This window comes from Oryctolagus cuniculus, chromosome 11 (assembly GCF_051225735.1).
Source record: "Oryctolagus cuniculus isolate XC-2025 breed Fujian yellow rabbit chromosome 11, ASM5122573v1, whole genome shotgun sequence".
NCBI lineage: Eukaryota > Metazoa > Chordata > Mammalia > Lagomorpha > Leporidae > Oryctolagus > Oryctolagus cuniculus.
The window spans coordinates 106,144,146-106,205,093 of NC_142877.1; the positions used below are offsets into that span (position 1 = coordinate 106,144,146).

A 60,948-nucleotide genomic window follows, 5' to 3' on the forward strand; every position below is an offset into this window, starting at 1 on the left:
GCCAAGGAAGAGTTAGTGACCTTGTTCCTTATTCAAAGCAGGGCCAATAGCAAGGATGGCCCTGCACATCCTACCACTTGCTTTACCTAAAAGAGTAATGTATTTATAAAAGCAGGGCCTGATCTTCTCTGCCCTATGGGTATCCCAGGGATGGAGTCTAATGAATAGTGCTGATCTACTCAAATGTTAGAAAACACAGATTATTAGAAATAGTTCCAGAATATAAAAGTTGATGGCAAGGCTCTGAGATCTTTAGAAAGAAACAGGTAGTAGTGCCACTATCTCTTTTAGTGAAGACTCACCTATCAATGGAATGCATAGGGTGGGGACTCAGAGAAACTTCAGACTACAGGAAAAACTGGAAGTTTCTATGTTCCAAGGGAACAGCTCCTGGCTTCATTCATTGTTGAGAAACCACAGGAACCACCACTAGAGACTTTCTGGATGGATCCTCCTTGGAACTCAGCAAGTAAAGCATCAAACAGGGCATCTGTCATGCTGCCACCCCCACATATATGAACCTGGAAAATGAAATTCCCATAACTATGTCCAAATCAATAGCCAGTACCTGTTTAAACGCTTACTATATGTCAGGGTCTTTCTTGTATCACCTTGTTTAATTGTCAAGACACAAAGCAAGGTAAGTCACATCATCATATCAACTTCACAAATGAGTAAATGGAGGATAAAGGAGCAAAATAACTCATCTAGACCACACAACCAACAAGGTGAATCAGATCTGTCTTACATCAAAATCCATGTTCTGAAAGATTTTGAAAGGACAATGGTCTTTCAGGAAATCATCACTAGAAAATGATCTCTTGAAAGAGACAGATTAGTCTTGTTAATTTTTATGAGCTTCAAAGTTCCCATAAACACCATGTTTAACACATTCCTTTCCAATCAGTGTTCATTCATTCATCTGCAATCTTGTTTAAAACTGATTCAGTACCAGCTCAGTAATAGCCTCTGGTGAGACACAAAATGGCCAGGTGCATCCTCATCTGAGAAGCTGGAATAATGTCTCCCAGATGATTTAACAGAACAGGCAGACACTGAAAAAGAAATGCGGAGCAGATCATGGAAAATTGAAATTTTTAAAGGTAAGCTTTATTTTGATGTAAAGAAATTGAAATCCATGCTTACAAGGGGTCTTCCAAAACTGTTCATGGAAAACATATATTATGAAAAACCTATGCATGGATTTCAGCTTTCATGGCATCAAATGTATCTTTTTATTTCATTTTTCCATGAAGTCTTTGAAGTGCACACAATTCTCCCCCGGGAAGTGAAGGGGATAGACACCAAGAAACACTAGAATGAGTTCCACTTGAGTCTTCACACTGAGCTGTAAGTCGGACTTCATATTTCTAGTTAGGAGTTGCAGAGTAGCCAGGTTCCAGCTTTCAGGTGGCTGGTTTGCATGTGTGACCTGCATTTTCAGCTCGTGGGCCATTGAACAATTCTACTTTCGCTCAGTGCAGTTGACAGCACAGATAGCCTGTCTGCCAACCTTGTCATTACTGCTACCAGCCTTGTGACTCTAAATGAGTTAATAAATTCACTGTGCTCGTTATTATTTAATCTGTAAAATGGGGCATTAGTAATCCCCACCCCTGTAATATTGTGAGCATTAAATCGATCAAGATGTATAAACCACTTAGAGCTGTGTATGTATGAGCAAATGTCTGGCCTGACACTGCTGTCCCATGGCATGCTGCAGGCTGACCCTGCTTCCACGTGAGCCTTTCACGTCTCCACAGCACAGACATAGCCCTCTTCAGGGTGATTTATAGCCATGAAAAAGGGTAAAAAGGTACCACTTTGGAGATTGTCCTCAGGAAACAAAATTACTCCCCCATTTCCCCGCATAGCTCTGGAAGAGAGCAAGATACATCCAGGACCAAAGCTAAAGTTAAAACAGTGAGGGGCATGGAGCTTAATACTGAAAGAGGCACTCACCTTCAGCACCGTGCAAGTGCCAATGACCGGAAGAAAAGCTGTGAGCATGAGATTCCAGTATTTTCTTTACTCCTGGGTGTACAGGTAACACAAGAATTTATTTTATGGCCAAATTACCTTCCCCAAAAGTTGTAAAAACTGAATTCTAACTCAAGTACATTAGAGAACTTGAAAGTTAGAACAATTAAGTTGTGATAGGAAAAAATAATTAAATTCTGAAAGCCCTGTAGAACAGAGAATTCTTCAGCAAATAGTTGATTACTTATGAGATCCTGGAGTTTCCTGTAATGTGTTTGGTTGCAATTTAGCATTAAAAATCTTCCTGTATTACACATGTTTTCATGCCACATATGTACCATTGCTTTCCTGATAGCAGAAGACGTAAAGAAATCTTTGTACACAGAAAGAAAGGGAGAGGAAAAGAGGGTGGGTGAGACAGAGGGGAGGGAGGGAGGAAGGAAATATTATGTTATTGGAATTGTATCTAAAAATCACATAGAATCTGTTAAAAACTAACAAAAACTTAGAATTAAATAGTAAAAAAAAAAAGAGAGATCATTGTGCAAAAGAAATGCTGCCTTGAGAGAGGTAAAACATCAAAGGACCTGTAAGAAGTGCCGTGAATTTTTCTACATGGTTGTAAACTAGATTCAGAAGGAGGGGGGAATAGCTAAAAAGTACACCAGGGTGGGGAAGCCAACAAGAATGACAGTCTTGGCAGTGCTTTCTCCACTTGATAAATCTTCTTAAAGAACTATCTTTTATCCCTTTTTAGAAATTACTTCCTTTTTTATTTACTAATCTGCATTACCTTCAAAATGCCACTGTCTTCTTTCTCCTTGAGTTCTTTCTGTGGTTCTTTTATTAGCTTCTTCAGTTGAACATGTAACTCGTTTGTTTTCCAACTTCATTTTAGATATATGCATTCAAGACTACAGGTTTAGCTGTGTCCCCCCCAAGTTTTGTTTCTAGAGTTTTCCTTGGCAAGCTCTGATATTTTAAAGTTTCATTGCATTACATCTTTGCTCTATAATTTTCCAGCATGTGGATGTGTGAAAAGGAATAATCTTTTTGTCTAGTTGTTTTAGTTTGTGATCAGGGATAGGGTCTGTGAGTTATCAGCTTTGGTGTTTATTGAGTTCTCATTTTTGGCCTTCCATAGATTCAAATTTTATAAATATATATTTATCCTTCAAAAATATATATGCTATTATGTGGATTATATAAGAGTTTATCTGTATATTCATTACATCAACTTTGATCACTGGGTTGTAGAGCTTTCTGTTCTCTCAAGTAATTTTTGTCAATTAGAGAAGAGAGAGAGAGAGAGAGAGAATCTGCATTCACAGATTCAACCAATCATGGATTTTAAAAAATTGGAAAATACAATTGCACTTGGAGCTTGTGTTAATGGCACAGGAGGTTAAGCCTCTGACTGCAATGCTGGCAAAAAACTAGCAAAGCAGCAGAAGATGGCTCAAGTGCTTGGGTGCCTGTTACACATGTGGAAGACTGGATTAAGCTCCTGGCTCTGACTTCAGCCTGGCCCACTCCTGACTGACCACTGCAGCTATTTGGAGACTGAACCAGAAGATGGAAGATCTGTGTGTGTGTATGTGTGCGTGTGTGTGTGCATGTCTAACTCTGCCTTTCAAATAAATATTTAAGCCAGGAAATTGCGTCTGTACTGAAGATGTGCAGACTTGTTTTTCTTGTCATTTTTCTCCAAACAATAAAGTATAACAACTATTTACACAGAATTTACACTGTGTTAGGTATTATGAGTAATCTAGAGATGATTCAAAGAATTCAAAAGGATGTGAGTAGGTCTGATACAAACACCATGCTATTGTGTATGAGAGATTTGAGCATCCACAGAATTTTCAATTTGTAGGGAGTCCTGAAACCAATTTCTCATGAACAGGCAAATTGTGTGTTTTCATGTGCAAAAGGAGAGGGATATGTTAAAAATCTCCCATTTAATTAATGGATTTGTTAAATTTTCCTTGAAATTGTCCATTTTTTGTTCTTTACATATTTGCTAGCTATTTCCTTAGGAAAATACAGGTCCATGAATATATACTCTATCAGTTGTTTTCTTTGTGTGATGCCCTTTTTCTTTTTCCTAATGTTTTTTTCCTAGAGACTATTTAATCTGAAATTAAGTCATATTTTGACATATAGTCACACAGTATATCCTTTTAAATCCCTTTGTTTCAAAATATTTTGCTTAACTATGTTTCCTGGATATCTATTATAAAAATTATGTAGCTAAATTTATTGTAGTACTTGTGGTTTCTGGCTTTGATGCCCAATTTAAAGATTCTGGGAAGATAGCAGTGGTAGTGACAGTACAGTTTTCAAAATTTTTTGAAGTCCCACATAAGAATAGGTGGAACAAATAAGTGGTAAATAGTAAATCAACTATATTTACAGAAAAGTTAGGCAACAAGATATCCTCTATTGCAAGGAAATGGGGACCACGTACCTACAACCACAGGATTCACATGGTACTGGCATTTGTGCAGGAGAAAACAGAGGAAAGCAAATGGTGCCACAACAAAAGGTGACCAGAACCTGCTCACAGCCACTAGTTATTTTCTGAGAAGCACCGTGTGCAAATGTGAGAACACTATATGAAACTAAGTGGGATTTTCCCTCCTTAGACCAGGTGAGTTCAAGGAGCGTGAAATAACGATTAAACAATTTGAAGCAGCTTCTCCCTTGGGAGTTCTCAAAACTGAAATGAGCTCCCTTCTGATATAGGAAAACATTGTGGAGAAACTACCAGAACTGGAACCTGAATGAAGCAAGTTAGGGAAAACAGATACAAGAAAAGAGAACACCCAGATCAAAGTGGTGTGAAAAAGATGTCCAAGAAATTCTAGGCAGCAAATAGCCATAGTTTTGAGTATTACACAAAAAGAACCAAAGAGTGGGTTCTAGAAACACTGGAAAAGCTTTCCTGAATCCTACCTCATTCTAAAAGTTCAGAGAGACTATCTTCACAAAATGTGCTGTAGAGAACCATCAAGGTAAAATCACATACAAGGTTATAACAACAAATGAGACAATGAGAACGGCAGCATTTCAAGAGATGGAGACAGCATGCCAAAAATGTATGCAAACCAAAATGCAGCTTACTATTTCAAAATTACTGAGAAGATTTTTAAAAATTATATGATATTAACAAAAAGAAACATAACTCAGAATTTTTGAAGTTGAGAACTGAGATGATGGAACTCAGGAAAGAATTAGTAAAGAAAGGAAACATCCTTGTAGAAATGAAGAATAAGCTAGAGGAATGCATTGTGGAAAAACACATAACCAATGAATCATGAAAAATAGATAGCAAAGGTATAAAAAGAGGAAGTGACAAATACAAAGACAGACAAATAAGATCCAACATACTGCAGAAGAAAACCAAAACAAGGGAACAAATCAAATACAAATTAAAATCAAAGGAAACATTTCTGAAATTAAAAAAGAAAGATTTACAACTACATATTTAAAGAGTGCATTTCAGAGACTACTGACCAAGTATTACCAATATCAAGAAAATTTCTAGTTTTCTTCTAGTTCAAGAAAAAAGAACCTTTGGGCAGCTAGAACAAAGGTTATGTGACTTATAAAGAAAACAGATTTCTACCAGACTTCCAATAGCAACATTTTATTCTTAAGAAAACAAAGTAGCGTCATCAAGATATTTAAGAGAATAAAATATGAATCAAGGTATTCACATTCATTAAAACTGACTTTAGAGAATATAAGACACAGATACATTTTAACAACATACGGGAACTCAAGGCATGTTACCGCAACAATTCCTTCCTAAGTGCTTTACTAGGTAACGTTTTGAACAATCAACATAAAGAGAGAACTATGACTAAATAAGACCTCGAGAGACAGAGTATAGTATTTAATAGATGAATGCCCTGACAATGTAGATATTGTAAACTGCTTTTTCAAACTGTGGGGAGCAACTGGGAGCAACTCGGACTAGACTAAGTTACTGGAATTAAGACTTATTCTATGCATCTGCTCTCCCACAATATGGCGCTGAGAAGGGAGAAACAGCTTCTACACAGCTGCCTCCAGTTCAACCAATAAACAGCAGGACCTGCTCCTGATTGGAGGAGGGCAGCGTACTCGGCGTGTGGGTAGCAGAGTTGGGATTGGTGGAAGAGGACTATAAAGGAGGAGAGAGACAACATGCACCAGGAACATCTAAGGGGAACATCTATCTGAAGGAACACCTGTACAGCCCCCGAGAGAGCCGGCCGGCGGTGTGCTGCTCCCCCGCGGAAGTGGGGAAGGTGGCAGGGGGAACCGCCCTTCCACGGAGGTGGAAGGGACAGTAGCCAACCCGGGAAGAACCAGCAGCAAACCCGGGGAGGGCCGAGCAGACGAAAGAACAGCGCAGGGTCCTGTGTCGTTCCTCCACGAAGAGGGGGAGCGACATAATGGTGCCGTGACTCGGATATGAAGCCTAGGCAGGATTCAGTGTCATTCCTCCACGAAGAGGGGGAGCGACACAAACATATTCTGGGTGAGAAGTATGCCATGTATCAAGGTCTGGTGCAAATATGTATTTTATCATGAAGCAATCAACTTAGATCCATGAACAAGTCAAAGACACCTCATCACCACTTCAGCCCAATATTGCCCCAGTGATCCAAGCCAGCAAAATAGTGCAAGAAAAGATGTCATAATGATTGTTCAAGAGACTATACAACTTATATTATCAATGGCTCATTGTGAGTGACTCTACCCTGTTCTCTCATTTCAGGATAAAAAGCAGTAATATTCATAAAAGTATTTCAAATATTCATGTCCCTCCACCTCTAGACCAAAAGTAAATAATAATCATAGCTCTTGACTTCTTTATCATGATCCTTACAAACACTTTACATAAATTCCAGGAGTTAATCCCAAAAATAATATCATAAGCAGATGCAGTTATCCTTATTTTAAGAGTGGCACTTTGAGATTTAGAGAAGTTAAATTACTTTCCAAAATAAAGGCCAAGTAGGTAATAAGTAATGCCACTAGAAGTTACATCTGTGTCTTTCTTTTTTTCTTTTAAAAATTTATTTATTTATTTGAAGGTCATAGTTACACAGAGAGAGGAGAGGCGGGGCGGGGGGGGGGGGTCTTCCATCTGCTGGTTCACTCCCCAGTTGGCAGCAAAGGCCAGAGCTGAATCAATCCAAAGCCAGGAGCCAAGAGCTTCTTCTGGGTCTCCCATGTGAGTACAGGAGCCCAAGGACTTGGGCCATCTTCTACTGCTTTCCCAAGCCATAGCAGAGAACTGGATTGGAAGTGGAGTAGCCGGGGCTAGAACCGGTGCCCATATGGGATGCCAGCACTGCAGGCGGCAGCTTTACCCACTATGCCACAGCGCCAGGCCCTTCTTTATCTTTCAAACAGGGCTCAGGGCAAATTTTTGGTGCTGCTTCCAACATCCACCATCCAACCCCATATTATAGTGCCTGTTTTGAAGCCTGGTTCCTCTGCTTCCGATCCAGTTTCTACTTAATGTGTAGCCTGGGAGGCAACAGTCTAAGACTCAAGTCCTGGGTTGATGTCACCCTGTGGAAGACTTTAATTGTGTTCCTGATTCCTGGTTTCAATCTGGCCCAGCCCTGGCTGTTGCAGGCATTTGGGGAGTAAACCGAAAGATTAAAGATCTCTCTCTCTCTCTCTCTCTCTCTCTCTCTCTCTCTCTTTCTGCCTCTTAAATAAAATGACAATAACATTTAGAAAACACAAGGCTCTTAGCAACCACTCCAGATTGTCTTTCTATAAAATATTGTCATTACTCATTCTGAAATTGAACTGAAACATTTTCAGCCTTAAAATAAAAAGAAAAAATTGTACAATCAGAATTAATTAAACAACTGGTTAATCTCTCCCCAAAATATCTTTATGGAACTAAACACTTTGATTTTTCATAAAAATTTTAGACTCCTGACAAGAAACACACAAGTGAGTAATAAAGGCTTTTAAAGGCAAATTTTAAAAGTGTGTGAAACTTGGAGAGAATGCTATTTCCTGAAACAAGAGTAAATTCCTCATGCCCTGTTTATGGACTAGGTCTTACGTTGTTGACACATGGAGAAGCTCTTTTAATTAACTGGGAAGGAATTTAATATCTTCACATATGCAAGGCAAGTCGACTTGCCCAGGCAACCAGATACACCAAGCTTTGTGTATTAGTTCTGCTCTTTTGGCTTCCAAGTGAAGCTTCGAAGTCATGGGCATTAAGGCTAAAGGTCTTAAGTAATGGTTTTGTACTCAGTGTTTCTTGGGAAGATTAGAAGATACTAACCAGTGGCAGAGAGTCCAAGGTGACCTAGCGAATTAAAAATTAATAGTAATAAAAAAAAACCAGAAGAGCTCTCCTCTGCACCAAAATACCCAGATTAATCTGCTGAATACCACATGGCCCTCACTGAACGTGGAAAAACAGATCTTTAGAGCTTTGGCAAAATATGAAATTGGCAATTAGGCATACTACGAAAATACATATCAGGTTAAAACAATGAGGACTGCTTTCTTAAAATCACAATATCATTTCTTCATTGTGACATTTTGTATTTAGGAGAAACTTAACAATTTCTTATAAAATTTCTTAATTGAATTACACACTTTTAACCTTTTCATGTCATTTTATTAGTGCTCTTTCATCTGGGTCCATAAACTCAGTATTTATTTTCAAGATCATAAACACCTCAAAAGCAACTGTTAAAATTCCTGTTTATTCATAAGTTGCCGCTACCAAAATTGACACGTGGCTCCTCATGCAGAAGTTGTAAAGGGAAAGGACTGTTTCTGTTTATATTTGTTTTCTGGGGTCAGTGTTGTGGTGCAGTGGGATAGGCTGCTACCCGCAATGCCATCATCCCATGTGGGCACAGGTTCCTATCCTGGTTGCTCCATGTCTCATCCAGCTCCCTGCCAGTGCACCTGAGAAAGCAACAGAGGATGGCCCAAGTACCAGGGCCCCTGCCACCACATGGGAATCAGGAGCAGGAGCCAGTAATCAAACCCAGGTACTCTGATATGGGACACAGGCATTCGCACTGGCACCTTAACTACTAGACTAAATTCCTTTGTATACCACATTTAGTAACTTTTGTTTTTTAAACCAGTTAATAAACATTTTTACCATCACTTAATAAATATTTATTGAGTGTCTACTGTGTCCAGGAACATAGCAATATTATATTTCTTTTTTAAAACATTATTTATTTAAAGATATTTCATATATTTCATATATACTATTTTAGGCCATGATACTTCCTATCCTCCCTCCCTTCTCCTTCCTTCCTTTCTTTTTTTTTCTTCTAATTTTTACAGTAACATACTTTCAACTTACATCATAGTCACAGGCTTAATCTTCCACGAAATAAATGATTCAACAAGTAGAAAGTATAATTTTTTTTCACAAAATTACAAAGAATAAGATCACAGCTAGAATGAGACTTGGGGGTTTCTACCTCAACATACATATTTCAGAAATGAAAAAAATTTGGAAGCATTCACAAAAATGAGTTTGCAAAAGTAAGTTTCAGACTGAATATAAAATAACTGGTTGGCAGCAAAATAAGAGTTCACTCTCTGAACACTTTTTTTTTTTTTACAGGCAGAGTGGACAGTGAGAGAGAGAGAGAGAGAGACAGAGAGAAAGGTCTTCCTTTGCCGTTGGTTCACTCTCCAATGGCTGCTGCGGGCTGCGCACTGCAGCTGGCGCACCACACTGATCTGAAGGCAGGAACCAGGTACTTATCCTGGTCTCCCATGGGGTGCAGGGCCCAAGGACTTGGGCCATCCTCCACTGCACTCCCGGGCCATAGCAGAGAGCTGGCCTGGAAGAGGGGCAACGGGGACAGAATCCGGCGCCCTGACCGGAACTAGAACCCAGTGTGCCAGCGCCGCAAGGCGGAGGATTAGTCTATTGAGCCGTGGCACCGGCCTCTCTGAACTCTTGACTTTGCTGCCAGGGCTTTTCCAGGGATGAGTCACTTTTTAAGATCTAAGTATGATTATAGATAGAAATGTATGGTAAGAGTATGCCATTTATCATACTGTGAAATAGTCACTGGTCTCTGAGTATAATAAGTGCACTTTATTAAAGGAGAAATAACTGTATGAAGAATATAGTAACAGTCAAGAAATTTAAGATTATGTGTACCCTGTGACTCAGTAACTTTACTTTTGGGGATTTATCATGTCAGAGACACACACTAAAATTTTTAGATAAGATGATCACAGACTTTTTGTTTTAAAGATTTATTTATTTGAAAGTCAGAGAGAGAGAGAGAGATTTTCCATCCGCTGGTTCACTCCCCAGATGGCTGCAAGGGCTGCGACTGAGCCAAGCACAAGCCAGGAACCATGAGCTTCATCTGGGTCTCCCACTTAGATGGTCACGGCCCAAACACTGGGGCCATCTTCCACTGTTTGTTCCAAGCCATTAGCAGAGAGCTGGATTAGAAGTGAAGCAACTGGAACTCGGACCTGCACCCATATGGAATGCTGGCATCCCAGGTGGTAGCTTTATCCACTGTGCCACAATGCCAGCCCCTCTGGCAGCCTTTTAAATCCAAGCACTCAATCCCTGATTATGGTCTTCCTATATGGTGGGACAGTACACCGCTCCAAAGGATGTGCACTCAAATGGCCAAATGGGCTTAGAGTCATGTTCAATTTTAAAGGTACCTGCATATAGTCTAATTTCAGTTCTGCAAAATGAAACCAGGAAGTGTGCACTAGGGCCTTCTAGCTGGAGGAAAACAAATTGAAATCATCATGGCTTATTTCTGAGAAATACAATTACCAATGATTTTAATTTTCTCGTTTTGTTTTTTCTGCATACCTGATTTTTTAAAACAAACATGCGTGCATTTATAAGAAGGGGAGCAAAAAGGAACATGATCTGAAAAAGAAGACTTTTTCGGTGCAGGCCTTTGAAGTGATCAAGCTAAACAACCTCCCACAAGAAAAAAAAAAGATTGATTGAACTGAAGCCATTAAACCTCCCTGTTTTACATGTTCTAATTTTCTCTTTAGTACTGGCCTGCCATTGTGTTATCTTTCCTATTTGGCCTGGCTGGCAGCAAGAGGCCATGCACAGATCCCTTAATGCTATCAGGAGATAGTGCCCCAGTGGCCTGCTTGCAGGTGAGGCAGAGCTCTACCTGTTCCTGACAAGGGGCTCCTTGCCTCCTCTCCATACGCTTGGCCTTCCCATCCTAGCTTGCATTTGAGACAGTAAGGCTAAGCCCATCAGACCCTGCATTCCTAACTATGACCCCAAGTCATCACATATAAACTCTGAGTCCTATATGTGTACATAGGTACTAACTCAACCTCACACTCCTTTGTGGTCCCAGCGTCTTCCACTGCAGCACGGAGAAAGCCGATCGGTAGAAGCAAATATCACACATGGTCAATCTCTTGTTGACCATTCTGTTCATTATCTTTCCTTAACTGAAACTTAATTGTTGTCAAGCGTGTTGCTTATTAGAGAGAGTTGTTTTGCTTACATTTCCTGTTTTCACTGTGACTTGGAAAGCATCCTCCTCCCTAGTAAACCCAGTTCCTGTTGAACTTCACGCCATCCAAACACACCCTACGCTGAGATTATCTTAGTTCAATGCCTTGCATTACTAGCAAACCTAAGGTAGTGATGACACATCTAAAATGGATTTCAAGGCAAATTACCACTTAACAAGAGTCACCTGGCTTCAGGTCATAGGTAAGCAACAGCACTGCTCCTTGAATTCTTTTTTTTTTTTTTTTTTTTGACAGGCAGAGTGGACAGTGAGAGAGAGAGACAGAGAGAAAGGTCTTCCTTTGCCGTTGGTTCACCCTCCAATGGCCGCCACGGCCGGCACGCTGCAGCCGGCACACCGCACGGATCCGATGGCAGGAGCCAGGTGCTTCTCCTGGTCTCCCATGGGGTGCAGGGCCCAAGGACTTGGGCCATCCTCCACTGCACTCCCTGGCCACAGCAGAGAGCTGGCCTGGAAGAGGGGCAACCGGGACAGAATCCGGCACCCCAACCGGGACTAGAACCCAGTGTGCTGGCGCCGCTAGGTGGAGGATTAGCCTAGTGAGCCGCGGCGCCGGCTACTCCTTGAATTCTGTCATTGGTGTCCATGGTAGAATGAAATCAATGTTCTCCATGGACACTTTTGAACTGGTTACCCGAAGAAGCAGTCAAATTCAGAGCAGGATGCCTATTTGATTGCTGTGTTCCAGAAAGTAAAGAAAGTAAATGAGCCACCATCCAAGCAGGACAACTTCTGATCAATCAAAGAAAGAGCCCTATGGACCCGGGTATAACTGCTTTGTATATGTTTGTTCTATTTTGATGGAATCAGAATTGGATATACTTCATTAGCAATTTAAAATTAATGAAGTGCTGTCATATCTAGTATCTTATTTGATGCTCAAAAAAGTCTTATGGACTAGGAAAGGGGATTAGTTCTGAGGATGTCATTTCACAGATGACAAAGTCAAAATGCTGAATCTAATTAATGACATTAGCAGGGCTCATTCCAAGGGTGTGTAGAAACTGAGACCTGTATGAGATGAAGGATCTGGGAAATATCAAAGGGAAAAGAAGGCAGGAATAAGAATCCACGTACATTGCTCTTCATTGCTTCGGAAATTTCGTAGGCTTTTTGCTTTGGTTTGGGGCTTACATATGGCACATCCTCCTCCAGCAATTCTGCCTGAATATTTCCCCTTGGGGCTGTGGTCAAGGCCACCTTGGACGTGCATCTTAAACAGATACCCTTTTCACTGGCATTTGGTGGGACGATTCTTCCCATAGTATAACCTACCACTTCTATGATCTTTGCCCAGAAAAGTTTGCCAGTGTCCTCAGAGGCAGCGCTTAAACTTTTTGAGGACAGGCACTGTCTTCCTTTTATTAATTTCTGCAAAAGCTCCTAAAATATTACACAAGTGTATAATTGAAGAGGTCTCTTTAATAATTACATGATAATTAAATAGAAAAATATATTTTTATTTGGAAATGATACCAGAATTCTGAAAACTAGTTATCCAACATAAAAATAAAAATATAATATAAAACAAAGTATTTTGGATTGGTTGTATTCATGTTTGTATCTTTAAATTACAAAGCAGACAGTCCCGTCCTAGGACATCCAGCTGATGGCTATCATTTAGACAATGTAGATGCCCTCTCTTAGCTGAGACATCAGGATTGGAGACTTTTTATTTCATTATCTAATCTGATTGCACACCTCTGTGATTATTTTCCTCCATAGGTAAAGTAGTTATTTTCGATTCTCTTGTGATTTTTAAATGCCTAATAAATTGAAACAACTAACAAAAAGGCAAGCAAAAAAGCATATCAACTTAGGCAGGCATGCCTTGAGAGAGGGAGCCATTTCTTCTATTTTCATTCTAGCTCTAAGAGTGTACAAAACTAAACGTAGGCAGATGGAGCCCCAGCTAACCTTGCATCTTTCTTGCTTAATTTGACTATTTAAACTTTTTAATTTGGTTCCTTTCTGTTCTACATCTTTTGAATAAGTAGAGTATTTTTAGATTAAAGAAATAACATATTTTATGAGCAGGTGGAGAGCTAGAAAATTCCTGTCACCAGGCGTCACACTATCAAACAACACATCAGGTGTAAGAAGTGGGAAAATAACCTGCTAGGATAGCTGGGGAAAGTTCCGAGAAAGGTCAGACAACAATTACGCTAGCCCTGGCAGCCACTTTTCCTTACAACTTGACAAAAAAGAACCTTAACTATTAGAAAGAGATATGCTAATTAACAATGCCTTCCATATACAGAAAGACGCAGAGTAGAAGCTGTGGGAGCCTGTTCTGGGAGTGGTGTGCTTTTGCTCATGCTATTTCTCTACCCACAGGGCTGGTTCACCCTTCACCCATCTGGAAATCCCACATAGCCTTCCAGGCTCAGATAAAGGTCATCCATCCCAGGAAGCTTTCTTTGGCTCTCACCCATTCAACAAATGATTGTTGCTAACCAACGGTGCCAGGTACTGAGGAATCTGCATCAATGAAAGCAGACACCAGCTTCAAGCTGCAGAATCTAACATGAAAACTTGTGCATCAACACACATGGTGTGCCTAGTGCAGGCCAGGTACCATTCTAGAAATACATATTAACAGTGGTGAATAGTAAAACCCAATATTCAGGAAAAAAGGCTGACACACACAGATGTGCACACACAAACTCACATAAGGGGTCTTCAAAGGGTTCATGGAAATGCATATGCAGAAAATAAACACTATCCATGGATTTCAAAAAATATTTTGCACCAATAAAATTGAAATATCAGTGCGTTTTTATTACATGTGAAAACACACTCATACACACATTAGGAATCTTCAAAAGGTTCGTGGAAAATTCATATCATGATATACATACTACCTATGGGGTCTCTGCCTATATGACCTCAGCAGCAGGTGTCAATGACTGTCCAGACAGCACATTCCATCTTTTATCATCAAATGAATAAGATTCTATATTTATACACCAAAATAGACTTATCTTTCAATTCCGTGTCCCTTGAAGTTTCTCTGCATGTGGGTGTATGTCAGCACACATAGTTCTCTCTAGGTATCCAGGAAGAACCAGTTCCAAGACCCCTCAAAGATAGCAAAATGCATGGATAGCCAAGTTCTTTACATAAAATGGCATAGTATTTGCACATCCATGTTAAATCATCTCTAGATTATTTACAATGCCTAATATAATAGAAAAGCTGTATAAATGTAGTTGAATTATTTAGGGAATACCAGCTAGGAAAAAAGTCTGTACATGTTTAATACAGACAATTTTTTTTCTAAAATATTCTTGATCTGCAGTTGATAGAATTCACAGATATGGAAACTGGATACATAGGACTGAAAGTATACATACATCATACATTTATGAAATATGCATATGATAATTTCTGTAAATTATGTTGTGTTTATGTGAGTTGATGCAACTCATAAGCACACAAGCAGTAGCACAACTGTTTATAATTAAAATTATTAATGAAATAATAAACACAATTTCAACACTAGTTCATAACTTAGAAAGCACATTTCATACCAGTATTTTCTTTGGTGCTCAAAACAGCCCGAGGAATTAGGAAGGATGGTTAGTGTTCATGCTATTATTTTACAGGTGACAAAGACAAGGAGTAAGCTATAGGATCAACCTACAGGTGCGGGAACGGGAAGGATAAGCACCTAGCTTGAGGGATGAGTTAGTGCTAGAGGGGGAGGAGGTGGGGTGGACAGATGGAAAAAGGAGCAAAGGTGATGTTAAGTTTTTCTACATATTTCATCTTTCTCATTTAAATAAAATCTTAACAGAAAGTAAAAGGTGGACTTTAGTTAATTCTTTGTGATGAACAAATTTTATCTATTAGATTCAATGTATTAGATTCTGCTTTTCTATACTTCAAAACACTTTCTTTTTAAAAAATTTACTTATTTGAAAGAGTGACAGAGTGAGGGGGAAAGAAGGGGAGAGAGGGAGAGGGAGAGAGAGAGAGAGAGAGAGAGAGATAGAGAGTTTCCATTCACCTGTTGGTTCCCTACCCAAAAGCCTGCAACAGTCAGGGCCAGGCTGAAGTCAGGAGCTAGAAGCTCCATCCAGGTCTCCCACATGTGTGGTAGGGATCCAGACACTTGAGCCATTACTTGCTGCTTCCCAGGCACAGTAGCAAGGAGCAGGATTGGACGAGGAACAGCAAGAACTCAAACAAACACTCCAATATGGCATGTGTGCATCCCAAGCAATGGCTTAACCTGCTGTGCTTTTCAGATGTCCAAGGAAGAAAAACTATACAATAGGAAAAAAGGAATTGGGGGCAGCTCTGTGGTGTAGCAGGTGGGGCACTGCCGGCAGTGCCGGCATCCCATTTGGGTGGTTCAAGTCCAAGCTACTCCACTTCCTATCCAGCTCTCTGCTATGGCCTGGGAAAGCAGTGGAGGATGGCCCAAGTCCTTGGGCCCCTGCATCCATGTGGGAGACCTGGGGGAAACTCCTGGCTCCTGGCCTCTGATTGGCGCAGCTCCAGCCATTGCAGCCAGTTGGAGAGTGATTCAGCAGATGAAAGACCTCTCTCTCTCTCTCTGACTCTCCTTCTCTCTGTGTGTATAACTCTGGCTTTCAAATAAACTATTAAATCTTTTTTTTAAAAAAAAAGAAAAAGGAATTAAATCACTTTGAACTTACTTACACACCCCCCTCCATATATTCACCTTATATTACACTTACTAAATGTAAACACTGAAGCAGAGGCTCTAGGCACAGGCTTTTGGCTCACTGGTTAAGCCACTACTTGGGACATCTGCATCTCATACCAGTGTCTGCTCTTGATTACAACTTCCTGTTAATGCAAACCATGGGTGACAGCAGTGATGGCTCAAGTGCTTGGGTCCCTGCTGCCTAGATGGAAGACTTAGGTTGAACTCCACCTCCCAGTTTCAACCTGACTCAGGCCTGGACCCAGCCACTTGGGACTTTTGGAGAGTAGACCAGCAGATAGTTAACTTTCTCTTTCTCTTACTCCCTCCCTCTCAAATAAATACATAAGAACAGATGAGGTACAGCCTAGCCTGATTATAAACCATCTACTAAACTTTTGTGTTTTTTTTTCTTTCCCTATCTTTTCCCTTATTTTCCTTTCTTTCCTCAGCACCAGCAACTAAATAATTCTGCTTTATGTAACAACTAAATTGATGTGTATATATGTCCTCTGTTACTAACTGAATGTGAAGTCTCTGTCTCAATCACCCTTATACATTCACTGGCTAGCACCATACCTCATTAACAGATAAAAAAATAAATGTTTGTTATAAAATACATATGCACCACACACACTCTCACCACACCGCAAACCCAAGACTTAACGCCAAACAATATTAGCAGAACCTGTTTCTCTTGGACAGCTTTTTCATTAGGATTTAGCAATAAAAAAGGAAGACTCCTCCTTTCAAAAACACACCAGCACGTAAGATCAGCTTGTGATATCTTTACATGTGACGGTCTGAATTACAAGTCTTCCTGAACTTGTAAGAGCTGGTTGCATAATACTTGGCAAAAAATGAGGACTTGGTATTGATTCTTCCTTCTGATTCAAAGAGAATGCAGGTGCTTAAGCATTTATGAAATTGATTGACTTCCCTCTAGCAGCCAATTGACAATAAATTTTAAGCGTTGGAGTGAGGCTGTAAAAGGTTTGATTATATTAACAATACTAATAGTCATGGGTTCATAAATCTTAAGAGAAAGGATGCATATGTCACTTACAATGCATGAAAAAGTTGTTCTTTTATCATGGATAACTCTCTATTGTGCAGAGACCCAGTTGATCAGCTATTCCATTATTTGAATAAGTATCTGATGTCTTGTTTTCTTTCAAGAAGGCAGGTGCAGGATGAAGCAGGAAGCCTGCCAAGAAAGATGATAAATTACCATTTGGTGCTGACGACCGGCACTTGACAAACGCAGGACTGCCAGGAATTAAGAGGGGAGAGTAACCAGAAGTGAGGTGGGAATGACTTCTGACTACAACTTCAGAGGTGTTTACTTTTTGTTGCCATTATTTTTGTGGTGTTTCAAGGATCTCTGTTCATATTGTAAATTGCAAAATGAAACACTGTTTTAAAACATTCATATAGGACCTCAAAATATTATGCTACACCTGCTGAGGTCAAATAAAAAGCCAGAGTTGAGAGAGAGCTGGACAGCAGAAGCAAATAAATGACCTAAGCAGCAAATGATGTAAAACAAAGGTGAGGCATAGCTGTAGCTTCACTGAGAGGCAGCGCTGTCTACACTCAGGTTACACCCCCTGCCCCAAGTTAACTGCATCAGACAGGGCCTCACTCATTGTGTATTTCGCCCCTTGAACTGAGAAGAATAAAAATAATAAAAATTACTATAGGAACAATCCTAGTGATTGTTTTTGAAATCAATCTGTTTCATTAATACCTCCTATCTATAGGTTATCTTTTCTGTTATCCTATTATACATTTATAAATCAATGTTTCATTTTATTTTTAAAAATATTCATTGTATTTATTTGAAAAGCAGAGTGATACACAGAGAGAGAAGAAGGTGGGTGGAAGGAGAGAGAGGAGGGAGGGAGAGAGAGGAGGGAGGGAGAGAGAGAGAGAGAGGGAGAGAGGAGAGAGCACAGCAGTTGGGGCTGGGAGGTTTGAAGCAAGGAGCCAGGAACTCCATCCAGGTCGCCCATGTGGGCTCAGGGGCCCAAGAACTTAGGCTTTTTTCTGTTGCTTTCCCAGGCACATTAGCAGAGAGCTGATCAAAACTGGTACAACTGAGACTTGAACAGGTGCTCTGATATGGAATCCCAGTGTCGAAGGAGACATCCTAACCCACTGTGCCACAATGCCAGCTCCAATGTCTCATATTATTTTTTTACAAGATTTATTCATTTAAGTCAGAGTTACAAAGAGGAAGAGACATTTATATTTATGCTACCTGTGTGTTCCCCAGTAGACACTAAGTAGATAACTTTTTTTAAAAAGATACGTTTGAAAAGCAGGGTTATAGTGAGATAGGAAGAGACAGAGAGATCTTCCATCTGCTGGATCACTCCCCAAATGGCCGCAAAGGCTGGAGCTGGGCCAATCCAAAGCCAGGAGTTTCTTCTAGGTCTCCGACATGGATGCAGGAGCCCAAGTACTTGGGCCATCTTCTACTGCTTTCAGGGAGCTGGATCAGAAGTGGAGCAGCTGGGATGGGATGCCTGTGCTTTAGGCGGTGGCTTTACCCACTATGCCACAGCACCAGCCCCTGAGGATACAGGTTATTTTCCCTCCATGCCTTGCAACACTTGATGACATTTAGTGTTAGGCTCTTAGTCATACTTCCTTTGCTGCTATGACAGCGTAGGATCACCTGGGAGCTAGAATCCACATTTCCAGCCTAGAGCCAACAGTGAAAACTGGAGAGACCACTGGGAGCCTTTTGCCCAGTTTGTTTGATAAAGGAAGGAATGTCCCCCTCTGTCTCCACGTAGAGTCACAAAGGTTAAAAATGAAAGGTAATAACAAAATAATAATAATGCCTCGAGTGTACAAAATGATGAAAACTATAAATAAAATTTTAGTGAGCATAATGAGCATTTCTAATAATTATTTTTAAATAAACACTGCATATATTCTGCTATAATGGAGAGAGTCTTTAACACCATTACCAGTAACTGTGCAATCTTGCACTAACCTCTAACTCTCCCGGCCCATTTTCCCATCTTTGAAATGAAGAATCTGGACCCTTAAATCCCTAATTCTGCAATGGAAAAATCTATCACGTTTATGAATACATAGAATGTGTTGTCAAAAGACATGAGATGAGAATAAGGAGGAGCTGTGGCTATAGGTCTATTCAATTACTTTGAGAAGAGAATGAAGGGGAGAAGAGGAGGAGGAAAAGCAGAGGACGAAGAGAAGGGAAGAAAGGAGAAGGCCTGTTCTCTTACTGGAAGCCAGCATTACCATGACCGCAGCTGCAGACTGACCCACTTGAAGTAGGTCTCCAGACACTGGCTATTTCATCTACAAAGTCCAAGTGCAAGAAGGAAAAGCAGAAAGAAATGATACTTCAGGGGACTGGCATTGTGGTGCTGTAGAATGAGCTGCCACTTGTAATGCTGGCATCCCATATCAGAACTCCATGTCGAGTCCAGATTGTTCCACTTCCAGTCTAGTTTCTTGGTGATGAGCCTGGGAAATCAGCAGAAGACGGTCCAAGTACTTGGATGACCCCTGCCACCCTCGTGGGAGACCTGGATTGAGTTCCACACTCCTGGCTTCGGTCTGGCCCAGTGCCAACATCGCAGCCATCTGGGGAAAGAACCAGTGAGTGGATGAACTCTCTTTCTTTCCTTCTTTCTCTCTGTCACTCTGCATTTCAAATAAATAAATTTAATCTTTCAAAAAATAAGAAAATAAAGAAGTGATACTTTTTACATACTAAGTACTCAATGCACTTTACAGGGTGAAACAAACAAACGAAAAAACTGTCCTGAAAGTTGCAGTAGACCCTGTCTGCTCCCCCCATGCCTCGCTCCTTTCCAGACACACACGTTTCATTCAGGGCTATTTCAGGAGGAGAGGCCACACTCCCGCTTTACTATGCACTCATTCATTTAACCATCACGAAGTCCTACGTGGTAGGTATTTTCCCTAATCCCATGTAACAGATAATGAATTTGAGGCAGAGCAGAGAGAGGTGGGTAATGTATTCAGGGCTACACAGCTGCCAAGTGGCAGAGCAGGATTCAGACTCAAATAGTAAACTGCAATGTTTGTACTCCAACACATGCACATGACACCCAGCATCCAAAGCTCAGGGTTCTTCCCAGACAAGGTGCTTCACCTTGAGCGCTTCTTTAAACCGAGAACAATAAAACCTACCGCCCTGGATTGTACCATGACATGGGTGTAACGCTTACTACAGACAGATGGCTTAACCATTTCTTTTTTCCTTTTGCCCTTAGAAGGCTCCAGTTTGATTTCTCCACATCTCAGTCTACAGAGATACAATTCTTCTACGGATGATTCCCATTTGCTAACCTTGTTCACCGTGGCTGATTTGAGAACCTGATTTATCATGCCTTGGTTCATCTGGGCATTAAAAAAACAAGCTTTTGTTTCTATCTTGTGTGTGTGCATGCACATGCATGTGCATTTTTAAACTGCATTTTCCTAAGTGCTGAATAAATAAATCCTTCTTGAGGTTTAGCACTAGCTGCCTGTAGGGGGAAAAACATAGAAGTATGGCTTGTTCAAATTTGATGAACACAAGCTTCCAGCTGCTTTTACTTTGGCCAAAACCCTTGTGCTCAATTTGAAACTGGTCTCCTTCAGCTTCTCAACTCCTAATTGACAGGGCAGGAATGGACTCTCTCCTCCTGCTATCTGAACTGCTTGATTCCGCCCACATTTAGCACAGTTTAAACTGAATGAGAAAAGAAATGATCTTCAGAGAAAATCGTCTTTCTTTTTTCCTATCTGTATTGTATTTAAAAGATTTATAGTAAATGCTTGCCTAAGTTCTGCTGATTTTTGGACCTGAAATGCTAATTTTGTATTTTCATTGACAACTTCTACAATCTTCTGAGGCTGATAACCCAAAAAGAAGAACTATATTCCCATGAGTAATTCATGTCCAAGACCCAAGGTTAGTGATTTTGTTGAAAAATCTAACAAAAGCAAACATAACAAGTCGATAGAAAAATTAAATATAACTGATGTTTTAAAAATTATTAAGGATGGGCTGGCGCCTCAGCTCACTAGGCTAATCCTCCGTCTGTGGCGCCGGCACCCCAGGTTCTCATCCCGGTTGGGGTGCCAGATTCTGTCCCGGTTTCTCCTCTTCCAGTCCAGCTCTCTGCTGTGGCCCAGGAGGGCAGTGGAGGATGGCCCAAGTGCTTGGGCCCTGCACCCGCATGGGAGACCAGGAGGAAAGACCTGTCTTCTGGGTTCAGATGGGTGCAGTGCGCCGGCCGCAACGCACCGGCCATAGCAGCCACTTGGGGGGTGAACTAACAGAAAAGGAAGACCTTTCTCTCTGTCTCTCTCTCTCTCTCACTGTCTAACTCTGCCTGTCAAAAAAATATTAAGGAATATCATGTGAAATACAAATGGCCAAGAGACACATGAAAAAAATGTTCAGGATCATTAGTCATCAGGGAAATGCAAATGAAAACTACAGTGAGGTTTCCCTCAGCCCAGTTAGAAGGATGACCACCAAAAAATCAAGAAATGACAAATGCTATTGAGATCTGTGGGGAAAGGAACCCTAATACACTGTTGGTGGGAATGTAAACTAACACAACCATTATGGAAGACAGTGTGGAGATTCCTCAGAAATCTGAAAACAGATGTACAATATGACCCAGCCATCCCACCCCTGGGAATTTACTCAAACAAAATCAGCATATGAGTTATGTACCCCATGCTTATTCCAGCTCAATTCACAATGGCTAAGATGGAATCAACACATATGTCCATCAATGATGACTAGATAAAGATAATGTGGTGTACATTCACTATGGAATACTACTCAGCCATAAAATAGAATCCTCTCTTTTGAAACAAAATGAATGCAACTGGAAACCATTATGCTTAGTGATATAAGCTAGTCCTAAAAAGGAAAAAATTATGTTTCCTCTGATATAGTTAATATAGAATACCAAAAAAAGGTATCAGAACAAAACAGACATCTTGTGATTTGATTGTTGTTTTTACCCCTTGTTCATACTCCTATGGAATTGTGATCTTTATACTTTTTACTTGTTGAATATTATGGTTAGTGGTGCATTAAGCTTGTGACTATAGAGATTCTGTATTTGCAAAATTTGAAGAAGAGGAGGAAGGGAAGGGAATGGAGGGGAGGTTGAGGGAGGGAAAATGGGAGGGAGGGCACTATGGTTGTTTTCTTGGAGTTGTATCTGTGGAATGCATGAAATCTGTTCTCTTTATATGGATAAAAAATAAATAAGCAAAAAATAAACAAAGAATATAACGAACAACCATACCATATACCAACAGCTTTGAAATCTAACTAAATGCATTCATTTTGGAGAAAAACATAAAAAGCCAATATTAACACAACAAAAAAACCAGAAAATTTCAAATATATGAATGTATTAGACAATTAAATTGTATACAAAAAAGATCTTGCCCTCTCCTCTAAGACAAAATCCTACTCTCAAATAACTTAAAAGAAATGAATAATCCTAATCTTAGATAAATTTTCCAGAACACAGAAAAATAAGGAAAGCAGCCTAATTTATTTTACAATGCCATTAATTTATATAAAAACTAGGCAAGGATAAATAACAAGATAAATTATAGTTCAATTCCATTTGATAACATAAATACAAAAATCAAAAAAAATAGCTAGCTAAATTCAATAGAATATTTAAAGGTATATCATGATCAAATGGAGTTTTTTAACCCAGAAAAATGAGTTATATAAACATTTTTAAAAATACATTTGATCCATGTTAATGAAAGGAGAAAAATTATAGTTACCTTGCTACATATAGGGAAAAAAGCTTAGTGAATTTTAATGCCAAGATAATATATTTTTTAAACCTTAAAACTACAAATAGTAGTTTCAATGGTAAAAAGGTACTTCTCAAAAATATACAAGCATTATACTTAATGAAAAAAATATCCACTTATTTCCTTTAAGGTTAGAAAATATAATGATTCACAAGAAAATGCAAGAAATACAAAACACACAAGATCAAACCAGGTGGTGGGAGGTTGCTGGATTCAAAAAAAAAAAAAAACCACAAAATCAATAACTTATATACATTCCTCACCATGGGGACCATAACTCACCACCTCAAGGTGTAGTTGCCCCTGATGACCTCTTTACAAAGAGCATAGTAGGAGAAGGGGACAAAAGAATTTGGGGAAAAGGTGCTGTGGCACAGCAGGTTAAGTAGCACATGACATTGGCACCCCATACTGGGGTCTTGGTTAGAGCCCCAACTGCTCTGCTTCTGATCCAGCTCCCTGAGAGTGTTCCTGGGAAGGCAGCAGAAGATGGCCCAGTGTGGGAGACAAGGATGGTGTTCTTGGCTTAGTCCCAGCCTAGCCCTGGCTGTTGCAGCCATTTGGGAAGCTAATCAGTGGACAGAACTTACTCTTTTGCTCTGTCTCTCCTTCTCTCTGTCACTCTGCCTTTCAAATAAGTAAATCTATTTAAATAAATAAATCAACAAAATAAACATTTTTATTCTTCACTAAGACAGGGAACAAAGAGGGAGAGGGTAAAAGCAAAGCAAAAGTTCAAGAGAATAATATTGTGCCAACCACTACATTACTTCTAAAGCCAGGATCTGTCCATCCATATGGTAGTAAAATGAAGGAAGTATTAGAAAGGACTGTGTTGAGGAGGGATGCTGGGACAGGATGTGGATGGATGGTCTCTGCATTCGCACTAGCTCTGGGTGGAAATTTCACACCTTTGAGTCAGTCTATGAGTGAGCTGCCTTTGGAATGAGTTGATATGAAACAGCAGGCAAGAGAGATTATTGAGCAGGCTTCTCTTTGGCTCCCCACCATATCACTGTGGCCATTTCAGGAAGGCGCTTAGTGTGGAAGCCACTGGATCTTTCAGGCCTGTTCCTCCAAAAGAATCTAATGGCTATTTCCCTAAAACTAATCTAATATCTAATAGTTTTTCTTTACCCTACAATCTCAAGTGCACCTGACAGTCAAGCTTTGATAAATAGACAAGTAATGATTTATTGTTTCCCTCTCCTCCAAGCTCATGGTAACCACCATTCTACTCTCTGCTTCAGAGAGTTTGACTAGATATCTAACATAAATGGGATCATGCAGTATTTGATTCTTCTGCCTCTTGTTTATCTGACTAACTCTGATGTTCTCCAAGTTCATCCGGGTTGTGACATATGGAAAGATTTACTTCTTTATAAAGGTTGTATACTGCTCCATTGTCAGTGGGTATAAAGCTTCAGCTGAATTCAGATGAATAAGTTCTAGAGATCTGCTGTTCAGCATAGTGCCCATAGTTAACAATACTATATTATACCTTAAAATTTTGGTAATAGGGTGTCGCTCCCCCTCTTCGTGGAGGAACGACACAGGACCCTGCGCTGTTCTTTCGTCTGCTCGGCCCTCCCCGGGTTTGCTGCTGGTTCTTCCCGGGTTGGCTACCGACCCTTCCACCTCCGTGGAAGGGCGGTTCCCCCTAGCCACTTTCCCCACTTCCGCGGGGGAGCAGCACACCGCCGGCCGGCTCTCTCGGGGGCTGCACAGGTGTCCCTCTTAGATGTTCCCTGGTGCATGTTGTCTCTCTCCTCCTTTATAGTCCTCTTCCGCCAATCCCAACTCGGCTGCCCACACGCCGAGTACGCTGCTCTCCTCCAATCAGGAGCAGGATCAGCTCCTGGAGGTCATCACTCAAGTTGGCAAGAGGCAGCTGCGTAGAAGCTGTTTTCTCCTCTCCCAGCGCCATATTGTGGGAGAGCAGATGCATAGAATAAGTCTTAATTCCAGTAACTTAGTCTAGTCCGGGTTGCTCCCCACAATAGGGTAGATCTCAAGTTACTCCATACAAGTACACATAAAAAACTGGCAGGAAAAAATTCAGAGTTGATGGGCTTTCATTACCTTAATTGTGGTAATAATTTCATGGATATATGCATATATGCAGACCAATCAAATGGTATACATTAAGTATGTTGCAGTTTTCTGTATAACAATTATGCCATAAAAAAGCTATTATATATAAATGTGCTTATTTATATGCTTATTTATGTAAAATACATATGTATATGGAAAAATACCAAACAATGTTTGGAAGCAACAGATAGGAAAAAATCACTTAAAAAATCAATTTTCCCAAGAATTCATCTTCTACCACAGTGGTTCCATGGTGGTTAGAAGTCACTAACAGAGAAAATCCAGCACCATAAGAGAAGGGATGGGGATGCTAGCATAGTGACTATGTGTTTGGTTGAAGATGAAGTCTTCCTCCCTGAAATGCTGGCTTGAAATTTTCAAAGCTGTTGCCTCTTATAATTTAAATAGACAGGAGCAAGCAAGCCATCTCTGTCTCTGTTACACCGAAAGGGACACCATGGCCTGCAGAGAACAGGTAATTGAGAGATAAGGCATGAGTCCTGGAGAATTTGTTTTCTGTTTCCATGGTGCTTTCTTTAGGCTAATGCCAGGGAAAGCAGACAGAAAATAGAAATTAAGACCAAAAGTAAAAATCCAGTACAGGAAAGAGGGAGGAAAACATATTCATTTGTTGATCAGGAAATATTTATCAACTGCAAATTGTTCACTGGAAGCTGAAAAAGGCATCAGGATTTAGCACATCAACAACAACAATAATAAATATTTACAATATGCCTAAGACTTTATTGAACACTCAAAAATACTAAAATCACTTAGTCCTTACAGCAACCCTAAGAAGTGGGTACCACCATTATCTATACGTTGTAAGCTAGGAAACTGAGGATTTGCCAGGAGAAGTAATTCACTCTGAGTCACACACATAATAAATAGTGGAGCAGGGATTCATATCTTATCTTTCCAGTGCATCTGTGCAGTCCACGATAACAATGAAGAGACATGTCCCCCAATCTCCCTCTACTAATAGGAAAGAGAGAGATGAGAAAAGGATCAAATACAATAACTACTAATCATGAAGGCTATTTTTCACTGGGCACTGATCTCTGAGTGACCAGTGTGGTGCTAAAGGCTTTGCCAACATTATTGCATTCAGTTCACCACGTGAGCCAATGCATGAGAACTGTTCTGCTTAGGTCATATGAGAAAAAACTGACACCCAGGAAAGGGGAAGTGACTTGCAAGTCATCCAGCCAGAGAGAAGAAAGCCTGGAATTCCAGCTCTGGGATGGCTGCCTCCAAAATCTGAACACTGAATTACTTCTGGACATGGGAAAGTCAATGACCTAATTTTGGTGGAGGGTGAGAGAAGGTAGATCAGGAAGCTTCCTGAAGGAAGTAACATCTAAACTGAGAAGTGAACTCTCATCCTCATAAAACAGAAATGCTTTATACTTGAGGTGACTTTGTATGGTTTCCTAACCATAATTAACTTATGCTAGGATGATCTGTATTTAAAACTGTGATTCTACATTTATGATATCCTTTACCTAGAATTGCAAAAAATTTAATCTTTGGAAAGAGAACTGAATTTATGACATAAAACAAGGAGCAGATTTTGTGGTACAGTAGGTTAAGCCACAGTTTGAGATGCCTTCATCCCATAGGAGAGTGCCTGTTCAAGTCATGGCTCCTCCCCTTCTTTATTTTTTATTTATTTATTTTTAATTTCTTATGCTTTTTAATTTATTTTTTAAATAATACAAATTTCATAAGTACAACTTTAGGAATATAGTTATCCTTCCCACAATACCTGCCTTTCCCATCCACACTCCCACCCCTCTTCCTCCTCCCTCTCCCCTTGCCAGTCCCATTCTTCATTGAGATTCAGTTTCAATTAACTTTGTATACAGAAGACCAACTCTATACTAAGTAAAAATTCCAACGATTTGCACACACAAACACATACACACACACAAACTGAGAACTAGTTTTACAGTTAACTCTCATAATACAACTCATTGAGGACAGAGGTCCTGCATGGGGAGTCAGTGCACAGTGAAACCTGCTGTTAATTTAATAATTAACACTGTTATGTATGACATCAGTGACCACCCAAGACTCCTGTTATGAACTGCCTAGGCTTTGAAAGCCTTTTGAGTCCACAAACTCCATCAGCATTTGGACAAAGCCCTAAGCAAAGTGGAAGTTCTCTCCTCCCTTCAGAGAAAAGTACATCCTTCTTTGATAGCCACTTCTTTCTGCTCGCATCTTATTCACAGAGATCCTTCATGTAGAACATTTTTTGCCATAGTGTCTTGGCTTTCCATGCCTGAAATGCTCTCATGGGCTTTTCAGACAGACCAGGAAGCCTTAAGGGTTGATTCTGAGGTCAGAGTGTTACTTAAAGCAACTGTCATTCTATGAGTCTGCTGTATGGACTGCTTCCCATGTGGAACATTCTCTCCTTTTAAATTCTATCTATTATTATTACCAGACATTTGATCTTATTTATATGATCTCTTTAACACTTAATTCTATCTATACGATCACTTTAACACCTAATATGATCCGTTAACACTTAAAATGTTTTTACTACCCAGCTTAATGGGATTTGGGGTCCCATGACAAGTTTTTAAACTATAACTTTAGATGCAAGACTGTAGGAATGTATGCAGAACTATACAGTTTTACAGTTACAAACTTCCTTCTCCCCCTCATATTCCCACTCTTATTTTTTACTGTGATCTATTTTCAATTGACTTTATACACATATGATTAACTCTATATTAAGAGTTCAACATATAGTATGAAGAAACAAACCCGGAAAAAAAATAGAAAAAGAAACTGTTCCTCTACAAACAAGACAAGGGCAGCTCAAGTCATCCCTTCTCAAAGTCTCAAATTCACTGCTACAGATTTCCTCCTCTTCTGATCCAGCTTCCTGCTAATGCACCTAGGAAGGCTGCAGATGACGGCCCAAGTAGTGGGGTTCCTGTCACCCACATGAGAGACCCAGATGGAGCTCCTGGATCCTGGCTTCTGTCTGACCCTACCCCAGCTGTCACGGGCATTTGGGGATTTAACTAGTAGATTCAAGATCTCTCTCGCCCCCTTTCTATCACTCTGCCTTTCAAATAGGTTAATAATAAAAATATCATTTTTTAAAGGAAGAAGCAAAACAAAGACTGTAAATGATTTTCCACTTTCCCAACCCTTATAAACCTTGTCTTCCTATATAAAGTGCATAAACATGAGAATGGCATGACCTTCACTCTCACTGCTGTTTCTGAATCATGCAGATGTTCTGATGTTCTCCCATTATAGCGTATTTTTTTAAAAACTTATCTTTCCCACTAAACTGTAAAAAAGAAGAAGAAAGAGAGAAGATGCTAGAATCTCATGACCCCTCTTGAGCACTTGGATTTAACCATGATTCAATTATGCATATATTTGTATTTATTATGTTAACTAATATATTTTCTTTCTTACTATGCAACATTAATTACGGTTGCATTTCTGATCAGTTAAAGTCAATAATCATAAATGATTTAAATACCAGTAAGGACTCTATGATACTGTGAATTGATTAAATTCTATTGATACCTGCATTTGACATAAATTTCAATGAAAATCCTCAAATGGGAACAAATCTAAATAACAGAATAGGTAAATAAGTTGCTGCCTTAAAAAATGTGGTGTAGAATGATAGAGGAGGATGAAACTAGCGAAACCACAGCTATGCATTTATATGTAGCCAATGAAAGACAGAAATGAAACTCCTAGTCCAGGTGTGTTCAGCAAGGGATCAGCTTAATTTATCCCGACAGGGATACTAGCTATTACAATGTAACTAGAGTGGCATTCACAAGTCCCTTGTTCCAATTTTGGCATTCTCCCACCGAAGAAGCATTTTGAGTTTCAAACACCTCTAGACTTTCCAAGATTCATTTATCAAAAGACAAGAACCATGTAGGATGAAGACTGGTGGTAGCTCAACTTAATATAATATAAATAAGATAATAGAAATTAGTCCTCACACACACACACACACACACACACACACACACAGAGAGAGACAGAGACAGAGACAGAGACAGAGAAAGAGAGAGATCTTTCATTTGCTAGTTAACTTCCCAAATGCCCACAACAGCCGGAACTGGACCAAGCCTAAGTGGAGCCAGTAGCTTCATCTGGGTCTCCTAAATGGATGGCAGGGGTGCCAAGTATTTGGGCCATCTTCTGCTGCTTTCCCAGCACATTAGCAGGAAGCTGGATTGGAAGTGGAGCAACCAGGATTCAAACCAGCACCCATAAGGGATCCCAGCATCATAGGCAGCAGCTTAACCCATTATATCACCAGCCCCTAAAATGATGGTTTTAATTGCCATCTGGAATTGGAAAAGTTCTAACATTTTGTTCTGTGCTTTTGCATTTCATCAACATACCATGTAGGAATAGAGCAAGGTGCTGATGACAGTCTCAAAGTGAATGGCTGGTAGTAGTGGATTCTATCCACTGGTCTGTTGCTACCATCATTTCTCTAGGCCATAGTTGCATGGATTCTAAGCTAGTCCCCTGCTTCCACTCTAATCTACTCTTGATATTCAGAGTACATCCCAATTAATAATACCCTTCAGTGACTTTTCACCATAATCAAGAAGAAATAAAAATCTTCAATTCAAAGACTGTAGATTAGGGAATGACATACTGTGCTAGGCTAGGGATAAATAGTAAAAAAAAAAAGTGTAGGAGGTGCACTTGCAGGGGAAAATCAGGGAGAAAATGCACTGGAAATCCTACAAGAAGATGAAGAATGCTGCAGACCTCTGTGGAAGGTGAGGACAAGCAGCACAAAAATGAACACAACATACATCTGCAACAGCAGAAATCCAGAGCAGGATGCTGCTTCATTGAGGCTTGGAGACAGAGGTGAGAGCAGACAGCAGAAAACCATGGTGATGTAGCCAGAGGGAGAGCATAGGGTGAGTCCAGACTGGAGCCCTAGGGGCTAGCAGTTGCTAGTGGTTACCCATGGACCCAGCAGAAATAGAGAGGGCACATTTATCTCACCCCAACTTCCCCAAAACAGCACCTACTGCCTGGATGAGAAAGGTTGGGTACCATTTTGGGTTCGGGAAGCAGTTTGAAAAGGCTGTGTGCACATGCACAATAACTGACTGAGACAGGATGCCATCTTCTTGGCAGTCCTGGAAGCAGTGGCAGGAAGAGAACAACATTCGACCAGTGGCTCTTGTGTGCGTGCATGATCCAGAGATTCTAGTGGAAGGAAAACTCTGCAGTCCCCACTGACTTTGAGCCTGACTAGAAGGTTGCTGGGCACCCACGTAGGACTGTGAGGCACACCCAGCCTCCCATGTCAAGATGCTTAGGTGGAGCTGTCACAGTGGACATCTGCCTCTCTGTTGACTTGATAGACTGGCAGGGCAGAGCAAAACTACACCCACAGACTGTGGGATCCTTGTGTTCTGAGGCTATGGGGACTCAGTGGTTACATGAAAAGGTACAGGGTGCAGCTGGGTCTCTGGGAAATCATGCTCAGAGCTCCCTGGTTACCTGGGGCAAGTCATTGCAGTGGGAACTGTGCTCCCAATGAGGACTGTGCAGGTGATTTGTGTGGTTTGTATGGTGGCGTGGATTAGTATTGGACACACTGAGGGCTAACACCCAGGCATCACTCAGCTTGGAAAATAAGAGGTGAGGGGATGATCACACCAAGAGAGGTGCCATTTCCCTACCTCTGTAAACAAGGAGATCTACCATCATGCCCAACTTGGGTGTTACCCTAGATACCTCATTCCACCTTGGAGCACTAACTAGAGCTCACTGACCACACCCACCACATACCTCTTGGTATTCAGATGAAGATATTGGGGAAATTCCAGAAACAGAATTCAAAAAAATAATCATAGGTTTAAAACCATACATGACATGAATGAAAATTTTTCCCATGAAATTGAAATTTTAAAGAGAAATCAAAATAAAATATTAGAAATGAAGAATTCAATAGATAAAATTTAAAAAAGCAGCAGAAAGCCTTAACAGCAGACTTGGTGAGGCAGAAGAAAGAACACCCCCAAGCTTGAAGACAAATCTTTGGAACTCTCAGTCAGACCAAAAAAACACACAAACACACACACACACACACACACACAAAACAAAAAAGAAAGAAAAACAAACAAATAAAAACAAGACAAAGAAATGAGAAAACTTAAAAATAGTGTTGCAGATTTAAGTATTTAAGGAATACTATTAAATGGCCCAACGTATGGGTCTCAGGAGTTCTTGAAGGTGTGGAAAGAGAATAGACTTGAAAGCTTATTTAGTGAAATAATTACAGAAAATTTCACCAATTTGGAGAGAGAAAGGGATGTACAAGTAGAGGAAGCACATAGAACTCCTAACAAGCATGACCAGAAAAGACTCTCCAGTTAAAAGATACAGACTAGCTGAATGGATTAAAAAACAAGAACCATCTATTTACTGCCTCCAAGAAACATATCTCACTAACAAAGACACACACAGACTGAAATTGAAAGGATTGAAAAAGTTATTCCATGCTAACAGAAATCAAAAAAGGGCAGATGTTGCCATACTAATATTAGACACAATAGACATTAAAACAAAAACTGTTAAAAGAGACAGAGAAGGGCACTATGTAAAGATTAAGGGATCAATTCAACAGGAAGATATGACTATAATAAATGTATATGCACCCAAATACAGGGCACCTTGCTATTTAAAAGAAATGTTAATGGATCTGAAGAGAGATATATACTCCAATGCAATAGTAACGGGGACTTTGACACCCTACTTTCAGCAATGGACAGATCAACTAGACAGAAAAACAACAGAGGGGGCCGGCGACATAGCTCACTTGGTTAATTTTCTGCCTGTGGCGCGGCATCCCATATGGGCACCGGGTTCTAGTCCTGGTTGCTCCTCTTCCAGTACAGCTCTCTGCTGTGGCCCGGGAAGGCAGTGGAGGATGGCCCAAGTGCTTGGGCCCCTGCACCAGCATGGGAGACCAGGAGAAAGCACCTGGCTCCTGACTTCAGATCAGTGTAGCTCTGGCCATAGTGGCCATTTGGGGGGTGAACCTACGGGAGGAAGACCTTTCTCTCTGTTTATTCAAAACAATTGAAAGGGATGTAATCCTCCCAATATGTGAGCCTTGCATCACCTCAAATCCAAACCAGAAAATGATACCACAGAGAAAGAGAACTATAGATCAATGAACGTAGATGCAAAAATCCTCAATAAAATATTAGCTAATCGAATCCAACAACACATTAGAAAGTTCATTCACTCGGACCAATTGGGATTTATCCCTGGTATGCAGGGGCAGCTCCACAACTGCAGATCAATCGATGTGATACTTCATATTAACAAACTGAAAATGAAAACCATATAGTTATCTCAATAGATGCAGAGAAAGCTCTTGATAAAGTACAACATCCTTTCATGATGTAAACCTTAAGCAAACTGGGAGTAGAAGTAACATTCCTTAACACAATCAAAGCAATTTATGACAAACCCATGGCCAGCATCCTATTGAATGAGGAAAAGCTGGAAGCATTCCCTGTAAGATCCAGAACCACGCAAGGATGCCCACTCTCAACACTGCTATTTAATATAGTCCTGGAAGTTTTAGCCAGAGCCATTAGGCAAGAAAAAGAAACCAAATGGATACAAATTGGAAAAGAGGAAATCAAACTATCCCTCTTTGCAGATGACATGATCCTATATATATAGGGGATCCAAAAGACTCCAGTGGGAGACTATTGGAATTCATAAAAGAGTTTTGTAAAGTGGCAGGATATAAAATCAACACAGAAAACTCAATAGCCTTTGTATGCACAGACAATTCCATGGCTGAGGAATAACTTTTAAGATCAGTTCCAATCACAATATCTCCAAAAAGAATTAAGTACCTTGGAATAAATTTAACCAAGGGAATTAAAGATCTCTACTTGAAAATTACAAAACACTGAAGAAAGTAATAGAAGATATTTAAAAATGGAAACATCTCCCATGTTCATGGATTGGAAGGATTAATATCATCAAAATGTCCACAATACCAAAAGCAATTTAGATATTCAATGCTTTTCCAATCAAAATAACAATGACATTCTGTGCAAATCTAGAAAAAAAAAGATACTAAAATTCACCTGGAAAGACAAGAGACCCAGGAAAGCTAAAGCAGTCTTATACAACAAAAACAAAGTGAGAGGCATCACAATATCTGATTTAAATACATATTACAGGGCAATTATAATAAAAACAGCCTATTACTGGTACAAAAGCAGATGTGTAGACCAAAGAAATAGAATAGAAACTCTAGAAATCAATCCACATCTACAAACAACTTGTCTTTGACAAAGCATAAACCAATACCTGGAGCAAGGACAGTCTCCTCAACAAATGGTGCTGGGGAAACTATTTTAACATGCATAAGTATGAAGCAAGACCCATATCTTACATATCTTACACAAAAATCCACTCAAAAATGGATTAAAGACCTAAATCTATGATCTGATACCATCAAATTACTAAAGAACATTGGGGAAACTCTGAAAGACATTAGCATAGGCAAAGACTTCTTGGAAAACATCCCAGAAGCACAGACAATCAAAGCCGAAATTGACAAATGGGATTACATCAAGCTGAGAAGCTTCTGCACTGCAAAAGAAACACTAGCAAAGTAAAGAGGCAACTGACAGAATGGGAGAAAATACATGTAAACTATGCAACTGATAATAGGTTAACACCCAGAATCTATAAAGAGCTCAAGAAATTCAACAACAAAACAAACAATCCAGTTAAGGAGTGAGCAAAGGACTTGAACAGTCATTTTTCAAGAGAGGAAGTCCAAATGGGCAAGGGACACTTGAAAAAATGCTCAGAATCATTAGCCATCATGGAAATGCAAATCAAAACCACAATCAGGTTTCATCTCAATCCGGTTAGAATGCCTCTCATACAGAAATAAAAGAAAAATTAATGCTGGTGAGGAGTGAGGAAAAAGGTACCCTAATCCACTGTTTATTGGAATGTAAACTGGTGCAGCCACTGTGAAAGACAATATAGAGATACCTCAGAAATCTGAATAGAGACCTACCATATGATCCAGCCATTCCACTCCTGGGAATTTACCCAAACCAAATGAAATCAGCATATGAAAGAGTTAGTTACACCCCCATGTTCATTGCAGCACAATTTACAATAGCTAAAATATGGAATCAACCTAGATGTTCATCAACTGTTGGATGGATAAAGAAACTATGATATATATACACTATGGAGTACTACTCAGCTATAAAGAAAAATGAAATCTTGTCTTTGCAACAAAATGGACAAGATGAAACCATTATACTTAGTGAAATAAGCCAGTCCCCAAAAGACAGATATCTGCCTTTTCACCTGATCCGAGGTACCTAAATGTAATATTTAGGCGTGAAATGGATATTTTGAGATTCTATGATTGTTTACAGTCCCTGTCTCTTCTGTTGAGAAGCAATGTTTTTTTTCTTCATACTATTTATTGAACTTTTTTACTTAGTGTCAGGTTAACTATATGATCATTAAGTAAAATGAAAACAGATTTTTGTAAAACTTAAGAGTGGGAATGTGAGAGGGAGGAAGAACAAGGGTTGGAGCTTGGGTTATGGGAGGATAGGGTGGAAAGTATCACTATGTTCCTAATCTGTATATATGAAATACATGAAATTTGTATAAATTAAATGAAACTTTAAAAAATTAAAATAACGCAAGTTTTAAAAAAAGAAAAAGAAATAAAAATCTTCAGCAAGGCTTCTAGGCCCTTGCAATCTGGTTTCCATTAATTCATCCAACTTCACATCTGACCACAATCTCTTCACTCCCTGGGCTCCAATCACTTGGTCCCCATACAGGCCAAAATTTTCCTTCCAAGCTTTGGATTGTCCAATGCTTCTACTTAAAATAATCTTCCCTTCGCCTTTTTTTATCTTTGGATCCCTAAACAGTTCCATTTTCTTCTACAATGTTCTCTGACAGCATCATGTATTTCTCAACCTAGTGGCTCTAGCTTTTCAAAGAGAAAGGTAATGTTTTCTTTGTGTATCAGTCTGAGCCTAGTGACTAACACCTTCCTGACATAATGGTTGCTCAATATTGTCCTGTAAATGATTGGATAAATGAATATTCTAGTGAATAACTCCTGTTTTCAGTAAAGGAAACTAAGGCTTGGAAAGAATAAGCAATTTGAGACAATATTCAGAGCAAATGCAATACATATTTTGTTAAAAGGCCATTCTAACTATCTAGATGGAAAAAATGGCATAAAAACTTCATGACAACTTCACTTAAAATACCATAATGAAACATACATTGTGGCCAAACAGGTTAAGCCACTGTTTGGAACATGCACATCCCATATCACAGTGCCAGTTCCAGTTCCAGCTACTCTGTTCTTCAATCAAGCTTTCTTCTAATGCATGTAAGAAGGGAGCATATCATGGCCCAAGTACTTGGGTTCCTGCCACCCATGTGGGAGACCTGAATGGAGTTTCCGGCCCCTGTCTTTGAGCTGGCCAAACCTTAACTGTTGTGAGCATTTGGAGAGTGAACCACTGATGAAAGACCTCTCTCTCTCTCTGCCCAATCTCTCTCTTTCTCTTCTTTGTCTTTCTCCTTTTCTGTCAATCTGCCTTTCAAATATATATATGTGTGTGTGTGTGTGTGTATAGATATATATGTGTGTATATGTATATATATTCCTTTAAAAGATGCCTTTAGATATTTTTTGGACGAGAAAGAGCTTTTGAGTTGCAGAACATTATCAAAGACTTGGAATAGAACTTAGTAATCTCTCCCGATTCTTGACATCAGAGAACCCTTAATCAGATCTGTCCCCATGAACATATGATAATACAGCAAGGGCATCTTGCCTTTCTGAAATTTAAAAACTGCTGTACATATAAATAAGTATCTGAAGTTTTTATTTCTTAATATATTGCTTCTATTTGGAAGCCCAGCGGAACAAAGAACATTTTGCTAACAAACATTATCTCTTAATGATGATCCTTGTATTGATCTAAGGAAAACTGAAAAGGGAATAGAGTGAACTGGAATGAAATACAGAATCATTCCACTGATTTTATGGAATTCTACCTGCCACTTAGAGCTATGAGGATGAATGACTTATACTCCCTGTAAAAAGTCATTCTTGGACTATCACAGATGACAAGTCATCCTAAGAGAGTCACTAGCAGTCTGCAGTTTGGGTGTAATGAATACCTGTTTTCTAAACCTGTTTTCTCATCTGCAAAATTTCTCTTCGAGTGGCTATATGATGAGATGCAATTACTGGAAAGGACTTAGCATACTGCCCAGTACATAATCATTTATACCAGTTGGAATACTTTCTTCACAAGGAACAGAAAATCTGATGGGTAGTGGCCTAAATCATTCACATATTTATTGTTCAGTTGACAAGAGGCATGGAATAAACTGCCCAGCTAGCTACTGAGCTACTGAGGAGGCATTTCTCAAATTTTCTTGACCTCACTTTCGCAGTGGAAAAAATGTCTGTCACTGCTCCAGTCAAGGATTTCACAAGCACCTGCTATTTGACAGGAATGGCTAGATCTTTCTTGAGAAATCCAACAGAATGCTATGCTCCACTTGCTAGAAACAGATCTCAAAAACATCTCTAGTACAATCAGTGGCTGAGAGAATTGTAATTGTTGCAACTGACTTACCTAATCAATTTGCCTTCTTTTAAGCTGGGTCTAGCCCTTAGAATAGGATCCCGCTCTGTCAGTAAGGCTAAAACAGGGTGAATAGATATTGGTTAAGAGTATCTTGGGACAGAGTTGGTCATTCCTATGATTGTGAGTAGTAAGAGTGTGATGTTATGCTAAACTCTAAGAGCAATATTCAGGGTATAATGGAAAACAAAGCAGACAGCCCAAGGTCACACTGTCACCCAAAGGCATAAGTAAAACTGGAATCCACTTCTTTCTAACTTCAAAGTATATATCCTTTCCAGAATGATACCTTGTTATTCAACAGCAAGTACAATAGAATACAAATGATTGTTTAATTATAGGGATAAATCCATTAACAGAATAGTTACAAAAAATAATTATTCAAAAAAATTATCAAGCAAATTTGCTCAGATTGCAATTCTGACAAGTCATTTGGAAAGTTGCATGTTCAATTTGATGAGTAAAATTGCATGTGTAAAATCTGTTTTCAACATGACAGTAACTCCAATTAGTTAAAATAAATTATAATTTCTTCATTTGTAAAAATCTTTTTAGTTCCCAAAAAATCCGACACAAAGAAGTAGAGATAAATTTATTCATATGTAACTGAAAATGTAACTCTGTGAGAGTAGGAGTTTTTACCTCTTGTACCTAGAATAATGATAAACACATAGTATATGTTAAATAAATGCTAAATGAATAAATATGAATAAACGCATGAATACCGAGCATTTTCAGAGGAGGTGTTATGGTACAATAGGACTTATCCTCCCAAAACTCATGCGGATGTTTGTCTTAATGTTAGTGGTTGATGGTTTAAGGGTGGAGACTTGATCTAACTGTGGCAGTTAGGAGGTAAGACTGGCGGGAGTTCTTTAGGTCACTGGGGGCATGCCTTCAGAGGGTGGTTCTTGCAAGATACTTGAATACTACTTGAGTTCAAGTCTGGCCGAGGTTCTCTGTCTTGGCTCACCATGTGATCATGCCTCTGCATCCACCATGACAAGCCTCCACAGACTCTGGGGCCACTCCGTCCTGAACTGCAACCCCAAAACTGTGCGTTAAATGAAACCCTTTCTTTCCCAAAGAAGCTTCTCCCAAGTATTTTGATTAAAGCAACAAAAAGCTGAGTATTATAAGTAGCATAATATGGAATTATGGGTACAACCTTGGGAGACAGATGCCCCTAGAGTCAAGTTTTAATTTAGTTATTTCCCATTTTAAGATATTCCACAAATTACATTTAAAGCTTCTAAATCTTGGTTTCCTCACAAATAAAATAGTCAATATCATGGCATCTGACTTAATATGAGATATGTAGACAGAACTTAGCACAAGAACCTGGCACATAGTAATTCATCAGTATATTTTAGCCAGTGCTATCTTCATCATCCTCAACATTGTCATCATCATCATTGGTAGCATTTTGCAATATAAAGGCAAAACACTTATCATAAGGCCAGTGCAGCACAATGAGTTAAGTTGCTGTCTGCAATGCCAGTATCCCAATGGGCACTGGTTTAATTCCCAGGTGCTCTAATTCTGATCCAGCTCCCTGTTAATGAGCCTGGGAAAGCAGTGAAGGATGGCCCAAATCCTTGGGCCCCTGCACTCATGTGAGAGACCCAGAAGGATCTCGTGGCTCCTTGCTTCAACCAGGCCCAGCCTTGGCCACTGTAGTTGTTTGGGAAGTGAACCAGTGGATGGAAGATCTTTCTGTTTCTACTTTTTTCTCTCTTTATCTATAACTCTGCCTTTCAGAGAAATAAATAATGAATCTTTAAAAATCAAATGCGGTTTCTCCTTACAATTTTTTTTAAAGATTAATTAATTAATTTGAAAGAGTTACACAGAGAGAGAGAGGAGAGGCAGAGAGAGAGGAAGAGAGAGAGAGAGTGAGTTCTTCTACCTGCTGGTTCACTCCTCAATTGGCTGCAACAGGGGGAGCTGCGCTGATCCAAAGCCAGGAGTCAGGGGCTTTCTCCGGGTCTCCCGTGCAGGAGACTTGGGCCATCTTCTACTGCTTTCCCAGGCCATAGCAGAGAGCTGGATTGGAAGTGGAGCAGCCAGGACTCAAACCAGCACCCATATGGGATGTTGGCACTGTAGGCAGTGGCTTTACCCACTATGCCACAGCACCAGCCCCAAGTTTCTCCTTACAATTAAGACAACTTTTGGGTTGGGTAGTGTGGCATAACAGGTTAATCAGCTGCCTGTGACACTGGCATCTCATATGGGCACTGGTTTGTGTCCCAGCTCCCCCACTTCCAATCCGGCTCCCTGCTAATACCTTAGAAAAACAATGGACAATGGCCCAAGTGGTTGGACCCCTGAACTCACATGAGAGACCCAAATGAAGCTCCTGGCTCCTGACTTTGCCCTGGCCCAGCCCAGATCATGGTGGCCATTTGGGGAGTCAATCAATAGACAGAAGACCTCTTTCTCTCTGCTTCTTTCTCTCTCTCTGTAACTCTGTCAAATGAATAAATAAATCTTTAAAAACAATAATAAAATACATATTTCAACTGCTAGGTATATTTGTCCCCTTTTCCTAAGTCCATCATAAAGATAAAATAGAAATGGATCACAGAATGTGGAAGTGCATTGGAATACATCGAGGTATCCTAGAGACTGGTAATAATGAAGGGTGGGCATGAGTAAATGGAAGTAGACCACAGAGGAATGTTGTGGTAGCTAGAGCACAGGGAAGTTTATAAATCTGGAGAAAGCTTAGCATCATGGAAGATCAGGTTCTGGAAGCCCTCACATATGCAATAGATGGGAGATATGTGATGTATGAAACACATCTCAACATAAAAGTATAAAACTGTATTCGTTTTTGGAACTTAAAGTGAGATAATTAACTTGAATATCAGAAAGGGACAAGACACAGCAGCATAGCAGCTGAAGTAGAAGCCAGAGCTAACCATCTAATATAGATAATGCTAGTAGGTACAGAGACCCTCCACGTGTCAGTGGTACTAAAATTTTAGTATCCACAGTTGTGTTTAATATTCACAATCACCAGTTGGGTTAGAGACGGTGATTTTCAACCTCACTCAGTGCATGAGGAAACAAGTTCATAGAGCATCATCTAAATGAAACGGAGTTGATCAGAGTTACATTCAATGATATGTACTAAAACCAGATTTCTGTGACTTAACCAAATATGAGTTTAATGAGTACAGCAATCAGAGCTAATACAAAAGCTTAGAAAGTCATTGAAGATATAGTTTCCTCCTAGCTTCTAATTGCACTGTCTCTAGCATATGTCTGTTAACCTCATGGTCAGGAGATGGCTGCTCTACCTCCAGCCATTGCATTTGTCATGCAGGCAGAAAGAAGGGGAAAATCAAAGAACACGGTACATATTAGCTGAATCTATTTCTTTTGATGTGGAAAATGATACCGCTTTCCAAACAGTCCTATTTACATCCAGTTGACCAAAATAAATTAATAGTTACTTTAATTAAGGAAGCAGGGAGATAAGAATATCTTTACCTGGAATATTATTGCTTTAAATAAAACTGGTATTGTGTCAGAAAGGAGAGAATAGTTACTGGGTCAACAAACAGTTGTGACTATCATGATGGCTATTGGATGCCAAAGCTCAATAAATAAATGTTCTTATAGTCACCATTCCAGTACTAAATTTGGAAATTCTAAACTTCTTCTATATCCCCCATAAAAAAGGGTTCAAGACCAATTTGTCACTCCAGTGATAGTTTTCATTAAAGTACTGCTTCTGAAATCCCAGCCCTGAAGCAAAGAGGAAGGAAGACTGAACAGTGCCCCCGCTCTTGAATCACTACTCACCTCCCTTACCCTTTTACAATGCAGTAAATGACCATCAAGCCTTCTGCTCCCCGATGACCAAACACCGAAAATAATTTTCTTTGAGAAGACTTTGTTCAACCTAATTTGTGAGTAAAATTTCCTAAGGGCAGCAGTGAAAGGCCGAAGATAATGAGGAAGTCTTCAAACTCAGAGGAACTGATGAGATCTGCTCTCTTAAGTTACCACACACCATTAATCAATTGTTACTAGGCAGAGGCACGGATCCCAGATAGAGGTCAATGGATCACATGACCCAAAGCACTCCAAATCCCCAGTGTCCTGCTGCTTGAACTAAAGCCTGAATGACTTTGTAACTTAGCAGGACTCACAACCTATGCTGATTGCTGATTTTTCATATCGAAGGTTCAGGTCAAACTGTAGAAGTCTCCGGGTGAAGCAAAGTAGAAAAGCAAGGGACAGAGAGCCAAGCAAAGTAGGGGAAGAGGTCACACAACAAACAGGACAAGTTGATCACACAATCACAAGAAAGAACCAAACTGGAAGCAAAGATTGCATTTAGCACTTTATCTAACTTTCTGTACCCCTATTTGAAGATTATAATATATTGACCTGTCATTTTAAAAAAACATTTAAATTTAATCTTATCCATTTTGTCAATCCAACTGACAGATATTATATTCCATCCTTTTCCTTGGAGCACAGTATTTTGATTTTTCAGATGCTCTGTAAACCAGATCCCATTATGTTAGAGCTGTAAAGTGTCTTGCTCTTCTTTGCTTTGACTTCCCCTCTGATTTTATTTATTTTATTTTCAGAATCTGGAAGATTCTGAAAAATAGATACGTAAACAACTCAACATCTCCTTTACCTATTTCTTATATTAGCAAAATCCTCAAATCCCAAACTCTATTAGTTCATTCTTCAGATTCTAGAATTTTCTTAGTACTAAGAAATAATATCAACGTAAAAAAGTCAAGTTGCCTACTACAAGGAGCAGATCTCTTTTATTTGTTTTATTTTCCAAGTAATTATACGCTATCTTGGGTCTGTATGTTATTGGTCACATTGTAAACAAATCTGGGCAACAACCACATTGGGTAGAAATACACAAAATGCCAACCTGAGAAACCAATCAGGCAATGGAGAAGTTCTATTTCCATATCATTTTAGATGTCGAACAAGTAGTGCTATTCCACTGTAAGCTTGGAAGCCCCCGTCATTAGTTCTCAAAGTAGCAGAGATCCTCTAATTTGTCAGATGAAACCTTCCCATAGTTATACCAAAGCAGAAAAATCTGTATACATTCTAATTTGCCATGACAAAGGTGAAGAGACAAAATGATTTAACTGAGGATCTCAGTGTCTATTGTTGGTGTAGGTTAAATCTTTTCTAATATCACCTTTTTTTTTAAAGTTCTGAAAGCCAGAGAGCATGTCAGATGAAAAGCTTAGGAATCTTTCTAGATATGGACAAAATATACCAAAAGTAAATCTTGCATATATTTTGACCAGTATTCTACTTTTAGGAATTTATATTGTAAAAATAATCAGAAGAGTACACAATAAGAATATGTAAAATGTAGTTATCATATCATCAAAATATATTTGATATGATGAAATTTGCAAATAACTAAAATTTTTCCCAAATAGTAAAATGGTTGATCAAATAACAGTGTAATAGTACATAAAACTATAATGGTATTTAAAAGGGTCATATCTGTTGATACTACAAAAGAAGTCACAATTCATTATGATAGAGGCAAAAAATCAACTCTTCATTGAACTAGATAGTATGAACTCTTTATTGAAAAATAAACTCTATGAGACTATGCTAAGAAAAATGTACAAAAGGATATGCTCCAAAATGTAAACAATGCTTATCATTAGTTGATTATACCATATGAAATTTCTGCTTCTTCTTAATACTTTTTCATAATTTATATTTTGTATTTTTAAATAATAATGAGAAAACTATGCAAGATGTTGTTTTCATCTTGAGGAGGAAAAAGAGGGAGAGGGTAGGAGAGAATTTTCTGCACTAATGCCTGCCTTGTCATCACAATGGTGACATGCATGCAAAGGGCCTAAAGAGAGAGGTGGAGAAAAAGCAAGAAGGAAGGCTTCACCACACTAAATGAAAAGCAAACAATATGCATAACAGCATCTTAAGATGTACCACTCTGCTGGGAAACCCCAAGACAAAAGAATTATCGGACACAACAGTTCAAAGCATATTGCACCTGTCAAAACGTCTGTCATCTTCTATAGAACTGCACCATTCTAAGAGAGAAAGGGGTAACTTTAGCAAAGTCACACAGGAACGACAGCTTACTTTGTCTCCTTCCTCTAGCCAACTCCTCCATCTGAAAGCCATTGAGCTCCATGCTAAAGATTGCCTGGAAGGACCAAACAATAGGAAGGTCTCTTTCATTGTCAAGGACAGTTACACTTTGAAGATGACGCTCAAAAAGAGGTTAAAATGGGTCAACAAGCAATTGTTGGGGCTAAGGAAGGACATGTGAAGAGAACATTGTTAAAGTCACACACAAAAAAAATCTCAATTTCAAGGAATTCAACTTTAATCTAGAGGAGGTGTGGGAAGGAAGACACTAACATGCAGTATTGACTTCTGATTTCATTCCAAAGAGGAATTAAGGGGGCAGGGGACCTACCCCTAAAGAATTAGTAGATAGTTTGTAGATGGTCTTTTCTATTCCAAACATCCAACTATGCAGTGTACTGGGAGATAAGTACAATTAAGGGCAAAGTGAGAAAATGTGATTTTGTTTTAAAAGAAAAATGAAAGATATGTAATTGGTGCTAACTTCATGCTGGTTACCACATTTTTAAGAATTAAATTTTTCAGGTGAACTTTAAGAAACGTGTTGCATTTTGTCTAATGATTGGAAAATGCCTTCCCTATTTAAACAGCAGTTACTATTTTTGTGCAATTTCTCAGATAGCCTGAATAAAGAAAGCTTAGAAACCCATTTGATAAAAGCTAATATACAGAAAAGCAGTGTGACAAATTCAAGTCAGCTTGCATAGGTTTATGTCTGGCTTTCTTGTATAGGATATGTGACTTTAGACAACTAACTTAACCTCTCTACTCTCAGATTACTTCTTTGTAAACAGGGCTAACAGCAATACACCATGGTATTACTGGAAGAATTAAAGATAGTGCATTCTAGAGAAAGGAAACATAGGTCCACACAGAAACTTAGACATAAATATTGATGGCAGAATTATTAATAATAATGAAGTAGAGACCACCCCAATATCTATCAATTGATGAACAATTAAGCAAAATGTGGTATATCCATACAATGGAATATAAAAGAATATAAAGTGTTTGTGTATATGTATTAAATATATATAAAGTACTTTTATATGAAGTATATATATAAAGTAATTCATTAAAAGGAATTATTGTCATACAATAAAGATGAAAGCATCTTAAAAAATTACTTCAAGTGGGATGGGTGTTTAATGCAGTTGGGATTCCCCATCTGATATTTGAGTTGCCTGGGTTTGGGTCGTGGTTTTGTTCTTGATTCCACCTCCTTGCTAATGTGCTCTGATACAATTATTCTTAGGTGTTTAAATTTAACTGAAAAGTGATCCCTGTTAAATATAAGAGTGGGAATAAGAGAGGGAGGAGATGTATAGTTCAGCACATGCTCAATCAGACTTGCCACAAACGGCAGAGTTAGAAACATGCCAGGGGATTACAATTCAATCCCATCAAGGTGGCATGTACCAATGCCATCTCACTAGTCCCAGTGATCATGATAGGATTAAGAGTCAAAGGGATCACATAAACAAGACTAGTGTCTGCTAATACTACCTGATAGAATTAAAAAGGAGAGAACGATCCAACATGGGAAGCAGTATACACAGCAGACTCATAGAATGGCAGATGTCCTAAACAGCACTCTGGCCTCAGAATCAGCCCTTAAGGCATTTGGATCTGACTAAAAAGCCCATGAGAGTATTTCAGGCATGAAAAGCCAAGACACTGTGGCAAAAAAAAAAAAAAAAAAAAAACCACAACCTAAATGAATGATCTCTGTGAGTGAGATCCCAGTGGAAAGAACAGGCCATCAAAGAAGGAGGGACCTTTCTCTGAAGGGAGGAGAAAACTTCCACTTTGACTATGACCTTGTCTAAATAAGATCAGAGTCGGCGAACTTGGGAGGCTTCCATAGCCTTGGCAACTCATGACAAGAACCTCGGGTGATTACTGATGCCATAAACAAGAGTGTCAATTTGTTAAGTCAACAACAGGAGTCACTGTGCATTTACTCCCATGTAGGATCTCTGTCCTTAATGTGTTGTCCAATGTGAATTAATGCTATAACTAGTACTCAAACAGTACTTTACACTTTGTGTTTCTGTGTGGGTGGAAACTGTTGAAGTCTTTACTTAATTTATACTAAATTGATCTTCTGTATATAAAGATAATTGAAAATGAATCTTCATGTGAATGGAATGGGAGAGGGAATGGGAAATGGGAGGGTTGTAGGTGGGAGGGAAGTTATGGGTGGGGGAAAAGCCATTGTAATCCATAAGCTGTACTTTGGAAATTTATATTTATTAAATAAAAGTTCAAAAAATGTACTCTGATAGACAGTAGGTGATGGTTCATATACTGTGTCTCTGCCACCCACATGGGAGACCAAGATGGAGTTCCAGGTTTCTATCTTCAGCTTTCCCAACCCTGGCTTTTGCAGGCATTTGGGAATTGAACCAGTGGATGAAAGATTTTCTCTGTGTGTGTGTCTCTCTCTGTTTTTCTCTGCCTATCTGCCTTTCAAATAGATAAAAATAAATACTTTTAAATTATAAGTGAACAGATTATTTGCCAAACATCATGTATTATATGATTCCAGTTATTCATTAATATATTATTACATTCATATTTAATGTACAGAATAAGGAAATCTATACAGACAAGAGTAGATTAGTGCTTTCTTAGACCCAGGGGTTGGGGAGTAGAACAAGGTTACAGCTAAATGGTACAGGGTTTGTATTTAGCAAATGAAAGTGCTGTAAGATGGACTGTGGTGATAGTTGCACATATCTGTGAATACCCTAAAATTCAGGGAGTTTGTACATTCTAAATGGGTGATTTCTATGATATGTGAATATATCTCAGCAAAACAGCTAAAATAAATAAAAGTAATCAAGCAAGATTGATGGTCAAACTTGTTTGGCAAAAATAGAACAAAAACTCAAACAGAAAAAAAGGAGGGAGGGAAGGAGTAGGGCTACTGCAATAAAGAAGTCAGAATAGTGCGCAGCACACAGTAAGTGCTCAATAAGCAATGACCACCAGTATAATTTTTCTGATCAAATACAAATGCTGTGTGCACCTTGGGAAAAACTTTGGAAAACAGTATTGTTATGCATCCTAATAGGAAGATGGAAATTTCCATTTTAATTCTAAAGTATTCATATTTTAAAATATTTTGTTTTTATTTTATTTTTAAAATTTACTTGAGAAGCAGAGAGAGAGAGAGAGAGAGAGAGAGAGGTCATCCATTTGCTAGTTCACTTCCCAAATGCTCATAACAGCCAGGGCCAGACTGAAACTGTGAGCTAGGAATTGTATCCATGTCTCTCATTTGGGTGTCAGGGACTCAGCTACTAAAGTTATCTGCTGCCTCCCAGGATGCACATTAGCAGAAGTTAGAATCAGGAGTGGAGCTGGGATGCAAACCCAGGCACTCTGATATGGTATATGGGCCTTCTAGCCAGTATCTTTAACTGCTGGGACAAATGCCCACCACTAAAAATATTTTAAAATTTAAGTTTATGTCTCTGAAGTCAAAAGGCAAAATACCTGTCAAATAGTCTATTTAAAAAGATATATTTCAAAATGAAGGAATTTTTTTCTTTTTTGAAGAGCTTGTGATTTAACTACATAGAGTAAAGTATTTATTGGTGTCTCTAAATTTTATTTTTTCTTTGAAAGCAGTATGTTTATGTGTGCATGTGTGTGTGTGTGTGAGAGGGGGTGGGGGTGAAAGAGAGAGAGAATTAGAGAGAGAGAGATTCATTCTCCAAATACCTGCCAACAGCCCAGGATGGGCCAGACAAAAGCCAGGAGTTGGGAACACAATCCTCCGTGTAGCAAAGACCCAGATACTTGAGCCATCACCTACTGCCTCCCAGGGAGTGCACTGGTAGGAAGCTGGATATGAAGTGGAGCCAGTACTTGAACCTAAGCACTCTAACACAGGATGTGAACATCCAAATAAGTGGGTTAACACCACAGCACAGTGCCCACACCATGTCAACTCTGTAGCAATTGAATAGCTACAGAGTGAAACGGAGAAAAATGAAAAAGACCATTGTCTGTGAAATGTACTCACAGTTGGGTTCATTTTTTACAAAGTCTTTGGACTATTTTCCAAAGGCAATTCATACTATCCCTATATGAAAAAGATGGTATGTTTTGGTTATAAACATTCAAAATCTCAAGCAATTCAAAGATAAAATGAGTAAGGTTCACTTCCCTCCCCCACATGAATTCAACTTTTTTCTCCTCCTTTCCTCCTCAGTATCAACATATGTGTTTATAAATATGCAGATGTATTTCACTAAATGAAATAAATTATACATTTCTTTATCCTTTTTTAAAAATATATTTACTAAAAACCAATGGAGGGCTGGTGCTGTGGCATAGTAGGCTGAGCCTCTATATGTGGTGCTGGCATCCCATATGGGTGTCGGTTTGAATCCCAGTTGCTCCACTTCTGATTCAGTTCCCTGCTAATGGCCTGGGAAAGCAGTGGAACATAGTCCAAGTGCTTAGGCCCCTGCACCCACATGGGAGGTCTAGAAGATGCTCCTGGCTCCTGACTTATGATTGGCCCAGCTCTGGCCATTATAGCCATTGGGGAGTGAACTAGTGGATGGAAGACCTCTCTCTCTGTCTCTCCCTCTCTCTGTAACACTGCCTCTCAAATAAATAAATAAATCCTTAAAAAAGAAAGGAAGAAAAACCAATGGGAATGACACTTCAGAGACCTCATCTGCAACAGGCAATTTCAGGGCCCTTTTCCTTAAAGAGGCTTCTTCAAACTGTATATATTTCAGGCTCCACGAAAGTTGATTGGCTCTTAGTTGGTATTCCCTACTCTACCTACTACTTTATCCATTCTCCAAAGTCAAGTTCAAATTCTGTCACTGAAAGCCCTCTGTGATTACCAGGACTTAAATTGGACTCTGTCTCCTCTACATTTACACCTCACTTGTGTGCTATACAACTTCAATTTTTTTTCCTAAAACCCTCTGATGTAGTTTAGTTGGGAATTTTCAAATTTTTGTAGATTATGTCCCATAAATAATATGTAATGGTATATAGTCATGTATTATTTAAGGCTACCTTTATGGGGATCTCAGGTAGCATTCCCTATAAAATATATTAATAGATACTCATAAATAGGCCTAGTAAATACAATAAATAAGGACTGTCAAGGGGAGCCACTTCCAGTTGGCTCATAACTGACACTAAATGAACCTTGTTTTCAGAGATTGATTTTGGGTTTCAGAACTGTAATGAATGCCTTAAGGGCTGATTCTGAGGCCAGAGTGCTGTTTAGGATATCTGCCATTCTATGAGTCTGCTGTGTATTCCGCTTCCCATGTTGGATCATTCTCTCCCTTTTTTATTCTATCAGTTAGTATTTGCAGACACTAGTTTTGTTTATGTGATCCCTTTGACTCTTAATCTTATCATTATGATCAACTGTGAACAGAAATTGAACACTTGGACTAGTGAGATGGCATTGGTACATGCCACCTTGATGGGATTGAATTGCAGTCCCCTGGCATGTTTCTAACTCTACCATTTGGGGAAAGTCTGATTGAGCATGTTCCAAATTGTACATCTCTTCCCTCTCTTATTCCCACAACCATATTTAACAGGGATCACTTTTCAGTTAAGTTTCAACACTTAAACTTCCACTTTGACTATGACCTTGTCTAAATATGATCAGAGACAGCAAACTCAAAAGACCTCTATAGCCTTGGCAACTCATGACAAGAGCCTAGGGTGATTGCTGATGCCATAAACAAGAGTGTCAATTTGTTAAGTCAACAACAGGAGTCACTGTGTACTTATTCCTCATGTAGGATCTCTGTCCTAAATATGCTATACATTGTGATTTAATGCTATAACTAGTACTCAAACAGTATTTTACACTTTGTGTTTCTATGTGGGTGCAAACTGTTGAAAGCTTTAGTTAATATATGCTAAATTGATCTTTTGTATATAAAGATAATTGAAAATGAATTGATGTGAATGGAAGGGGAGAGGGAGCGGGAGAGGGGAGGGTTGTTGGTGGGAGGGAAGTTATGGGGGGGAAGCCATTGTAATCCATAAGCTGTTCTTTGGAAATTTATATTCATTTAAAATTTAAAAAAAAAAAAGAACTGTAATGAATGAGTATAGACCTGAATATTACTTTGCCATGATTTCACATCTCATCACCTAGATTTTAAATAATCCAAAATAGATCTTCACTGCCATATACCCCAGAAAAAAACTTTCAGCACATAATGGTTATTCAATAAATTTTACAGAATGGATGAGTGGAAGAATTAAGTCATACTAGGTTGAGCTTATCCAGGAAGGGGATTGTGCCTTTTTTCAGTGGACATACATAGCACCAGGGCCAGGGCTTAACATGTGGTAGATATGACAAATGTGGATGAGTTGAATAACACTTCTCAAATCTCTCACAATGATCACCTAGGACAGTAAGTATCCAATAAACATTCCATGATTGATCCTATATCACTGACTTTAAAAATCTGATTTCACACAATGGGAACACACAGGGTTGGGAGGCATAGAGGGAACATTAGCAGAGAAAAAGTAGACATGGCCAAATATTATTATGGAAAAGCATTGATACAAGGAGTCATATTTCACAAAGATCTTAGACCGTTCAAAAGAAATGCCACACACCTTAAACATTCTGCAGCATTTTTCTTAGTGTCACCTCTTTCTTGACAACAACCTCTTTCCTAAGTCTCTATATTATTTCAAGTCCTCAGCATCAAATTTGTAGATGAAAAAAAATTGCCTTATTTCTCTCTTTGGGTGGTTTCAGATTGTTTTACAGAGTTGGGCTGAAAGATCACATTTGGAGGATGCCAGCTGGCATCTGTAACCTGAACTGAACTTTTCCAAGTTGGAGTCTCTAAATAGAATAATTTATTAATCCATCAAGCACATACTACATTTTTAAACATAGAATTTGCTTTGTATAAGATATTGGAGTGTAATGTCTGTAAGCAAAGGGTGATGGACGCAATCACCATTTGGCCAAATTGCTTTGCCTCTGTGTTTCAGCTTCCACACTGGGTAATACCGCTGAAATCACAGAACTGATAAACAATATAGGAAATGAAAACTTCTCAAAAACACATGATGGCTTGGTCACTAGATATACCGCTCAATGTCCATGTAAGGTAGTTGGATCTCCAAGCCCTTAAATGTCCCCAACTTATCCAAAGACAATATATGCGCTAATTGTTGTTGATATTGGTCATAAAATAATGACTTACATTTGTACATTACTCTTAATTTTTTTTTTGACAGGCAGAGTGGACAGTGAGAGAGAGAGAGACAGAGAGAAAGGTCTTCCTTTGCCATTGGTTCACCCTCCAATTTTAGTTTGATAGTAACAAAATATTTTATCCCAATTGAACAGTGAAGAAACTGAGCCAAATCGTGGGAGTGACATTGAATTCAGGTCACATTTACAGGAACATATTCTTAGCTCCTCATGTCTAGGTTGGCTCTGGCCCATAGCCTTTCCTTAATGCTCCTACTACAATATCCCACCCCTTTCACTAGTCTGATGTTGGTCAGCTCCAATAAACTTGAAAAGCATTGCCATCTTTCATAAACCTCAAAACCGCCTTCCTTTCCCCTGTTTTCTGAGCTTTCATTCACAGGGCTGATGTTGTTTCATACAAAAAGAACTATGTGATAATCATCTCTAATCCTGCTTTGCCCTTCAAAGAGTTCAAATTCATGTATGTTGTCAACCCACAATTATCACTTCACATTCTGCGCCAGGTTATAAGGAGGTAACAGGACTTAAATGAAATTTCTATGCTCACCTCATTTATGTATCAACAGCCTGGTATAAAAGCTGCTTTATAGGTGTTGGTGACATACAAACACCCATATTCATATGTGTGTATACATATATATATATACTACTTTTAATAATATACAATATGAATTTGTATGTATGATAAAATTTTATTATGTAATGATAATAATGCTTTTAAACTGGCTTACACATATGTGTATAATTTTTTATTATCATTAAAAATTAAGTTATCTTATCCAGGAAATGGAGATAATAATATCTATTGCATGAAGTCATTGTGAGGATTAAGTGAATTGAACATTTATAACAGTTCCTACTACACAATAAATATTAGCTTTCTATAGTTATTTTTTTATTTTACGTTTTTAAAAGGATTCCTTGCTTATAGACAGTTTTCACTAAAGATTGTCTTTAATATTCAATCTCTTCAATGCACCAATATTTTAATTCAATATCTATTTTCCAATGCACCTTTGAGAAAAATATTTTCATAAAGTAGCATATTCTGCTTCTTAGAAGACACATAGAGTATATGGTAGTAAATATGCATAAGTAAAGTCATATACTTTAAACAGAAGAAATCAAAGCAAATTTTAACTGAGAAATGACACAATTACTTGATGCCCTAGTACCTCAACCAAGTCCTCACTGCCTCATTGTGCTATACATGAACATATATTAGTTATTTCCAAAAATTGAGCACCCTCAATTATAGCTGTTTAATTCAGCACTGTTTAAGGAGTGTTTTGTACCCTCATGCTCATCTCAGAACAATTTACAATGGCTAAGATATGGAATCAACCCAGATGTGCATCAACTGAGGACTGGATAAAGAAAGTATGGTATACATACACTATGGAGTACAACACAGTGATAAAGAAAATGAAATCCTTTCATTTGCAAAAAAATGGATACAACTGGAAACCATTATACTTAGTGTAGTAAGCCAGTCACAAAAAGACAAATACCATATGGTTTCTCTGATCTGTGGTAACTAAAGAGTACCTAAAATGCAGTCTATAGGAGTGAAACTGACACTTCAAGATGCATTGATTTTGGGCCGGCGCCACAGCCCAGTAGGGTAATCCTCCACCTAGCGGTGCCGGCACACCAGGTTCTAGTCCCAGTCAGGGCGCCGGATTCTTTCCCAGTTGACCCTCTTCCAGGCCAGCTCTCTGCTGTAGCCAGGGAGTGCAGTGGAGGATGGCCCAAGTTCTTGGGCCCTGCACCCCATGGGAGACCAGGAGAAGCACCTGGCTCCTGCCTTCGGATCAGCGCGGTGCACCGGCCACAGTGCACCAGCCGTGGCGGCCATTGGAGGGTGAACCATCGGCAAAAGGAAGACCTTTCTCTCTGTCTCTCTCTCCTCTCTCACTATCCACTCTGCCTGTCAAAATAAAAGATGCATTGATTTTGAACAGCCTTTGCCTTGACTGTCAAGGAACAATATTTTTTTCTTTTTTCTTCATACTAATTGGTGAACATTAATCCTACTTAGAGTAGGATTAATTTTATGATTATAAAAATTATCTGAAAATTGATCTCTGTAAAAAATAAGAATGGGAAAGGAAGAGGGAAGAGAAAGAAGGGCAGGAGTATGGGTGGGAGGGAGGTTGGGGAGAAAGATTCCTCATGTTCCCAAATCTGTATCTATTAAATGCATGAAGTTGCATTCCTTAAATAAAATAAAATAATTAAATACACACACACAAACACACACAGAATGAACAGCATGGGGAAATATTTAACCTCACTGACCTTGGTGCATTTGTGTCCAAGTCTAGTGTAAAGGGAGATGTCATTCCGAGAGATGACTAGTTGGAAGCCCATGACCAGGTGGAGATGCTCCTCATTCATCCCTATCTTCCCATGCCTGGACCACCTAATTTTCTCCCAACATGTACACCTATAATAAGAAAAAATAAGCAGAGACAGCTTGTTATACACCTCCACTTAAATTATTTGAAAATAATTTTTTTTTTTTTGACAGGCAGAGTGGACAGTGAGAGAGACAGAGAGAAAGGTCTTCCTTTGCCGTTGGTTCACCCTCCAATGGCTGCCGCGGCCAGCACGATGCGGCCGGCGCACTGCGCTGATCCAATGGCAGGAGCCAGGTACTTATCCTGGTCTCCTATGGGGTGCAGGGCCCAAGCACTTGGGCCATCCTCCACCACACTCCCTGGCCACAGCAGAGAGCTGGCCTGTAAGAGGGGCAACCCGGACAGAATCCGGCACCCCGACCAGGATCAGAACCCGGTGTGCCGGCACCGCAACGCGGAGGACTAGCCTAGTGAGCCGCAGCGCTGGCCTGAAAAGAAATCCTTACTTTCAATCCTACTGGTCTACTTGGATCTGGTATGTTTAGAATACAGTATTGAGCAGTGTTTTTTCAAGTTTGTTCCAAAGGATGCAAGTGCCGTAAAACATTAGATGTATATTTATAAAATGCATATATGTGTACACACAAACATCAGTGTTCTCTGAATAATCAAAGTTGGCAACCATTGGGTTAAACAGCATTTATCAGAGTTGTTTTTTCTATTGTGAGATTTCTCAGGGACCTAATATGTCCTACAATTTGCTAACAGGGAGCACGGTGTGCCACATCATTCAGAAATATTTATCTACAGACTCTCCATTTCACAAAGCATCATTCTAGTACTAGCTTCCATGGAATGTACGATGGGAAACTGCTTTAGAATAGGATCAATTGCATATTTTACATCTTTTGCCTGAATCCCTTTTCTCAATTCTGAATAGAATTGCTCTGTCTGTATTGCATTTTTTAGAAAATTCACTGATTTCCACTTATGGACTGAGAAAATTCACTTACTCTATCAAATAGATATTCTACTCTTGGAACTGACCATTAGAAACTTACGGTTGTTTTAGATTCACTTAAAGTAATTGACCTGAAAAAACTATCTTCACTAACTCATAATTAAAAAGCAAATTAAAACATCCCAAACTGAAAATTCTACATGAAATCCATGAATTTGCCCACACATTTCTACCCAACCAAATGGCATGAAGTCAAACTTACAGGTCACATGAACTCTGGAGTAGACACTGTGATAGCCTCAGGAGTCTTAGAAATCATCGACGGCAATCTGCACATTCTCTTATGATAAAAACACACACAGAAATAATTCAAAGCAGCACATTATATTCTAAAAACATTGTTATCACATTAATCTGCAACCAGGAAAGCTCTAAAGTTTGGGATTACCAGTTTTCTTTAAAACACATTACTACTGGCTTCCGGCAAGATGGCGGAATAGGAAGGGAGCACACTGATAGTCTGGGGAGAGATAGTTTAATAAAAGTGGAGATACTGCAGGTTCAAGGAAGAGTAGGGGAGGAAACAGCAGAAGAAACTCTTCCGGAACGCGTGACTCACAGCGGACCTGCGTGGAGAGCGTGGGAGCCCACAGTTCGGGACATCAGCGGCAGACTCAACACACCAGCGCTGGAACGCGAGGTGAGCCGAACCTCAATAGCCCGAGACACCGGCAGGCAAGCGGAGAGAGGAGACTAGAGGGAACGACCCCCGGGGGGGGAAGTTCACAAGGCTAACTGGAAGAGAGAGAGAGAGAGAGAAAAAAAAAAAAAGGGTGACTAGTACGGACACGGGTTTCTCTCTCTCCGCTCACCTCTCAAGGGCGAGCAAGACAAAGAGCAGGCGCCATCTTGGACATACGTCATAAGCAGAGCGACCTCAGGTCTGCACCGGCCCTGAGCCTAGCAGAAAAACCTGACTCTGGGCGGGGCGAATTAACAGGAGATTAGGAGCTAGTAAATTTGTGGTGCTACTGAACTGAGACTGTGAAAAAAGAGACGGTGGGGGAGAGAACTCACGGAATTCACGTGAGCACTCTCCAGAGACGCTACAATTCCGTAACTTTGGCAACCCAGTGGGAGGCTGAAGGAGAATTTGAGCCCACTCTGAGGGCTGAACAGATTCCCTGTGGGGATCTTGGGAAAGAGCTTCCGATCTCTGGCTCCTGTGGGTATATCATTTGCCTGCTAACTACCTCCAACTTCGTTCAGCTGTGCGGAATTACTTCCCTTTTGAATCAAAAAAAAAAAAAAAAAGAGAGAGAGAGAGAGATTTACCACGCCTAACCTGGGAGTGTCACCTTTGGCACAACAAACAGAGCTCTCAGGCCACACCCATCTCAAGCCCTAAGGCTCCATCAAAAACAGATAGTCCACTTAATCTAGAGTCATAGTATAACAAGAAAAAGCACCACAGTGAAGAAACCAAATATCTCCAATATGCCAAATAACAAACGCAAAAACCAAGGTAATAAAAACAAGGAAGTCACCATGACGCCCTCAAATGAAAAAGACACCCCAATTCAAGATTATGAAGATGATGACATAGAAGAAATGCAAGAAGCAGATCTCAAAAAATTGATAAGAACATTAAGAAGTTCTCAAAAACAAATTCTGGAACTACACAAATCCTTAATGGACAAGATAGAAAATCTCTCTCGTGAAAATGAAATATTAAGGAGGAATCAAAATGAAACAAAACAACTAGTACAACAGGAAACTGTGATAGTGACTGAAGTGAAGAATTCAATAGATCAAATGAAAAACACAATAGAGAGCCTTACAAACAGAATGGGTGAAGCAGAAGAGAGAATATCGGACTTAGAAGACAGAGAACAGGAAAGGATACAGTCAGACCAAAGAAAAGAAGAGGAAATTAGAAATCTGAAACATATTGTCGGGAATCTTCAGGATACTATTAAAAAACCCAACATTCGGGTTCTAGGAGTTCCTGAAGGCATGGAGAGGGAGAAAGGATTAGAAGGCCTTTTTAGTGAGATATTAGCAGAAAATTTCCCAGGTTTGGAGAAGGACAGAGAAATCCTAGTACAGGAAGCCCACAGAACCCCTAATAAACACGACCAAAAGAGATCCTCACCACGACACGTTGTAATTAAACTCTCCACAGTGAAACATAAAGAAAAGATCCTAAAATGTGCAAGAGAGAAACGTCAGATTACTCTCAGAGGATCTCCAATCAGACTCACAGCTGACTTCTCATCAGAAACTCTAAAAGCTAGGAGGGAATGGCGAGATATAGCCCAGGTACTAAGAGAGAACAACTGCCAGCCCAGAATATTATATCCTGCAAAGCTATCATTTGTGAATGAAGGTGAAATAAAGACTTTTCATTGCAAACAGAAATTGAAAGAATTTGTTGCCACTCGTCCAGCCCTGCAAAAGATGCTTAAAGATGTGTTACACACAGAAACACAGAAACACGGTCATCAATATGAAAGAAGGTAAAGGAAGGAAACCAAGGAAGGAAACCTCACAGCAAAAGATCACAGGGAATTCAAAGCATATATTAGAACTTATCTTTGGCAAATGGCAGGGCAAAGTTACCACTTATCATTAGTCACATTGAACGTGAATGGCCTGAACTGTCCAGTTAAAAGACACCGATTGGCTGATTGGGTTAAGGAACAAAACCCATCTATTTGCTGCTTACAAGAAACACATCTTTCCAACAAAGATCCATACAGACTGAAAGTGAAAGGCTGGAAAAAGATATACCATGCCAACAGAAATGAAAAAAGAGTGGGCATAGCCATCTTAATATCGGACAACATAAACTTTACCACAAAAACTGTTAAGAGAGACAAAGAGGGACACTATATCATGATTAAGGGATCAATTCAACAGGAAGATATAACAATTATCAATGTATATGCACCTAACTACAGGGCACCAGTTTATCTAAAAGATTTATTAACGGACTTAAAGGGAGACTTAGACCCCAATACAGTAGTACTGGGGGACTTCAATACTCCACTCTCAGAAATAGACAGATCATCCGGACAGAAGATCAACAAGGATACAGTAGATTTAAACGACACTATAGCCCAAATGGATCTAACAGATATATACAGAACTTTCAATCCTACAGCTAAAGATTTTACATTCTTCTCAGCAGTACATGGAAGCTTCTCTAGGATTGACCATATACTAGGCCATAAAGCAAGTCTCAGAAAATTCAAAAGAATTAGAATCATACCATGCAGCTTCTCAGACCATAAAGGAATGAAGTTGGAAATTAGTAACTCAGGAATCCCTAGAGCACACGCAAACACATGGAGATTGAACAACATGCTCCTGAATGAACAATGGGTCATAGAAGAAATTAAACGAGAAATCAAAAACTTTCTGGAAGTAAATGAGGATAACAGCACAACATACCAAAACTTATGGGACACAGCAAAAGCAGTGTTAAGAGGAAAATTTATATCAATAGGTGCCTACATCAAGAAATTGGAAAGACACCAAATAGATGAGCTTTCAATTCACCTCAAGGATCTAGAAAACCTACAGCAAATCAGACCCAAATCTAGTAGGAGAAGAGAAATAATTAAAATCAGAGAAGAAATCAACAGGATTGAATCAAGAAAAACATTACAAAAAATCAGCCAAACGAAGAGCTGGTTTTTTGAAAAAATAAACAAAATTGACACCCCATTGGCCCAACTAACTAAAAAAAGAAGAGAAAAGACCCAAATCAATAAAATCAGAGATGAAAAAGGAAATGTAACAACAGACACCACAGAAATAAAAAGAATCATCAGAAATTACTACAAGGACTTGTATGCCAGCAAACAGGGAAACCTATCAGAAATGGATAGATTCCTGGACACATGCAACCTGCCTAAATTGAACCAGGAAGACATCGAAAACCTAAACAGACCCATAACTGAGACAGAAATTGAAACAGTAATAAAGGCCCTCCCAACAAAGAAAAGCCCAGGACCAGATGGATTCACTGCTGAATTCTACCAGACGTTTAAAGAAGAACTAACTCCAATTCTTCTCAAACTATTCAGAACAATCGAAGAAGAGGGAGTCCTCCCAAATTCTTTCTATGAAGCCAGCATCACCTTAATTCCTAAGCCGGAAAAAGATGCAGCACTGAAAGAGAATTACAGACCAATATCCCTGATGAACATAGATGCAAAAATCCTCAATAAAATTCTCGCCAATAGAATGCAACAACACATCAGAAAGATCATCCACCCAGACCAAGTGGGATTTATCCCTGGTATGCAGGGATGGTTCAATGTGCGCAAGACAATCAATGTGATACACCACATTAACAGACTGCAGAAGAAAAACCATATGATTATCTCAATAGATGCCGAGAAAGCATTTGATAAAATACAACACCCGTTCATGATGAAAACTCTAAGCAAACTGGGTTTGGAAGGAACATTCCTCAATACAATCAAAGCAATCTATGAAAAACCCACAGCCAACATCCTATTGAATGGGGAAAAGTTGGAAGCATTTCCACTGAGATCTGGTACCAGACAGGGATGCCCACTCTCACCACTGCTATTCAATATAGTTCTGGAGGTTCTAGCCAGAGCTATTAGGCAAGAAAAAGAAATTAAAGGGATACAAATTGGGAAGGAAGAACTCAAACTATCCCTCTTTGCAGATGACATGATTCTGTATTTAGGGGACCCAAAGAACTCCACTAAGAGACTATTGGAACTCATAGAAGAGTTTGGCAAAGTAGCAGGGTATAAAATCAATGCACAAAAATCAACAGCCTTTGTATACACAGACAATGCCATGGCTGAGGAAGAACTTCTAAGATCAATCCCATTCACAATAGCTACAAAAACAATCAAATACCTTGGAATAAACTTAACCAAAGACGTTAAAGATCTCTACGATGAAAATTACAAAACCTTAAAGAAAGAAATAGAAGAGGATACCAAGAAATGGAAAAATCTTCCATGCTCATGGATTGGAAGAATCAATATCATCAAAATGTCCATTCTCCCAAAAGCAATTTACAGATTCAATGCAATACCAATCAAGATACCGAAGACCTTCTTCTCAGATCTGGAAAAAATGGTGCTGAAATTTATATGGAGGCACAAGAGACCTCGAATAGCTAAAGCAATCTTGTACAACAAAAACAAAGCCGGAGGCATCACAATACCAGATTTCAGGACATACTACAGGGCAGTTGTAATTAAAACAGCATGGTACTGGTACAGAAACAGATGGATAGACCAATGGAACAGAATTGAAACACCAGAAATCAACCCAAACATCTACAGCCAACTTATATTTGATCAAGGATTTAAAACTAATTCCTGGAGCAAGGACGGTCTATTCAATAAATGGTGCTGGGAAAATTGGATTTCCACGTGCAGAATCATGAAGCAAGACCCCTACCTTACACCTTACACAAAAATCCACTCAACATGGATTAAAGACCTAAATCTACGACCTGACACCATCAAGTTACTAGAGAACATTGGAGAAACCCTTCAAGATATTGGCACAGGCAAAGAATTTCTGGAAAAGACCCGGGAGGCACAGGCAGTCAAAGCCAAAATCAACTATTGGGATTGCATCAAATTGAGAAGTTTCTGTACTGCAAAAGAAACAGTCAGGAGAGTGAAGAGACAACCGACAGAATGGGAAAAAATATTTGCAAACTATGCAACAGATAAAGGGTTAATAACCAGAATCTACAAAGAGATCAAGAAACTCCACAAAAACAAAACCAACAACCCACTTAAGAGATGGGCCAAGGACCTCAATAGACATTTTTCAAAAGAGGAAATCCAAATGGCCAGCAGGCACATGAAAAAATGTTCAAGGTCATTGGCAATCAGGGAAATGCAAATCAAAACCACAATGAGGTTTCACCTCACCCCGGTTAGAATGGCTCACATGCAGAAATCTACCAACAACAGATGCTGGCGAGGATGTGGGGAAAAAGGGACACTAACCCACTGTTGGTGGGAATGCAAACTGGTCAAGCCACTATGGAAGTCAGTCTGGAGATTCCTCAGAAACCTGAATATAACCCTACCGTTCGACCCAGCCATCCCACTCCTTGGAATTTACCCAAAGGAATTTAAATTGGCAAACAAAAAAGAGGTCTGCACCCTAATGTTTATTGCAGCTCAATTCACAATAGCTAAGACCTGGAACCAACCTAAATGCCCATCAACGATAGACTGGATAAAGAAATTATGGGATATGTACTCTTTAGAATACTATACCGCAGTAAGAAACAACGAAATCCAGTCATTTGCAACAAAATGGAGGAATCTGGAACACATCATGCTGAGTGAAGTAAGCCAGTCCCAAAGGGACAAATACCATATGTTCTCCCTGATCGGTGACGACTGACTGAACACCAAGAGGGAAACCTGTTGGAGTGAGGTGGACACTATGGGAAATGGTGGCTTGATCAGCATGGCCCTGAATGTTAATGAACAACTTAATGCATTATCCCTCTTAGTAGTTTTTTTATCTGTTCTACTTAATATGACTGGTTTAGATCTGTAATTGATGCACAGTTATTCTTAAGTGTTGAAAATTAACTGAAATGTGATCCCTGTTGAACATGGTGGTGGGAATGGGAGAGGGAAGAGATGTATAATTTGGGACATGCTCAGGCTGACTTGCCCCAAGTGGTGGAGTTGGAAGCATACCAGGGGATTCCAATTCAATCCCATCGAGGTGGCATGTACCAATGCCATCTCACTGTTCCAGGTGATCAGTTTCAGTTCACAGCTGGTCATGGTGAAGGGACTGGGAGTCTAAGGGAGCACATAGACAAGTCTAGTACCTCCTAATGCTAACTGATGGAGTAAATAAAGGGGAGAGTGATCCAACATGGGAAGTGAGATACTCAGCAGACTCATAGAATGGCAGATGTCCTAAATAGCACTCTGGCCTCAGAATCAGCCCTAAAGGCATTCAGAGCTGGCTGAAGAGCTCATGAGAGTATTTCAGGCATGGAAAGCCAAGACACTCTGGCAAAAGATCTCTGCGAGTGAGATCCCAGTGGAAAGAACAGGTCATCAAAGAAGGAGGTACCTTTCTCTGAAGGGAGGAGAGAACCTCCACTTTGACTATGACCTTGTCTTGTCTAAACAAGATAAGAGTCGGAGAACTCAGAGGGCTTCCATAGCCTTGGAAACTCATGACTGGAGCATAGGGAGATTACTGATGCCATAGACAGGAGTGTCAATTGGTAAAGTCAACAACAGGAGTCACTGTGCACTTACTCCTCATGTAGGATCT

At 39.4% G+C, this 60,948-nt stretch overlaps 1 long non-coding RNA gene across 2 annotated transcripts; it reads right to left on the bottom strand.

The window, feature by feature from the left end:
* Positions 1 to 16,024: 16,024 nt before the first annotated feature.
* Positions 16,025 to 54,904, bottom strand: LOC149123601 (uncharacterized). 2 transcript variants are annotated; one of them, XR_016216259.1, is made up of 4 exons: positions 54,492 to 54,904; positions 53,882 to 53,959; positions 52,597 to 52,744; positions 16,025 to 17,428 (listed from the first exon to the last, which is right to left on the bottom strand). It is a non-coding gene; the product is annotated as an uncharacterized LOC149123601 (long non-coding RNA). The 2 variants fall into 2 exon arrangements; XR_016216258.1 differs by lacking the exon at positions 54,492 to 54,904 and having other exon boundaries at positions 53,882 to 54,483.
* Positions 54,905 to 60,948: the final 6,044 nt, after the last annotated feature.